General features: G+C 44.5%; 1 protein-coding gene across 1 annotated transcript; it reads left to right on the top strand.

Moving 5' to 3' along the window:
* The first annotated feature begins 42,962 nt into the window (after positions 1-42,962).
* Positions 42,963-50,252, top strand: LOC125514624. Its single transcript, XM_048679961.1, has 5 exons — positions 42,963-43,692; positions 44,888-45,256; positions 45,331-47,554; positions 47,634-49,731; positions 49,825-50,252. The coding sequence occupies exons 1-4, from the start codon at positions 43,429-43,431 to the stop codon at positions 49,691-49,693; spliced, it is 4,917 nt and encodes a 1,638-aa protein (XP_048535918.1). The 5' UTR covers positions 42,963-43,428; the 3' UTR covers positions 49,694-49,731; positions 49,825-50,252.
* The last annotated feature ends 21,837 nt before the right edge of the window (positions 50,253-72,089 follow it).

Below are 72,089 nucleotides of genomic sequence, written 5' to 3'. Positions count from 1 at the left end.
AGGTAGCCCAGTCCAGGCAGAAGAGCTACGCAGATTCTAAACGCAAGGAGACAGTTTACGAAGTCGGAGACCGGGTTTATCTTCAAGTATCTCCACTTCGAGGAGTTAAGCGTTTTGGAGTTAAGGGGAAGTTAGCGCCACGTTTTGTAGGACCGTACAAGGTTTTGGAGGGTATGGGAGAAGTAGCCCACAAGTTGGAATTGCCCGAAGGATTGTCAGGAGTTCACGATGTATTCCACGTTTCCCAGTTGAAGAATTGCCACGCAGAGATGGCTGATATACCGCTGAGAGATACAGTGCCGCTGGAAGCGATTCAGTTGGACAGTGATTTGACCTATGAAGAGAAACCAATCAAGATTCTTGAGTATGCTAGCCGAGTCACCCGCAGCAAGGTTATCAAGTTTTGTAAAGTTCAATGGAGCCACCACGTCGAGGATGAAGCCACCTGGGAACGGGAGGAAGATTTGCTGAAGGACCACCCTCACCTATTTTCTAGCCAACCCGAATCTCGAGGGTGAGATTCATCTTAAGGGGGGTAGGTTTGTAACATCCCAAATTTTCAATTTGGAATGTTATACATTAGATCACCAATGCATATCATATCTTTATTTGCTTCTGGCTTGATCCTAGAAATTCTACGCAACTCAAGGACCCTCGGAGAGAGTTGGGGATTTCATGATTTACATATTTGAGTTTTCTCAAATTTTGAAAATAGGATCATTTGATTTTATTTATTTTATCTTCAATTATTTCTATTACAAAAATATGAGAGAGGGAATAAAATGACTTTCTCAAAATAAAGAAATATTGAGGATTTAATAATAAAATCAAATAAGATTTTATTTTGGAGTTATTTGCTATTTTATTTGAATTTAGGAAAAATGCGTGTTTTTCAAAATTGCATTTAGGCCCCAAATAAATGTTCATCCTGTTCGGCTTGATTTTAGAAGCCGGGGAAAATTTATTTCAAGATTTTTGGAGTCCGTTTAGTATTTCTTTTATTTGTTTTTCTGTGTGTAATTATTTATAAAAAACGAAACCGACTTTGGGCCGTGTTCGGCCAGGACTCCGGCCGGCCGGCCTTTATAAGACGGGGAGCCCAGCCCGGAACCTCCCAAACCCTAGCGCCCCAGCCCCGCCGCCCTAGCACCGCCGCCGCCTCTAGGGTCGTCGCCGCCCTGCCGCGCCGCCGCCGCCGCATCCCGCCGCCCCGCGCCGCTAGTCGCCGCCGCATCCCGCCACCCCGCGCCGCTAGTCGCCGCCGCCGCGCCACCGCCGGAGCCCCGACGCCGCCGCCGTCGAGGTTGACCCCGCCGCCGCTGCCGGTTTTTCCTAGAAAACCGTTCGGTTTTCGCCGGTTTTTCGATCGGTTTTTTTAGATCCATTTTTTAGATAGATCGGTTTTTTCCGATTTAGTTTATTTAGCGAGCGTTGGTTCGTTTTAACGAACGCGTTCATCGTTTAGTTACAAAAAACGAACGTTCGTTCGTTAATCTGTTCGTCGTTTTTCTTTTTCTCGGATTTTCCGCGATTATTTCTCATCGCGATTTCTGATCCGATTTTTGTTCTAGTATAACTTTTCGCTCGTTTATCGGAATCAGGTGATTCAAGCGCCTGGAGTTTCGCCTCGAAACCCTCTTTCCGTTTAACCAACTCAAACAAGTTTTCGCCTCTGTAAAATTTGCCTTAGATCCAGATTAGTAAACGAAGCTTGTTTCTTTCGCCGTTTGACTTTCGTTGCTTCGTTCGATTTGATTCTTTTTGCAAACCGGAGTTCTTAAGTTGAACTTTCTGGTTAGATCTCTTATTTGAGTTTTACCCCTGCATTAGATGAGTACTTATTGTATGCTTGTTTGTTTGTGATAGAGTACTCATCATCAAGGCAAGTAACACTTTGATCATACCTCCTACTACCCAGTTTTTATTGCATTAGATCAATCCTCAAACATTGCATGATTAGGATCTAATTAAATTGTGGGTTGGGAAGTAGATGAGGTAGTACCTATTACCTGTTTTATTATCAAACCCTTGGGAGTTACTGCTACGTTGCTTATATTGCCATGTTATGCTAGTATACGTGGATTGGGTGAGTGTATCCATGACAGATGTGAGATTGTTAAATTAATGGTTTATTTAAGGTGGCAACTTAAACACACATCTGGGTGGATTGAGGCACCTCGGTATTCCAGCGATTGCCTATATTTCTTTATGGACCGCCACCCAGGCTCAAAGGGATCATGAGATCATTCATACTAGAAACTTCCGTGTGCAGCCACAAGCTACTATGGGCTCTAGCATAGTTGATTAATTCGTGCGAACTCTTACAGTGGTAGACTAGCAGATGTAGGGGAAAGTAGGTGTAACGGTCTACTCGTTCGTAAGGTGTTAGCACTTCTGAAAGACTATGTCTCGATCATCCGTTTCTCAAACACCATGTAGTGCGAGAATCCCAACGGAGGAGATTGAGTCTTGTGGGGAAAAGTACGCAAACCTCTGCAGAGTGTATAAACTAATCATGGTTAGCCGTGTCCCCGGTTATGGACAACTTGAGTATCTAGTACTTGGATTATCATGTGGATCTCATCATGTTACTCTAATTAATATTGTTGGGTTTTATAAATATGATGCTTAATTGGGATTGAGAGCATGTCTACACTCTCAATGTTTAACAACTACCATGATAGTTAAATAAAATTTATTCCTTTGCAGTAGGGAAAATTGGTTTTACGCAAAACTGTAACCATAGAGCTTATAGTCTTATTCTTTCATTACTCTCTATGTGTTACATTGTCAGCATATTCCATGTGCTGACCCGTTTCGGGCTGCAACGTTCATGTTGCAGACTTCTCAGACGACGAGTAAGGTGCCTTTAGGTCGTGGTTCTATACTCAGTGATGCCGTTGGATTTGATGGACTCACTTATCTTCCAAGCCTTCCGCTGTTATCGTCATTAGATGGCCTTAAGCCATATTTATTGTAATAAGTTCTCTTTTGAGACATTCGATGTACTAAGTGTGTGATTGCTACTCTGTTATAAATCCATTCAACTATTGTGCGTGTCAGCATTACTGATCCAGGGGTGACACTGAAGCGCAGAGATCAGACTGTTTGAGGTCTGGTCGCCACAATACCTTTAGAGATTCGGCAAAAACATTCTCGGAAATTGCTATATATGCATCGGTTTCGAATTGTGTCTTCGGTCAATAGTTGGGTTGACCGGCTCCGGTGCTTGCCTCCTATGTCCCGCTTTGTTCGGCTAGGTGTGCAAAGGGAGAACCACTAGGATTATGCTTCCAGCTCGAATGGTTAAGCACCTCGGTTGAGAAAGCCGAAACTGACTGTCACAATGGGCGTAAATTGGTCAGCGATCTGATGACGGTGTCAAACTATAGATCGCTACCGATTACCCCATGGTAAACGATGGGCCCTTCATAACATTGGCCGAAGTGTTAATGGCTAGACTTCGGTCTGTGCCAAACACTAACCGAGGGCTCGTAGCTAGCTTCCCCAGTTTAAAGCTCCTATGACTAAGTGAAAGTTATAAAGCCCGCATATCTTATTGCCTTGTTTCTGCTAACACAACCGCCTCCGGGTACCGAGACGTCGGCTAAGGGTTGTCTTGTTACTATGGAAACACCCTGCGTAGCATCTACAAAGGGGTAGAAGCCGTCGATGGGCCACTTTCAAATGATAATGGTCGCAACGGAGTCAAAATAAATTTATATCATCAGTGTTTGTATTCATTATACAAGCATTTCCTTCCATAATTATCGGTATAAAGCCATAAATATGAATCAAATTTGACTTAAGATTTTGGCCAAGCTGGGTTGCATGGCTCCTGTGTTTAACCCTACGTTCCTGATTGTTCGGCTAGGGGGTAAACGGAGCACCTCTGTGATTGTTACTACTGGGTCATCCGATTAGTACCTCAGACTGGGTGAAGCCGAAAGCTAGCTATCTTAAGAATATAATTGGTCGGCAACGACGGAAGTGAAAATTTTGGTTCATTAAGACCACATAGTTCGGGAACTTTCCCCACACTAAATCCTCAATATTTTTCTCCCGCATTGATCGGAGGTGAGGTTTCATGATCATGGTCGGCATGACAACCCAAAGAAAGGAACCGATAGCGGGACTATTTTCTTTGGAAGGTGTTTCTTACATTAAATGCTAATATAACATTCTCTCTGCATACCTTTGTTTATAAAACTGTATGGCGGGATTGCCTTGTTTGTCGTAAATCTTTGCCCTCATAAAGGCTTTATAAAGTGGGATAAACACTCCCCGGCTACTGGCCGAGGAGGTTGAAGCCGATGGTCGGTCAACAAAGTTTTGTACAGTGCAGATCCGAGCATTAATGATGTAGAGTACTTGGATACATTGAATCATTACACATAATTTGTGATTTTACTCTGACATCGATCCTTAATTCGGCCACTCATGCCCACATTAAGGCTCGGGGGCTACTGAGCTTCAGGCTTATCATTTACTAATATTAAAGGGGCACATCGATCCCCTGATCTGGTGTTGCCACCCGACCAGTGTCACGGGGGCTACTGCATTGCCTATTCAATACATAAAATTCAAAGTGCTCAGTGTTCGGCTTGACCGAACTATGGGCAAACGCATCTTCGGATAACAATAGGAACTATCTAGGACCTATCCGACATCAAGCTAATATATTACGGTGACTTCTTGAGACCCTCTCTCAAGGGCCCATCCGCCAAACACTATCTCCTCTAATGTGCATTTCGGGTTTTAGGCCGACACACACACCTTGAGGGCTACTGGCTATATATCTCGTTAGTAAATAAATTGCACCAATCGGAAATAAAATCCGCAAACAATCAGCCCAAGCCAGAGGTGGTGCATCACCTCAGAAGCAGTCCGGCATAAAGCTCGGATGCAAGTGGTTGGCTCTATAGAGGGCATTTCCGGCATTAAAGCTTGGCTAAACTCCTTTGACTTTTTCAAGCCACCTAAGTGGAGAAAGCCAAAAACTGACTGTCACAATGGACGTAAACTGGTCAGTGATCCGATGACGGTATCAAACTATAGATCGTTACCAATTACCCCGTGATAAACGATGGGCCTTTCATAACATTGGCCGAAGTGTTAAAGGCTAGACTTCGGTTGGTGCCGAACACTAACCGGGGGCTCGTAGCTAGCTTCCCCAGTTTAAAGATCCTATGACTAAGTGAAAGTTATAAAGCTCGCATATCTGATTGCCTTGTTTCCGCTAACACAACCGCCTCTGGGCACCGAGACGTCGGCTAAGAGTTGTCTTGTTACTACAGAAACACCCTGCGTAGCATCTACAAAGGGGTAGAAACTGATGATCGACCACTTTCAAATGATAAATGGTCGCAACGGAGTCAAAATAAATATATATCATCAGCGTTTGTATTCATTATAAAACATTTCCTTCCATAATTATCACTATAAAGCCATAAATATGCATCAAATTTGACTTAAGATTTTGGCCAAGCTGGGTTGCCTGGCTCCTATGTTTAACCCTACGTTCCTGATTGTTCGGCTAGGGGGTAAAGGGAGCACCTCTGTGATTGTTACTACTGGGTCATCCGATTAGTAAGTCAGACTGGGTGAAGCCGAAAGCTAGTTATATTAAGAATATAATTGGTTGGCAATGACGGAAGTGAAAATTTTGGTTAATTAAGACCACATAGTTCGGGAACTTTCCCCACACTAAATCCTCAATATTTTTCTCCCGCATTGATCGGAGGTGAGGTTTCATGATCATGGTCGGCATGACAACCCAAAGAAAGGAACCGATAGTGGGACTATTTTCTTTGGAAGATGTTTCTTATATTAAATACTAATATAGCATCCTCTCTGCATACCTTTTTTTTATAAAACCGTATGGTGGGATTGCCTTGTTTGTCGTAAATCTTTGCCCTGATAAAGGCTTTATAAAGTGGGACAAACACTCCCCGGCTACTGGCCGAGGAGGTTGAAGCTGATGGTCGATCAATAAAGTTTTGTACAGTGTGGATCCAAGCATTAATGATGTAGAGTACTTGGATACATAGAATCATTACACATAATTTGTGATTTTACTCCGCACATCGATCCTTAATTCGACCACTTGTGCCCACATTAAGGCTCGGGGGCTACTGGGCTTCGGGCTTATCATTTACTAATATTAAAGGGGCACATCGATCCCCTGATCCGGTGTTGCCACTCGACCAGTGTCTCGGGGGCTACTGCATTGCCTATTCAATACAAAAATTCAAAGTGCTCAGTGTTCGGCTTGACCGAACTATGGGCAAACACATCTTCGGATAACAATATGAACTATCTAGGACCTTTCCGGCGTCAAGCTAATATATTACGATGACTTCTTGAGACCCTCTCTCAAGGGCCCATCCGCCAAACACTATCTCCTCCAATGTGCATCTCAGGTTTTAGGCCGACACACACACCTTGAGGGCTATTGGCTATATATCTCGTCAGTAAATAAATTGCACCAATTGGAAATAAAATCCACAAACAATCAGCCCAAGCCCGAGATGGTGCATCACCTCGGAAGCAGTCCAGCATAAAGCTCATATGCAAGTGGCTGGCTCTATAGAGGGCATTTCTGGCATTAAAGCTCGGCTAAACTACTTTGACTTTTTCGAGCCAAGGTGATCTATGACACCTCGGATACAGTATGGCGTTGGACTTTTGATATAGTCCGGTGTTGGAGCTCAGATGCAGTCTAGCGTTGAAGCTCGGACGCAAGAGGACACCGCCGCACGAGAACAACTTCAAAACCCGAGGTGTGGTGTAAAAATAACAAGGCATTGATAAAGGCCGAAAACTTAAAGGGGCTCCTCGGATACCCGATGTGTAAACTCTTCGGATTCACTTCGGCGATCCTCAAAATCGAAGTTGGGAAGATTTGTTGAACAAGTTTTCAAGACCGACGACCGAAGATAAAAGAACAGTTCGGAAGAATCGAGGAGCGTCCTCAACTTGAAGACCGGTTCAGGGGGCTACTGACGGTGTCCTGGACTAGGGGTACTCACCACGTCGTCCCCCGACCAGCTGGATCGGGCCGAGGACCCCCATGGCAGTTCACTTATGGGCCACTTCAGGCAGCCCATACCGCATACAAGGAGGATTCCACAAGACTTGGCACCCAAGACGAGGACTCCTCTAAAACCTAGGCCTTTAGTGCATTATATAAACCGAGGCCAGGCTAGTCAATAGAACATCTAATATTCATTAGAACAATCTTGTGGTAGACACATGTACTTTGTACTATCCCCCATATGAATACAATCAAAGCAGGACGTAGGGTTTTACCTCCATCAAGAGGGCCCGAACCTGGGTAAAACCAGTGTCCATGTTACCATCGCTTCAAGATGCCTAGCTTAGGACCCCTACTATGAGATACGCCGGATATATAACCAACACCCGTTATGATTTATCTTGTCACAAAACTATCTGTTACCGATAATTTCAGTGCTTGCTGAGAATACCTTGCTGAAAACCACTTGTCATTTCGATCTGCTCCTCGTTTGGTTCGACACTCTTACTTATCGAAAGGACTACGATAGATCCCCTATACTTGTGGGTCATCAATCTACCTCAAGATCGTAATGGCTAAACCCTAGCTATCTAGCCTCTGAGAATTCTGATGATCTCTACGGACTAAACCCCCCAGTTTATATACACACCGGAGGGGTCTAAGGTTGTACAGAGTCGGTATGTGGGGGGAGGAAATAACATATCCGGACACCATGCTTGCCTTCCATGCATATAGGAGTCCTACATGGACACGGGGGAAAGTCTTCTTCATGGCCCATCAGTCTGGCCCATATCAAATAGCCTAACAGCCGAGGACCCCCTAATCCAGGACTCCCTCAGGCACGTTTTTTTATAAATTAAGTTATTCTATTCGATGGCACGTACGCAACATTATTTTCTCAATGGAACGTGAATCGTGCATGCACTGAATGACGGAGCACGGGATGGTAGCCATGGACATGGTCAGCCCTTTTTGGAGACTAATACACTACTTTTGATGTGTCCCGTCAACTCGGAAACGAGGAGAAGCTTTGCTTACTACGACTAGCACAGTGGAGAGTAACATACACATATTCCTAGACTATGTTACTACCTTCATAGTGGGTAGTAACATAAGTGTGGTGTCATGCAAAGCTGCATTTATTAGGTTATAGACTCATATTGCATTGGGAAATGCGATGTTAGGATAACTAGCTAAGTTACTCAAACTACCTCTCTCCTCATTAACTCACTGCCACATAAGCAAATTTGCTGAGTTGGACTCGATGTTACTGCTAAAGTCACTCCCACTGTGGCCAGTCTACTAGTACGACCTCTCCCTCTCTCACGTGCGCGCGGTGTGGCTCGCAGCACAAGGAGAAGCTTTTGCTTTACGACAGTGCGCTTAATACAGACGTTGGACATGTAGCAATTCATTCGGTGTCAGATTGCCAAAAGTATCTATATTGTAGTACCATCATCATTGTTCGACTTCCGGAAGAGGCGAAGAGCCAAGCGCACGGTCACCTACTCACAATATAACCGGCCGTGTTTGCACGAATTTTTCAATGTAGTACAATCTGAGTGGATTGCTCCAGTGGTCATCACACGTGAGCCAATTGATTCGCACCCTTCCGCGCTCCATTTTGTCTTGCGTTCCTTCCTCCGTCTAGCACGCTGACAAGTGAGCCCCATGCTCATGTATGCCAATGTGGTAGTCAATTATTTTGCAAGAGTCATCTATCACACCCTTTCGATGACACGTCAATGTACCCACTAAAAACAAGTTAGACTTGTTCGGTTCAACTGCCTCCCTAGGTGTTTGGAGAGGAATTGGCCGCCGCGAGGCAGTTCTATAGGTGGGAACGCGGCAAAAAACAGGGGAACATGCGCGAACCAGCTAGACGAGAGATTTGGTTGATTTAATATCACTGAATAATATAAAATATTATGAGTGCAGACGCTCCACCGTGAGGTTCCTTGCTCCTTCTCGGTCATCGGGAATCTATGTCCTTCCACTCTTTTCTTAGTGAGCTTTGTTCATCCTTTTGCCAACACGCGGGACATCTAGCATCAAGGTGCATGTGTCATGGAAGAAAATGGAGATAAGCAGTGCATAAGTGAGTTGTGCACTTCGATGGCACCTAGTAATACGCAATAATTTTTCTCCTCGATGGCACATGAATAGTGCATGTACTTAATGACGGAGCACCGGATGGTAGCCATGGACATGGTCGGCCCTTTTTCGAGAGAGTACTAAATAACTTTGATGTGTCCCATCAACTCGCGGAACGACGAGAAGCTTGCTTACTACTCCTTCTCCCTCGCCAATGCGTGCGTGGTGGCTCACAGCACGAGGAGAAACTTTTGCTTACAAGCGATGGACATGCAACAGTTCATTTGGTGTCAGATTGCTAGAAGTAGTACTAGTGTAGTACCATCATTATTGTTCGACTTCCGGAAGAGGTGAAGAGCCAAGCGCAAGGTCACCTACTAACCTAGTACAGTATACTATAGCCAAAGCTGGTCCACCTTTTTAGAGCATGGTTAATTAATATAGGCGGCTCTTGTAGCGGCACATCATTTAGAGCAAGTACTCTCTTCATAGGAACTTAAAACACAGAAATAGGAAAATTATGAGGGGGTGTCTCCAACAGTGTTCCTCGGCTCGCACCTAGCATCACGGTGGTCGAACTTGGAGTCATTCATCTGGTACACGTGGCATCTCAGATCTGGACACAAGATGGCGTACACTGTCAAGGTCCACGGTCAAGGGGGTTAGGACGGACGCGACCTCTCACTGTGTCTGCCATTTGAAGCGGCACGCCGGCCCAGGGCGCCGCCTGATGCACTCCCAACTATACCCGCCTCCTCGCCGCATTCAAAAACCTACATTTAAACCCGCATGGAATGCAAGAAACCCACTCTGGCCACACACGTCCGTTCAGGAGCAGGACGCCGGCCAAGCTCCTCCTTCCACCATTTTCTCCACTCTTTCGGTGGCATCCGACGGGCAGGAAGAACAGTTCTCTGGCATAAAAGCCGTCTGGGTGGCCCGCCAAGCCCGGCAGTTACGAGAGCGAGGCAGCTCACTGCTCCACCTACCTCGCCTAGCCAGTCGGGGTGCTACCTCTTGAGCACTGCGTTGGATTTCCTTGAAGAGGAAAGGATGATGCAGCAAAGTAGTGTAAGTATTTCCCTCAGTTTTTGAGAACCAAGGTATCAATCTAGTAGGAGGCTGCGCGCGAAGTCCCTAGTACTTGCACAAGACAAATAACTCCTCGCAACCAACGCGATAAGGGGTTGTCAATCCCTTCACGGTCACTTACGAGAGTGAGATCTGATAGAAATGATAAGATAATATTTTTGGTATTTTTGTTATAAAGATGCAAAGTAAAAAAAGCAAAGGAAATAACTAAGTATTGGAAGATTAATATGATGAAGATAGACCCGGGGGCCATAGGTTTCACTAGTGGCTTCTCTCAAGAGCATAAGTATTTTACGGTGGGTGAACGAATTATTGTTGAGCAATTGACAGAATTGAGCATAGTTATGAGAATATCTAGGTACGATCATGTATATAGGCATCACCTCCAAGACAAGTAGACCGACTCCTGCCTGCATCTACTACTATTACTCCACTCATCGACCGCTATCCAGCATGCATCTAGAGTATTAAGTTCATGAAAACAGAGTAGCGCCTTAAGCAAGATGACATGATGTAGAGGGATAAATTGATGCAATATGATAAAAAAAACATCTTGTTATCCTCGATGGCAACAATACAATACGTGCCTTGCTGCCCCTACTATCACTAGGAAAGGACACCGCAAGATTGAACCCAGAGCTAAGAACTTCTCCCATTGCAAGAAAGATCAATCTAGTAGGCCAAACCAAACTGATAATTCGAAGAGACTTGCAAAGATAACCAATCATACATAAAAGAATTCAGAGAAGATTCAAATATTATTCATAGATAGTCTTGATCATAAACCCACAATTCATCGGTCTCAACAAACACACCGCAAAAAGAAGATTACATCGAATAGATCTCCACAAGAGAGGGGGAGAACATTGTATTGAGATCCAAAAAGAGAGAAGAAGCCATCTAGCTAATAACTATGGACCCGAAGGTCTGAGGTAAACTACTCACACTTCATCGGAGAGGCTATGGTGTTGATGTAAAAGCCCTCCGTGATGGATACCCCTCCGGTGGAGCTCCGGAACAGGCCCCAAGATGGGATCTCGTGGATACAGGAAGTTATGGCGGTGGAATTAGGGTTTTGGCTCCGTTTGATATTCCTTTTCTTTGAAACCCTAAAATAGCAAAAAAAACAGCAATTCTGGGTTGGGCCTCCGGTTAATAGGTTAGTCCCAAAAATAATATAAAAATGGATAATAAAGCCCAATAATGTCCAAAACAGTAGATAATATAGCATGGAGCAATCAAAAATTATAGATACGTTGGAGACGTATCACGGAGGCAGTTGCTGCACTAAGCCAGTGTGTGGTTCCATAGCTGGCCGCTCCAATACAACTCAAGGAAGAGTGCCGACTTGCTCCACGCCGACTTGTCGGGGAGCATGGTGGCATGGGCTTCATCGCTGCCCTTGACACCGCCGCGTCGTACAGCGCCTCCAATGTCTGCGACTACGCCATCCACCGTCGACGCGCGCGTAGCCGCGCCATGCAGGTAGAGAAAGAAACCGCCGTGAATGTCAATGAGGTGACGCGGCTATGCGGATGTCGACGAGGTGATGACCAGCATGTTCCCGCCCGCCGCCATCATCGAGGCGAATTAGAACACGGGAGGCCGCTACCGATTGTATCCCATGAAGGCCACCGCCGAGGCGACGCCGACGAATACATCTTGTGTCTTGCATGATTCTTCTTCAGCCGGATGCTGGAGGAGGACAAAGAGATCGGGCGGTGACCATTTAGATTAGGTATATTAATTCTACCAGGCTGGTTGTAATGGGAGTATCATAAGTAGAATCATGCATGCCAACTAGGAAAATTTGATGAGATGGCGTAGAATTAAATGAAGAAACAAAGGGTTGAGTATCATATTATGACACCGTATGGAATTAAATTACTCCCACTGTGGTTAGTCTTAGGCCTTGTTCGGTTCAACCTCCTCCCAAGGGGTTTGGAGAGGAATGGATGGGATATTGGCTTGTACATGATTTAATCCCCCACAATCCATGTTAACCTATGTATATTGTGGGCATGTTATTTGACCCCTCATTTTGCCGCGCTATGACCAGTGTGAGTGTTTGCATGCACTACACCATCCTCTAATTTGGTGGATGCCAAGCTGGCCCGAAAAGGAGCTATAACTGTTTTCAAGTTCAAAAATGTTACCGATGAGGAGCCATAATTAAGCTGGAGGCGTTTGTTATTTTCTTTCGAATGGGCAATAAGCTGGGGAGCTGGAGAGTGTCTCTAATGGGTTACCTCTAGTGTTAAGGCCCTCTAGAATGAAACACGGCCAACCGACTGGGCTGATACAAAAGCCTGTCCATCTTAAAGCCCATTTGTTTTTGTTTTTTGCGAGGAGAAGCCCATATTTCTTGAAGAGGGGGCGATCCCAGAAAAACTCTCCTTCCTCCTCGCTTCCACTTATACTGCAGCTCACTGGACTCTCCCACTTCCGCCCCCCCAATTCCCCCCTCTCCCCATCTTCCTCACTCGTACAGGAAACTCCTGCTCACCTTCTTCCTTAGTCGTACAGAAACGCTTGCTCCTCTTCTTCCACTCCTACACAAAACCCCCAGCCCTCCTTCTTCCCCACTCACACTGCCACTAGGCTCGTCTCTGGCTACTCTACTCAAACCCGAGAGGTCAGCGCGATGCCCGCAAGGAAAATGGAGTCAGTTGGCCCCAGCGCCAAGAAGATGAGGCTCCCGCCAGCGGTGACGCTGGTTGTAGATCCCGCACCCGACAGCGCGGGGAGAAGCGCCGAGCCCCCCCCCCCACCCCACCCGGATCTGAGGAACTCGTAGAATCTTTGGTGGACCGCATCAGCGATCTCCTGGATGACATCCTTCGGGAGACCATCTTGCTTCTCCCCACCAAGGATTGCTGTTGCACACAAGTCCTCTCAACTCGGTGGCGCCCTCTATGGCGCACCGCGTCCCTCAATCTCAACTGTCGTCAGATATCTGTCCTTCCTGAATTTTATCTCCTCAGAGCCATCATCTCCTCTCACCAGCAGGGCCCCATTCAACGCATCTACATCCCAACACGCTACTTGATGTACATACCCTGCATGGTGGACGCTTGGCTGACATCCCCTGAATTCAAAAAACTCCAGCAGTTTGAGTTCTACCATTATCACGAAAGTTCCAGACCACGAATTGAACACCAAGAATTTGTGCCCACACCACCGTTGTCCATCTCGTGGTTTTCCTCCTCTCTCCACACCGCCACCTTCGCCCGGTGCCATCTACCAAATGACCTGGTACAAATGCTAACTTTGACTCCCACTACTAAAGAAACTTTCGCTTCTGGTGGTTTATCTGTCGAAGGACTCACTGCATAGCATCATCCACTCCAGTTGCCCTGCCCTGGAGCACTTGCTGATTGTTTGGGAATAGAAATCCCTATCACTTGTCTCCAAATAAAGTCGCCTCACCATAAAAGCATTGGAATTTGTTGTGAAGGACATCACCTCATCATCAAAGATGCCCCTTCACTTCAAAGGTTGCTCCTTCATTATTGTTATAAACCTTCGCAAATAATTGTCGTCTCTGCGCCCAAACTGGAGACCTTGGGTGTAATTAGTGATCTGTTTAATGATCACAACAAGTTGGTGTTTGGCTCCTCACTTTTTTCAGGTACTGTATAGTATCATCTACACATTTGTAATCATAAGCTGCATTTTTCATTTATGCGCATAAGTTTTATATCATCTTGGAGTACACTTTGGGTACTAGTATTATGTTATATGCTCAATGAAGAGTTCGTCCATGGATAGCCTATCAATGATGTTGGATTCTGTCAAGATCTTATATATCGGAATGTTTAGTTATGATCTGAAAATAATTATTGGCTTGCTGTGATGCTTTCGATGTATGGAGAATTTATATATAAAGGTGATGATTTCATGCACATTGAAAGCCCATATAAATTGTACTAGAATTAACCGTGCAGCTCGCTCTTTTGACACTCTTTTTCAGACCTTAACTGTTTTCAATCTTCATGTCTACTTAGGCACTAACACATGGAGAAAAACATATAACCAATCGGTGGCGTAATAAGCACCAGGATTTTCTCAGTTCTCATGACATTCGTTTGAGGACAATAATGATGGAAGGATATGCATCCAACTAGGCAAACAGAAGCTTTGTCACATTCTTCATGTTGAATGCGAGGTTACTATTGTCCATGAGGCCTAAGTTTTCCAACAAGAGATTTCTCATGGAGGGACATGTTGAACAACAAAAAAAGAAGTTTCAGGTGGACAATGGGCTTCTGAACGTTCTTGGCTTCTATTTACAACAACTTGTAGTCATCCTCCAATAATTTTTTTTGCACAGGATGTTGATTTTATGGACCAGACCGATCTATTTGTTTGTGACTGCAAAAAAGAGTGGTTGGGTTAGATGTTATTGCCATGTTCAATCTGGGTTTTGTCTAAATTTGATGAACAGTTAATCCTTGGCCTTTTTGTACCATTTGTAAGCTTGAGTTACATGTTGTTGCCCTCGTACTCCCCTCCGCCTGCCACCACACTGATGCATCTTCCACGGCTCGTGTCCGTTCCCGTCCGAGGCCTCGCCATCGTTCTCCGCCTTGGTTCGCTCATTGTGCCCGCTGCCGTCTGGCGTTGTCAACATGGTCAACAACCGAGAGGAATCAGGAGATGACTGTACGTGGAGAGGCTGACAGTAGGGACCCACCAGGGTCATTGCATTACGCAAGTAGGTGCCTCGTTATTACAAGCCAAAAAATACTTCCTCCTAATTGTTTGACAACTAGGTCCCATGCCATTGTCAATGTATTCAATAAACAAGAAAATTACACAACAAGCGGATAACACTAGGGACCCAGCAGCTCACCCAGTTGTTTTTTAGTTTTAGAGACGGAGCTCAACTGCGCGTTGTGCGGGGGATGTGGCCCGTCTAGCCCAGGCTTATGCTTTTATTTAAGCACATGACGAGCCCAGTTGATATCTTTTTTCTTTCTGAAAATGGCTAGCCCAGTTCTTTTTTTTGGAGAATACCCAACTAAGGCCTACTTGCTTTTCTCAGCCCTGCTAGGCTGCAAATCTTTCAAGACGAGGAGGGATGTAAGTAGTAAGAAATGAGCTTCCCCAGAAAATGGGCTATAAGTTGCAAGAAATGGGCTATAAATTTTTAAACCAAAGCCAACCGCAATTACATTCAAATATCATTTTTTTCTGAATTTCTCTACTCTTATAAAAAGCAGAGTTGGTGATGATGGTGTGCCTGCCATCCTGCAATATAGGCCGTCCGATCTATATCTAATGGATAGGAAGGAAACTATGACAATTTACCCGCACTCTTTTCCACATTTGCAGATATGGCCTTCCCTTGTTCATCCTTTTCTCCCATAAGATACTACTCATACAAATGCATCTTGATGTTTCGTGCAACGCACGGGCATCTTGCTAGTCAAGATTTTACATTTCATTCATTTTTTGTGGAGAATTTTTTTGATATAATTTTTTAAAAATTATTTTTAACGTGACTCGAAATTTCGTTATTAAAAGAGTTCGGACCCCACTGAAATATGAAAAATTTCGTTGAAATTTTTAGCAGTGCCCAGAATATGGTCTGTAATGCTAATAAAAAGAACATGGGCTTCAAAATATCCTTAAGAATTAGCAAATGGGCTATAAATTACTGAAAATAATGGCTAATGGGTTGTATGCTGTTTTCCATAGATTTGGAGGCTGACTTCTGGGCCTGCTAGGTTGACGATGAAGCTGTCTAAAAAAATTGACGTGTGCGTAAGGCTTTCTGAACTTAGTCAACACGGAGCAGTGATTGTTGGATGTCCATCCAACGGCCGTCATGCTTCCTCAATCTCTGATCTTCCTGCTCCAGCCGCCCAAACCAGCATCAATGGGACTGCCTGCTCCCTCCTCCTGTGGTCGGTTGTGCTGCCGCCAGGCCATCGCTCTACCCACCCACGCATCATGTTACTTCCCGGCGACGTCAGCCTCACCCCGCAGCCGAGCATCCGCTGTTGTGGCTTCGCCGGCTCCAGGTCGTTCCCTTCCTGGGCCTCGCCCGCGTCCACCATGTTTGTGCTCTCGGCGCGGCGTGGTCAACATGGTCAACAAACAACATCCATCAGAAGAGCGATGTAAGTGGATAGGCTGACAGTAGGGACCCACACAAGCAAGTGCCTCCTTATTACGCGCAAAATAATGATTCCTCCACCTGACAGCTGGGACCCATCAGAAGGGCCTCTGTATTTCACGAAACAAACATTCCTCCCGCTGACAGCTTGAACCCACCAACTATATCTTTGCACGCAAGGAAGTGCCTCCTTATTACGCACAAAAAAATGAATACCCCCTGCTAGCTGGGACCCACCATAGTCGGAGGCTGACTTGTGGGCCTACTAAGTTGACGTGGACGGAGGGCTTTGTTAACTTAGTCAATATGAACGATTCTAGCTCCGGTGACCATATGATGTGCATCCAACGGCCGTAGTGCTTCTTCAATCTCTGGTCTTCTTGCTCCAACTGCCCAAACTAGCGTTGGTCGTGCCGCCTGCTCCTACCTCCCGTGGTCGGCTCTACTGTCGCGCAGGCCTCACCGCCCCACTCTACTCCAACCTCTGTCCAGGCCATCCCTCTTCTCACCCATAACCCCTGTTATTCCGTGGCGACGGCAGCCTCACACCGCAGTCGAACCAGTCAACCCTCGTACCCCTCTCCGCGTGGGCATCCACTGTCGCGTCTTCCCCGGCTCTGCGATCATCCCCTTTCTAGGCCTCCCGTCGTCCACCGCCTTGGTGCTCTCGGTGCGGCGTGGTCAATGTGGTCAAGGAACGACTTCCATCGGAGAGTAATGTACATGGAGAGGCTGACAGCTAGGTCCACGGTTGCAGCAAGGAAGTGCCTCCTTATTACGTGCAAAATAATGATTCCTCCACCTGACAGCAGGGACCCACCAGACAGGCCACCGTATTTCACAAAAAATGCCCCCCTGACTGCTAGGACCCACCAGCTACATCTTCGCACGCAAGGAAGTGTGTCCATATTACGGGCAAAAAATATGATTCTCCCCCCTGACAGCTGGGACCCACCAGCTATATCTTCGCACGCAAGGAAGTGCCTCCTTACCTCCCTGACAGCTGGGACCCACCCGGTCAAACCATACATAGGGTTATCTATCTGGTCGCGAACGTGTACGTACATAATAGTCGATCGGTCTGTCTACAGGCTGCAGCGATGAACTGTGGCCGAGTAAGGAAGGGCACGTGTCATAGTAGAGGCGCAGACATAGCATGTCACGCAGTCTCATCAATATCGTGTACACGTACGTACAGCTATGGTGCAAGAAAGTAAATACGAGCACATACGTACATACGGGCGGGGTCTCGAACGCCTACTCACGCATACGTACGGCCAAGGCTCATGTACATGGAGAGGCAGCGGAGAGCAGCGACGGCGTCCTGTTCATCGGCAGCCAACCGGCTAGGTCGGAACGGAGAAACTGCGTCGTGTTCATCGGGAGGCAACGGAATGCGTCCTGTTCATCGGGAGCCAAACAGATTGGATGGAACAGCCAAAATGAGGCCTGGTGTACCGCAGAACGAAGGAAACGGCCTTCTCTTCGACCGCCTATGGTCTGAACGGGATCCTGTTCATCGGGACGGGTCTAGCGTACCGCAAAACGAAGGAAACGGACTTCTCTTCGACCTCCTATGGTCGAAACAGGGTCCTGTACATTGGGAGGGGTCTGGCGTACCGCAAAACGGGACTCCACGGGCTACTCTTCATCCACCGTCAACCTCCTCCAGCCTCCACCTGCTACTGTTCATCGATGGCGTCTCCCTCCTTCCTCCATGGGGTCCTGTTCATCCAGCCTCCACCGGCTACTGTTTTACCAGCCCTCCACGGGGTCCTGTTCATCCAGCCTCTACCGGCTATTGTTCAACCAGTCCTCCACATGGGGTCCTGTTCAGCCAGCCCTCCACGGGGTCTTGTTCATCCACCCCCAACAGGCTCGGGTGTGTGGCGGCCTCCTCTCGAGCGGGTCCTATTCATCCAGCAGCAACGGCCTCTACTACCACAGGGTCCTGTTCATCCACCCCCACCGGGAACTGTTCATCCAACCCCCAACAATGCTCACTATTCATCAACAGGCAGCAGGTTCGATCGGCTTCAGTTAGCAGCAGTAGCGAAGGAATCGCTCGATCGGGTTCAGTTAACAGCCAGGGATCGGCCGATCGCTCAGGTTCAGTAATGCGTAGCCAGTGCAATCGCTCGGGTTCGGTAAGCGAACGCCTAGCTTGGGTTCAGTTAGAGCCCAACGCCTCGCACAGGCGCGCGTAGTGTACGAGAGAAGCGCGCAAACCTCCATGCATCGCTTGGACCCAAACACCCACCACAACCGGGAACTCCCCGAAATTTTCCTTGCCCTCGCTTCTACCACGGTTTTTTCCGTCATGGACGGCCCAAAGAATGTCATGCAACTGCGTCTCTGGCCCGCCCAGGATGAAAAGCCCATTTTATGTCATGATTTTTTGTCATAGAAGTAGGATCCCACCACATCTATGATGATACCGGGTTTTGTCACAATTATCGTCATACAAATGTCATAAGCATGACAGAAAAAAATGTTTGGCCCAAAATGTCATGGATGTGTCTTTTTTTGTAGTGACTAAAGGCCCAACTAAACTTTGGGCCAAATATAGGCCCGTGTTTGTGGGCCTGGCACAAAGTGTGAAGGCCCTAATGGCCTTTCAGGCCCAAGAAAGTTGCAGGACGACCCAATTGTGGCCCACTAAAATGCAGGCCCATTAGAGGCGAATGTTTCGGCCCAATCGACTATATCAGATTTTCGCCGTTTTTTCCAGATAGCGAATGATGGCATATACGGTAACTAGTAGAAATTAAGAACAAACATAATCTATAGCATAAAGAAATTACGGCATAGTAACTTAGAATAAACCTACACTATACAATACATGATTTATGGTATATTATATCCATTGGGCATCGAACTTCGCCACCAGTGATCATAAAGCGCAACGAAGAAGCAGATTACAAAAACTGGGCGCCATTGCAGCGTAACAAAATTATAGTGAACCAAGACCACTTCCAAGACAGTTCAAGAAAGGTTAGCCTTGCGCGAGAACTACTTCGCAAGCTGCTGAGCAAGGTTGTGAGACCGGCCTAGCATGTCGGTCATAGCTTCCAGGTATAACTATTTAGCAATGAGGTTCTCATTGGTGTTCTCTGCCATCTTTCTTAGATATAGGACTTCAAGTCGAAGTTGAGTTGCAGAATGCCTTTCTGCTAGAAATTGGGACTAAAGAAGTCAAATTGATTGAGACAGCGAATTCTGTGAGCTTGTATGACTGCTAGTCTCAAGTAACTTGAACATTGCATCAAGACAAGACTTTGGGGTTGTCTCGCTATCTTCAAGATGTTTTGCCTTCTTTGTTGCAATATATGTTGGGTTTGTCTCACAGCCTTCAGCAGACTTGTGCATGCCATCTGGCATATCACCCCGAAACAAACAGAGAGATGACAGGTTTTGCACATGTATAAACAAAGATGGTAACTGTGCTGTCAATTCCATCCAATTTCAAATTAGAAAATAAAGAGTAACTTCAAAATATCAATAGCATACTTTGGCATTGTTCATCATGCGGGGAGCTTCACCACACTACCGGATTACCATGTCAACAAAACAAGCATAGATGAAGGGCAAAGACAATCATTGTATCTATTTTGGTTAATGTGCATGGCACGTTGTTCAATCATCAGCCACATGGTGCAAACATGGGCTGCTTCACCACACACTGGATTATAGATCCACAAAAACAAGCATACATATACGGAGTATTGAGTAATGTGCATGGTATGAATAAGGAATTTGGTTTTACAAGTAAAACTTGGAACTTACAGTTGTTGCGAACATGCATTTTGATAGAAACAACAAACTAAACAGAAGTTGACGATAAGGAGTATGAGGAAATTAAACAGCAGTTGAGGATAAAGGCTTTAGAAGGACTGACTTACATTAAGAGTTAACAACGGCTTTATAATGCCCTTCTCCATGTCAAGGGAAGGATAACTCAAGAATTTCAGCACATAATCTTCTTCGTAAGCATTGCCTGTACTCTACATTTTGTAGAGAGTAATTATAGATATGATAATACTGGAAGGGATAGAGGATAATGAAGATAAGATGCAGATTGATGCTAAATAATCAACTACTAATCCCTGGAAGTACAAGCACTATAGGACAAAATGTACTAACAAGAGCAATGGGCTACACTTCTGCACTGGCATTGTCTATGTATTCAACTTTTTGGTAAGATTAAATATAGATATGATATTTTTTAGTAAGCGGTGGGCGAGGGAGATAAGATGCAGAATGATACACAATGAACTAATCCCTCTTCCCATAATATAAGAGTGTTTTGAACACTGGTGTATTGTACAAAACGCTCTTATATTATGGGACAGAGGGAGTAGTTGTTAATGTAAGTACAATAATAGACGACGTTCAATCCTTACAAGAGGACTGCAGAGCTAAACCTCTTCAAAAGCATTGGGTTGATTCCAAATTTATGTAAAGAGTTGATACAGATCTTATAATGTCCACCAAATGGAGGATAACGAGGCTAACATGTGCAGTGATGCTACATAATCAACCAGCTACGAAAGTAAGTATGGTCATACAGGGCAAGAGGTACTCACAAGAGCAATGTAGTGTGCAGTATAGTTGCAGATTTTGTGGTCCCTTGAGAATGAATGTTCTTTTGCAAACAGTTTTCGTACAAGTGAGATGTTAAGGCACATGCAGAAATGTAGTTCAAATTGTGATGTGATATCATAGACAGTACCTTACGCTGCAGATGAGACCGATGTGTAACAAGATTATTCCAGTCACTGTCTGATAAATGTAGCCCCGGAGACTTTACAGAAAATTCATTTAGAGGCTTGCCATCGAAGTGCGCTTGCCTCAGGTAGGAACGATACTTCATCAACGAGTTCTTGAAAAGCGAAACCAACCCTTGCTCGTCTTGACTATCTAGTTTGGTCCTCACCTATTTAAAAGAATGAAATCTTGTGTCTTCTGTCAGCAGAAAAATATGCAGTAATTACCATGAATAACATTAGTACATTACTTACGCGTAAGTTGCGGAGGAAGATTGAAAATTGTTCTTTGTCTGTGGTATAATGTTTCCATTAAGGAAAGATGCGCACAAAGTTCCTCACAACAATATAAGCTTCATATTCTAAACTGGGAAGAAGTGGAATAGGAGTCCTATTTGCTGCAATTGGGGCTCTCTCTCGTTTGAAAAGGGATTTGGCAACTGGATTTGGTGTACTCTTTGCTGGAATGGGGGTTTTGCGTCGTAGAGTTGGTGCTATCTCAATTGGCATCATCATACTATTTGCTACAGTTGGGGTCTGCTGAGTTGGGGCATCAGAGATGGCCAATGTAGTAGGGCTAGAGTCTGCTAGAGTTGTGGTCATGTTTTTTTGGGTCTGGTGATATTGCAACTACACCTAATGGGCTATTTGATTTATCCGGCGTCACTACCTTTTTCAAATACTTTGTGCGTGCTCCTTCACGATCAGCAATCGCCCTCTTCCTTTTGAATGCCTGATACACAAGAACAACATTTGAATGGATAAATATGGTATGATGACAGATCGAATATGTACTGAAAATGGATAGGCAAGGCATATTCACATACACGATGTGTAAACTAAGCTAATGGCAGTGCAACAAAGTAGAAGCAATGCAAAGCATTAGTTGCAAGATATGTGCGACCAATATAACCTTGGAAAGTTAGAGCAATCACCTTGATTGGTGAATAAGATAGGGCATCTGCCTCTGACTCCTCCACTAGGGAGCTACATTGACTCAGGTCTCCCTCTAGCTCAGAATCATTGTTAGGATCATATTCTGAGCATGAATCTGTAGGTGGAGAGCGTTTGCATTGCATTGCATTGCATCCAGACTTGATTGCAGTCCCTTAATTCCAAGTTTGAAAGCCATGGCATTGTTCTGCTTTATTCTTTTCATGTGCACAAGCTCATAATCATTATGATGTTGTTCAGTATCTAAGATTCATGAAAACATAAAAAGTAGTCAGATTATCTATGGAATGCATTGCGGATTCAACTCAAAGAGTGTCTACCTACAAACCCACCCTTGCCCTATCGTGGGGAGTTGTCTTTACATACGGATGGAAGGGACGACCCCTGACCCCGCGCTAGCCGGCCTGGGCCAACCTACTTGAGCGAGATGCTGGTCCCAGGTCACCCAGCTTGAGCTGGAAGTTGGACGGATACATGAGTCGAACAGAGGGGCGCCAACCGCCTCAATGTTCGAAAAATGATCTGGGTTCCAGAGCCTACCCGGGGGTCATCCCTCGACAAATCTTAAATATGAAGGCAACCTCGTGAGATGGATAGGGCCTTCGGTTGGATAACTGATTCTTTATATAGGACGCGTGCCGGTCAAGATGTAATTTGGACACCCCCACTTCAGTTCATAATAAGCACATCTAGATTGGTGACTTCCAGCGCACAAATTAAGATCATATTTTGTCCCAACACAAATACATGTTTGTAAGCATTAATAGCTCATAATCATACCTATTTTTATTATAAGTGTTCAACTCAAGGTTGTTGGATTTTGATCTAGTCAAAAGTTGGAATTTGTTTCTTTAACAAAAGCTTGCTAGAGACCCTAGATTAAAGGGGCCTTCCTCGCGTGGGTTCGATAACTCAAGGTCACATCCGAGGAAATAGGTGAGAATACTTTCTGCTCCATTTCTGGATCACTAAAGGAAGTAATCACTCCTGCAAACTGGAGACAAAATCCTCTTCCCTCATTCATGCCCGAATCTAACCAACCCGACCCACCCAAAATCCTCTTCCCTCATTCACGTGTGTTCCCACCCGGCGCCACATGCCCGCGTTCATGTCATTGTGGATCGGATGCTCCACATTGAAGCCGGCCCAAAGCAGATGCGACCTCTCACTAGCTCCACCATTGGAGCGGCAGACCGGTCGAGGGCACCGCCTGCTGCACGCCCAGCTGAACACGCCTCCTCGCTACATTCAAACGTCTCCATTAAACCCGTCCCTGTGCCTAGAAACCTACTCCGCCCACATGTCCATTCATGAGTGAGGCGGCATTAAACATAACACTGGGCAAGCTCCTTGATAACCCACAAGTATAGGGGATCATTTGTAGCCTTCTTCGATCAATAAGAGCGTCGAACCCAACAAGGAGCTAAAGGTAGAACAAATATTCCCTCAAGTTCTATCGACCATTGATACAACTCTACGCACACTTGACGTTTGCTTTACCTAGAACAAGTATAAAACTATTTGGTAGGTGATACGTCTCCGTCGTATCTACTTTTCCAAACACTTTTGCCCTTGTTTTGGACTCTAACTTGCATGATTTGAATGGAACTAACCCGGACTGATGTTGTTTTCAGCAGAATTGCCATGGTGTTATTTTTGTGCGGAAATAAAAGTTCTCGGAATGACCTAAAAATCAAAGGAGATTATTTTTGGAATATATAAAAAATACTAGTAGAAGAATCCACGTCAGGGGGCCCACACCTTGTCCACGAGGGTGGGGGCGCGCCTACCCCCCTGGGCGCGCCCCCCTGCCTTGTGCGCCCCCTGACGCTCCACCGACCTCAACTCCAACTCCATATATTCACTTTCGGAAGAAAAAACATAGACAGAAGGATTCATCACATTTTATGATACGGAGCCGCCGCCAAACCCTAAACTCTCTCGGGAGGGCTTGTCTGGAGTCCGTTCGGGGCTCCGGAGAGGGGAATCTGTCGCCATCATCATCATCAACCTTCCTCCATCACCAATTTCATGATGCTCACCGCCGTGCGTGAGTAATTCCATCGTAGGCTTGCCAGACGGTGATGGGTTGGATGAGATTTATCATGTAATCGAGTTAGTTTTGTTAGGGTTTGATCCCTAGTATCCACTGTGTTCTGAGATTGATGTTGCTATGACTTTGCTATGCTTAATGCTTGTCACTAGGGCCCGAGTGCCATGATTTCAGATCTGGACCTATTATGTTTTCATGAATATATGTGAGTTCTTGATCCTATCTTGCAAGTCTATAGTCACCTATTATGTGTTATGATCCGTGATCCGTTAACCCGAAGTGACAATAATCGGGATACATTACCGGTGAATGACCTAGTTTGAGGAGTTCATGTATTCACTATGTGTTAATGCTTTGGTCCGGTACTCTATTAAAAGGAGGCCTTAATATCCCTTAGTTTCCAATAGGACCCCGCTGCCACGGGAGGTAGGACAAAAGATGTCATGCAAGTTCTTTTCCATAAGCACGTATGACTATATTTCGGAATACATGCCTACATTACATTGATGAACTGGAGCTAGTTCTGTACCCTATTATAACTGTTGCATGATGATCGCATCCGACATAATTCTCCATCATCGATCCAATGCTATGAGCTTTTCATATATTGTTCTTCGCTTATTTACTTTTCCGTTGCTATTGTTACAATCACTATAAAACCAAAAATATTACTTTTGCTACCGTTACCACTACTATCATATTAATTTTCTACTAAATACCTTGCTGCAGATATTATGTTTCCAGGTGTGGTTGAATTGACAACTCAGCTGCTAATACTTGAGAATATCCTTTGGTTCCCCTTGTGCCGAATCAACAAATTTGAATTTGGGTTGAATACTCTACCCTCGAAAACTGTTGCGATCCCCTATACTTGTGGGTTATCAAGACTATTTTCTGGCGCCGTTGCCGGGGAGCATAGCTCTATTCTTTGAGTCACTTGGGATTTATAGCTGCTTATCATTACGAAGAACTTGAAAGATCAAAGAACCAAGATTTTTCCCTCAACTACGAGGGGAGGTAAGGAACTCCCATCTAGCTCTGCACTTGATTCACCTTTTGTTTTGAGTAAACTTGCGGCACCTACACCTGCTCTTCATTCTGATATGTCGCATGTTATTGATGATGCCACTTCTGCTTTGCATGATACTTATGATGAAACTACTTCTATGCTTGATAATACTGTGCCACTAGGTGAATTTCTTGATGAACAACTTGCTAGGGCTAGAGAGAATGAAATTATTGAAACTGATAATATTGATGAAAGTGATGATGAAGATTCTCCCCCTAGATATGAATTGCCTGTTGTGCCTGAGGGTTATGTTATGGATGAAGAAACTTCTAGAGACTTCTTAGCTTGCAATCATATATCTGATCTTAAGAAATTATTAGCTAAGCTTATATAAAGGTCTTTAAATGCTAGAATGAAATATGACCCTGCTTTTGCTACTTCACCTATCTTTATTACCGATAAGGATTATGATTTCTCTGTCGATCCTGAGTTAATTACTTTGGTTGAATCTGATCCTTTTTATGGCTATGAATCTGAAACAGTTGTGGCACATCTTACTAAATTAAACGATATAGCCACCCTATTTACTCATGGTGAGAAAACTCGTTGTCACTTTATCCTTAAGTTATTTCCGTTCTCATTAAAGGGTGATGCTAAGACATGGTTTAATTCTCTTGATCCTGTTTGTGTGCGTAGTCCCCAGGATATGATTTATTACTTCTCTGCTAAATATTTCCCCGCTCATAAGAACCAAGCTGCCTTAAGGTAAATATATAATTTTGTGCAAATTGAAGAAGAGAGTCTCCCACAAGCTTGGGGGAGGCTTCTCCGATTACTTAATACTTTGCCTGATCATCCTCTCAAGAAAAATGAAATACTTGATATCTTTTATAATGGACTAACCGATGCTCACAGAAACCACCTGGATAGTTGTGCTGGTTGTGTTTTCAGGGAAAGAACTGTTGATCAAGATGAATTGCTATTGAATAATATGCTGACTAATGAAAATAATTGGACACTTCCTGAACCAACTCCTAAGCCAACTCCGAAGAAAAGGGGTATTCTATTTCTCAGTCCTGAAGATATGCAAGAGGCAAAGAAATCTATGAAAGAAAAGGGTATTAAAGCTGAAGATGTTAAGAATTTACCGCCTATTGAAGAAATACATGGTCTTGATAACCCGACACATGTAGTAAAGGTAAATTCTCTCTATAGATTTGATAAATGTGAAATCCCATTTACTAAGTTTGCTAGTCAATGCTTGGATGAGTTTGATGACTTTATGTTTAAACAAGAAAAGTTCAATGCTTATGTTGGTATGACACTTGAGTGAATGAATTAAATAATAAGAAGAATGATGTTGTTAGAGTTATGACTAGAGGTGGTAAAATGACTCAGGAACCTTTGTATCCTGAGGGCCACCCTAAGAGAATTGAGCAAGATTCTCAGAGAACTAATGTTGATGCACCTAGTCCTTCTAAAAGGAAGAAAAAGAAATATGATAGGACTTTGCATGCTTCTAGTGAACCTGTTGTTGACGCACCAGAGAATCCCAATGATATTTCTATTTCTGATGCTGAAACACAATCTGGTAATGAACATGAACCTAGTGATAATGTTAGTGATGATGTTCATATTGATGCTCAACCTAGCAATGATAATGATGTAGAGATTGAACCTGTTGTTGATCTTGATAACCCACAATCAAAGAATTGACGTTATGATAAGAGAGACTTTGTTGCTAGAAAGCACGGTAAAGAAAGAGAACCATGGGTTCAGAAACCCATGTCTTTTCCTCCTAAACCATCCAAGAAAAAGGATGACGAGGATTTTGAGCGCTTTGCTAAAATGATTAGAGCTATCTTTTTGCATATGCATTTGACTGACATGCTTAAAATGAATCCTTATGCCAAGTATATGAAGGATATTGTTACTAATAAAAGAAAGATATAGGAAGCTAAAATTTCCACTGTGCTTGCTAATTATACTTTTAAGGGTGGAATACCAAAGAAACTTGGAGATCTAGGAGTACCAACTATACCATGTTCCATTAAAAGAAACTATGTTAAAACTGCTTTATGTGATCTTGGAGTCACTGTTAGTGTTATGCCTCTCTCTTGATATCATAGACTTGATTTGAATAAATTGACACCTACTGAATTTTTTTTGCAAATGGCCAATAAATCAACTGCTATACCTGTCGGTATTTGTGAGGATGTGCCTGTTGTGGTTGCAAACGTTACTATTTTAACGGACTTTGTTATTCTTGATATTCCCGAGGACGATAGTATGTCCATTATTCTTGGAATACCCTTTTTGAATACTGCAGGGGCTGTTATAGATTGCAACAAAGGCAATGTCACTTTTCATGTAAATGGTAATGAGCATATGGTACACTTTCCGAGGAAACAACCTCAAGTCCACATTATCAATTCTATTGGAAAATTTTCAACAATTACTATTGGAGGTTTTGAATTTCCTCTTCCTACTGTCAAGAAGAAATATGATATTCTTATTGTTGGGGATGTGCATATCCCCATTGAGGTAACTTAGTGTTATTCGAAATTTCTCCGATTTCATGTTATTCGAAATGAGTTTGTTAACAAGACCTGATCAACCTTGTTAGTGGATTCCTTTTGATGAGCATGAGATGGATGAAGTTAGAAAACACAACTCTATGTACCCTCTTTTTACTTTCTGTTATTTATATTAAATAAAGCAAAAATAGTGTTTTCTGTCTGTTTTTTGAATTATCTATGCAATAAAAAATACCCCGAAAATAAAAGTTCTCCAAATGCCCTGAAAATTAAATATGATTTTTTCTAGAATATTTGAGAATATCTGGCACTGAGAACACAGCAGGGGGAGCATCCACGTGCCCACGAGGGTGGAGGGCGTGCCCACCCCACTAGGCGCGCCCCCCTGCCTCGTGGACCCCACGTGGGTCGCGTCCACTTATTCCAGCCACCACACACTCCTTCTTCCTCCCAGAAAAATCACTAGCCAGCTCAAACCCGAGTTCTTGCTCATCTTGCTGCCATTTTCAACCTCCTTGCTCAAAGCTCCATTCACAAAACTGCTTCGGGGGATTGTTCTTTGGTATGTGACTCCTCCAATGGCCCAATTAGTTTTTGTTCTAGTGCTTTATTCATTGCAAATTTTTGCTGCTTAGGTGACCCTGTTATTGAGCTTGCATGTAAAATTTATATGGTCAAAAGTAGTTTTAATGCATGATATAGCCTCTAGGCACTTGTAGGAGTAGTTGCTATCAATTTTGTTGAGTTTGGTTCACTTTTATTTTTGAGTTACTAAAAATTTCAGAAATTTTTAGGAAAAGATGAAGAGATTTTTGAGGGGCTCATCGAGCCGAAGCTCGAAGGATAAGCAAAGTGAAGAGAACAAGAAGCCCAAGTATAATCTCCCTCGTACTATGGAGGTTCGGCCATGTGAATGGCCTTGTGATGAGTTCTTGAAAGAAACCGGGATTCATGAAGATTTTTATCATTTGGCTGAGAATGCAGGCCTCACTGCCTTCCTCCACGACCAGCGTGAACAGTACCTCTTACTCACCAATATCTTTGTGCAAAATTTTCATTTCCATGCTAGGAGATCAACACCTTCGGTGGAATTTTATTTATATGATGAGCATAAGGAGATGTCACTTTATGATTTTTGCCAAGTTTGTTTGATACCCTTTGAGGGCAGCATAGAGGAACCACATCGTAATGATGTGGAGGGATTTATTGATATGATTGTTGTAGGGGAAACGAGGAAAGTTTCCGATGTGAGAATCACTAGCATACATTTTCCTGTTCTACGTTACTTCTCAATATTTGCTAGTAGATGCTTAATTGGTCGCGGGAACTGTGGGAACCTTAGTGCTCATGATATTGATATTTTGCGCCATGCCTTGTTTAATGATACTACTTTCGGCTTAGGCGCTATTGTTGCTAGACGGTTAAATCTGAACCATACAAAGGGCCCCGTCCTCGGAGGCATCTTTGCCTCGCGCCTTGCTGCACACTTTAACATAGCTATCAGGCATTATGAGAAAGAGGAAAAGTTGTTGCCTCCTATTGCTCTAGGTTATAAGAGTATGGTAGCACATGAGTTTATTGTTAAGGATAAAAATAAGACACTCAAATATAAATTGATATTTAACAAAAATTATTGTGAGTTTATTACCTTGCCTACGCCCTCTTTGTTTAGCATATTTTCAGGCATATACCTTGTTCCGCCGGAGGACATTCATGCCTACCGGAACCAGATGTCAGCTGCAGAGCCGGAGCCACCATCTGACCCTCACCGTCAGTCCGTTTACCAGTGGAATCCGGAGGAGATCGCCATCCAGTGGCAATCTGAGGACCCTTCTTAGTACGACCCCAACTACAGTTTTGATCCATGGGCATATACCAACTTAGGCCAAAAGCCTAAGCTTGGGGGAGTACGTATTTCTCACCGACATTACATTAATGTTCACACACTCATGCCAGTTGTCGGTGCTCATACTTTTTCATTGTATCATCCATGCTAGTTTATTTTCTTTTTAAGCTATCTTCTTGCGTGTTTGGAAAACCTTAAGAAAAAACAAAAACAAAAAAATTATTAGTTGTAGCTTGTAGCTAGTTTACTTTCCATGTCTGTAGTAGTAGTAACTAAAGAGAAAACCCAAAAATATTTATCGTTCTTCTTTTGCTTGTTGGGATCTTTCCCGTGTAAATAGTTTTGTTTTATTTCTTTCCTTTGGGGGTCGAGAGGAGAAGGCCATAATGAAAATGTTGAGTGGCTCTCATATGCATTACTGTTGATCTAACAAAGAGACCATATTACCTTGTCTTCTCTCTTGAATTGAATGCTTGCAGATTCCAGCTTAGTCCAATGCACGTGCACTATTATTATTTTCCACACTATTCGGTTGTGCAAGTGAAAGGCAATAATGACGATATATGATGAACTGATTGAGATGAGAAAAGCTGGTATGAACTCGACCTCTCTTGTTTTTGTAAATATGATTAGTTCATCATTCCTGATTCAGCCTATTATGAAAGAAACATGTTTGCAATGACAATTAGAGATTGTAGTTGCTTATGCCATGCTTAATTAGCTAGGAGTTTATAATGGTTTACCTTGCATGCCAACATGCTATTAAAATGGTTGTGATGTGGTATGACAGGGTGGTATCCTCCTTTGAACGATTCGAGTGGCTTGACTTGGCACATGTTCACGCATGTAGTTGAAACAAAATCAACATAGCCTCTACGATATTTATGTTCATGGTGCATTATATCCTACTCATGCTTGCATTCGGTGTTGATTAATTTTAATGCATGTTCATGAGTGTTGTCGCTCTCTAGCTGGTCGCTTCCCAATCTTTTTCTAGCCTTCACTTGTACTAAACGGGAATACTACTTGTGCATCCAACTCCATAAGCCCCAAAGTTATTCCATATGAGTCCACCATACCTACCTATATACGGTATCTACCTACCGTTCCAAGTAAATTTGTATGTGCCAAACTCTAAACCTTCAAACAAACATTATTTTTTGTATGCTTGAATAGCTCATGTATCAACTAGGGATGTCTGTATCTTCCATGCTAGGCGGGTTATTCTCAAGAGGAGTGGACTCCGCTCCTCATTCACGAGAAAATGGCTGGTCACCGGGATGCCCAGTCCCATGCTCAAATCAAATCAAAATAGTTGCAAACAAAACTCCCCCAGGATTTTTGTTAGTTGGTGGCACCCGTTGATTCGGGCAAGCCATGGATTGATGCTTGTTGGTGGTGGGGGAGTATCAACTTTACCATTCTGCTTGGGAACCGCATATAATGTGTGTAGCATGGAAGATATCGAGATCTCTCGGTTGTTATGTTGACAATGAAAGTATACCGCTCAAAATATTATTCATCTCTATTTTAAAATCGAGCTCTGGCACCTCTACAGATCCCTGCTTCCCTCAGCGAAGGGCCTATCCACTTACTTTTATGTTGAGTCATCATCCTCTTATTAAAAAGCACCAGTTGGAGAGCACCGCTGTCATTTGCATCCATTACTTTTAGTTTACATTGAGTATGACTTGACTAGATCTCTTTTACCATGAATTACAATGTCTAGTCAGTCCTTGATCTTTAAAGGTGCTCTGCATTTATGTTTTGCGGTCTCGGAAAGGGCTAGCGAGATACCATCTTGTTATATCATATTATGATTGTTTTGAGAAAGTGTTGTCATCCGAGATTTATTATTATTGCTTGCTAGTTGACTATGCCATTGATATGAGTAAACATGAGACCTAAATGTTATTGTGAATATGGTTAGTTCATAATCTTTGCTGGAAACTTGAATGCTGGCTTTACATATTTACAACAACAAGAGCAAACAAAGTTTGTAAAAGTTTTTCTTTATCACTTTCAGTTTATCGACTGGATTGCTTGAGGACAAGCAAAGGTTTAAGCTTGGGGGAGTTGATACGTCTCCGTCGTATCTACTTTTCCAAACACTTTTGCCCTTGCTTTGGACTCTAACTTGCATGATTTGAATGGAACTAACCCAGACTGATGTTGTTCTCAGCAGAATTGCCATGGTGTTATTTTTGTGCAGAAATAAAAGTTCTCGGAATGACCTGAAAATCAACGGAGATTATTTTTGGAATATATAAAAATACTGGAAGAAGAATCCACGTCAGGGGGCCCACACCCTGTCCACGAGGGTGGGGGCGCGCCTACCCCCTGGGCGTGCCCCCCTGCCTCGTGGGCCCCCTGACGCTCCACCGACCTCAACTCCAACTCCATATATTCACTTTCGGGGAGAAAAAACTCAGAGAGAAGGATTCATCGCGTTTTACGATACAGAGCCGCCGCCAAGCCTTAAACTCTCTCGGGGGGCTGATCTGGAGTCCGTTCGGGGCTCCAGAGAGGGGAATCCGTCGCCATCGTCATCATCAACCTTCCTCCATCACCAATTTCATGATGCTCACCGCCGTGCGTGAGTAATTCCATCGTAGGCTTGCTGGACGGTGATGGGTTGCATGAGATTTATCATGCAATCGAGTTAGTTTTGTTAGGGTTTGATCCCTAGTATCCACTATTTTCTGAGATTGATGTTGCTATGACTTTGCTATGCTTAATGCTTGTCACTAGGGCCCGAGTGCCATGATTTCAGATATGAACCTATTATGTTTTCATGAATATATGTGAGTTCTTGATCCTATCTTGCAAGTCTATGGTCACATATTATGTGTTATGATCCGTTGACCCCGGAGTGACAATAATCGGGATACTTACCGGTGATGACCGTAGTTTGAGGAGTTCATGTATTCACTGTGTGATAATGCTTTGGTCCGGTACTCTATTAAACGGAGGCCTTAATATCCCTTAGTTTCCAATAGGACCCCGCTACCACGGGAGGGTAGGACAAAAGATGCCATGCAAGTTCTTTTCCATAAGCATGTATGACTATATTCAGAATACATGCCTACATTACATTGATGAACTGGAGCTAGTTCTGTGTCACCCTATGTTATAACTGTTGCATGATCGATCGCATCCGACATAATTCTCCATCACTAATCCATTGCCTATGAGCTTTTCATATACTGTTCTTCGCTTATTTACTTTTCCGTTGCTATTGTTACAATCACTATAAAACCAAAAATATTACTTTTGCTACCATTACCACTACTATCATATTACTTTGCTACTAAATACCTTGTTGCAGATATTAAGTTTCTAGGTGTGGTTGAATTGACAACTCAGCTGCTAATACTTGAGAATATTCTTTGGCTCCCCTTGTGTCGAATCAATAAATTTGGGTTGAATAATCTACCCTCGAAAACTGTTGCGATCCCCTATACTTGTGGGTTATCAGTAGGTGAAAGGATAAGTTTGCAAGAATAAAACTAGAAGTACTTTGCGAGAATAAAACTATGAATAAATTGCAAGGTAATAAAAGTAGATAGCTTTTGTCAACAAGAAAGTTTATATGAGGGAGAGGCATGAACTAACATACTTTCCCTACTTGGATCATATGCACTTATGATTGGAACTCTAGCAAGCATCCGCAACTACTAAAGATCATTAAGGTCATGAAACCCAACCATATCATTAAGTATCAAGTCCTCTTTATCCCATACACAATGACCCCCAAACTCGGGTATGTGTATTTTGTCACTCACACCACCCACCATAAGCGAACCATTAACATATTGCAACACCCTACAGCGGGGATCCCTCCATTTGCGCGACACGGAGGGCACCGTAGGACAGCACCAAAATAAAATATACAACTCAAACCAATCATGATCATCTATCAACCCATAGGACAAAACAGATCTACTCAAACATCATAGGATAACCATAGATCATTGAGAAATAATATATGGAGTTGAGCACCATGTTTAAGTAGAGATTATAGTGGGGAGAAGAGGTGTTACACCGCTGCATAGAGGGGGAGAGAGTTGGTGTTGACGGTAGCAAGATTGTTGATGTAGATCACCGTCACGATCCTTGCCCTGGCGGCGTTCCGGCACCACCGGGAGAGAGGGGGGAGAGAGCCCCCTCCTTCTTCTTCTTCCTTGGCCTCCCCCTAGATGGGAGGAGAGTTCCCCCTCTGGTCCATGGCCTCCATGGAGGCGGAGGGGCGGGAGCCTCTCCGAGATTGGATCTATCCCTTTGTTCTCTTCTGTTCCGCGTTCCCGTTTTCTGGCCGAAAACCGTTTCTTATATTCCCGGAGATCCGTAACCCCGATTGCGCTAAGATTTTAACACGATTTTTTTTGGATATAAGCTTCCTTGCGCCCGAAGTATAGCTCCAACCAACGTTCGAGGAGGTCACAACCCACCACCATGCGCCTGGGCTGCCTAGCACGCCCAGGTGTCTTGTGGTCACTGTGGGCCTCCGTTTGCGTTGATTCCACCTCCCAAAATTCACAAATATTCCAAAATAATTCTTCGTAAATTTTGTCGCGTTTGGATTTTGTTTGATATGGATATTCTGTGAAACAAAAAAACATGCAACAAACATGAACTGGCATTGGGCACTGGATCAATAGGTCAGTCCAACAAATCATATAAAATATTGCCAAAAGTATGTGCAGGTTGTATAATATTAGCATGAAACAATCAAAAATTATAGATACGACGGAGACGTATCACTCCTCCCATCAGCCAACTATTTAAGTGAGGCCAAACACTGGGCAAGAATCGCATGACAACTCCGCTCCCCATCGCCTAGTTGCACCATTTTCTCTACACACCCCATGGCATCAAGCGAGCAGGAAGAGCAGTTCTCGGGCATAAAATCCGTCTGGATGGCCCAGCGAGACCACCAGATACTAGCTAGGCAACTCGCTACTCCACCTCCCTCGCCTAGCCTGACAGAGCAAGTTGCCGCTCCAAGCTAGTGCGTGGTTCATCAACTCACCGCTCCAAGCCAGCTCGTGGGGGAGTGGCGAGTTGCTCCACACACACATGAGGGATCACGACGGAATGGGCATCATGCCTGCCATGGACGAGGCCATCCACCGTCAATAGCGAAACCGCGCCCTATTGGTGGAGAAAGAAGCCGGCTACACAGAGATCGACGAGTCAGTGGCTAGCACATCCGCGTTCGTCGCCAATATCGAGGAAAAGTATGACATGGGAGGCCGTTGCCGCTTGGGTCCCAGGAAGGCCACCGCCGGCGCGTCGCCGACCACACATCCAGTGACTTGCCGGGTTCAGCGCAGACCATCGTCGACCCTCGCCTCGGCTTCACGGAAGCGGAGTATGTGATTGCTCTCTGACTATAGCGCCAGAAAAGCTCTCGTCTGCTAGGACTACGTCGGTATTTCCCCAAAGAGGAAGGGATGATGCAGCACAGCGATGATAGGTATTTCCCTCAATGAAGAAACCTAGGTTATCGAACTAGTAGGAGAACCAAGCAACACAACGTAAACAGCACCTGCACACAAATAACAACACCTCACAACCCGATGTGTTAAAGGGGTTGTCAATCCCTTTCGGTAATGATGCCAAAAAACTGTAGTAGATTGAAATAATAGGTTGCAAATAAAATAAAGTGCAACAAAGTATTTTTGTATTTTTGGTTTAATAGATCTGAATAAAAATGCAAAGGAAAAGTAGATCACGAGCAAATATATGAGGAAGAAGACCCGGGGGTCGTAGGTTTTACTGGTGGCTTCTCTCGAGAAAGATAGCAAACGGTGGGTAAACAAATTATTGTTGGGCAATTGATAGGACCTCAAATAATTATGACGATATCCAGGCAATGATCATTATATAGGCATCACGTCCAAGATTAGTAGACCGACTCTTGCCTGCATCTACTATTATTACTCCACACATCGACCGCTATCCAGCATGCATCTATTTTATTAAGAATGATGACATGATGTAGACAAGATTCGTTTATCTATTGCATAGATATAGATCCCATCTTTTTATCCTTAGTAGCAACGATACATACGTGTCGGTTCCCTTTTCTGTCACTGGGATCAAGCACCGTAAGATCGAACCCACTACCGGGCACTGATGTCTACTACACAACCTTCTTCTTGTAGACGTTGTTGGGCCTCCAAGTGCAGAGGTTTGTAGGACAGTAGCAAATTTCCCTCAAGTGGATGACCTAAGGTTTATCAATCCGTAGGAGGCGTAGGATGAAGATGGTCTCTCTCAAGCAACCCTGCAACCAAATAACAAAGAGTCTCTTGTGTCCCCAACACACCCAATACAATGGTAAATTGTATAGGTGCACTAGTTCGGCGAAGAGATGGTGATACAAGTGCAATATGGATAGTAGATAATAGTATTTGTAATCTGAAATTATAAAAACAGCAAGGTAACTAATGTTAAAAGTGAGCGTAAACGGTATTGCAATGTTAGGAAACAAGACCTAGGGTTCATACTTTCACTAGTGCAAGTCCTCTCAACAATACTAACATAATTGGATCACATAACTATCCCTCAACATGCAACAAAGAGTCACTCCAAAGTCACTAATAGCGGAGAACGAACGAAGAGATTATGGTAGGGTACGAAACCACCTCAAAGTTATTCTTTCCAATCAATCCATTGGGCTATTCCTATAAGTGTCACAAACAGCCCTAGAGTTCGTACTAGAATAACACCTTAAGACACAAATCAACCAAAACCCTAATGTCACCTAGATACTCCAATGTCACCTCAAGTATCTGTGGGTATGATTATACGATATGCATCACACAATCTCAGATTCATCTATTCAACCAACACAAAGGACCTCAAAGAGTGCCCCAAAGTTTCTACCGGAGAATCACGACGAAAATGTGTGCCAACCCCTATGCATAGGTTCATGGGCGGAACCCGCAAGTTGATCACCAAAACATACATCAAGTGAATCACGTGGTATCCCATTGTCACCACAGATACGCACGGCAAGACATACATCAAGTGTTCTCAAATCTTTAAAGACTCAATCCGATAATATAACTTCAAAGGGGAAACTCAATTCATTACAAGAGAGTAGAGGGGGGAGAAACATCATAGGATCCAAATATAATAGCAAAGCTCGCGATACATCAAGATCGTATCACCTCAAGAACACGAGAGAGAGAGAGAGAGAGATCAAACACATAGCTACCGGTACATACCCTCAGCCCCAAGGGAGAACTACTCCCTCCTCGTCATGGAGAGCACCGGGATGATGAAGATGGCCACCGGAGAGGGATTGCCCCCTCCGGCAGGGTGCCGGAACGGGTCTAGATTGGCTTTCGGTGGCTACGGAGGCTTCTGGCGGCGGAACTCCCGATCTATTGTGCTCCCGGGTGTTTTTAGGGTATATGGAGATATATAGGCGGAAGAAGTACGTCAGGGTGGGCCACGAGGGGCTCACGAGGGTGGAGGGCGTGCCCAGGGGGGGTGGGCGCGCCCCTGCCTCGTGGCCTCCTCGCAGGTCCCCCGACGTGCACTCCAAGTCTTCTGGGCTTCTTTCCTTCCAAAAATGAGTTCCGTGAAGTTTCAGCTCAATTGGACTCCGTTTGATTTTCCTTTTCTTCGAAACCCTAAAACAGGGTAAAAACAGAAACTGGCACTGGGCTCTGGGTTAATAGGTTAGTCCCAAAAATGATATAAAAGTGTATAATAAAGCCCATAAACATTCAAAACAGTAGATAATATAGCATGGAGCAATAAAAAATCATAGATACGTTGAAGACGTATCAAGCACCTCTTCCCATTGCAAGATAAATAGATCAAGTTAGCCAAACAAAACCCAAATATCAGAGAAGAAATATGATGCTATAAGAGATCAAAGAAACTCAAATAACTTCATGGATATAAAAATATATGACTGATCATAAACTCAAAGTTCATCAGATCCCAACAAACACACCGCAAAAAGAGTTACATCATATGGATCTCCAAGAAACCATTGTATTGAGAATCAAGAGAGAGAGAGAGAGCGAGAGAGAGATGAATCCATCTAGCTACTAACTACGGACCCGAAGGTCTACAAAGAACTACTCACGCATCATCGGAGAGGCACCAATGGAGGTGGTGAACCCCATCCAAGATGGTGTCTAAATTGGATCTGGTGGTTCTGGACTCTGCGATGGCTGGATGAATATTTCATCGACCCCCCTAGGGTTTTGGGAATATTTGAGTATTTATAGAGCAAAGAGGCGGTCCGGGGGGGACCCGAGGTGGGTACAACCCACCAGGGCGCGCCTGGGCCTCCTGGCGCGCCCTGGTGGGTTGTCCCCTCCTCGGGACTCCCGTAGGTGCTACTAGGGCCCAACATGTTCCTTCTGGTCCATAAAATATCTCCGTAAAGTTTCATGGCATTTGGACTCCGTCTGATATTGATTTTCTATGATGTGAAAAACACAGAAAAAACAGGAACTGGCACTTGGCACTATGTCAATATGTTAGTACCAAAAAATGATATAAAATGACTATAAAATGATTATAAAACATCCAAGATTGATAATATAACAACATGGAACAATCAAAAATTATAGATACGTTGGAGACGTATCAGTAGGCACCCTTCCCCTTCGGCTGAAGCACCCTTTTTGCCACTCTGATGAGTGGCGCATCCGAACATAGGGAAGCTACGGGTGTCGGTGTCAAAATCGGCGGGCCGCGGGTAGGGGGTCCCGAGCTATGGATCTTGGATCGATGGGGAACAAGGGACTAGGGACACGATGTTTATCCAGGTTCGGGCCCTCTCTAAGAGGTAAAACCCTACATCCTTCTTGATTATATTGCTTGTGTATGTGAGGATTACAGAGTCGATCTACCACGAGATCAGATGAACTATACCCTAGACTAGTAGGATGATGGTTGTTCTCCTCTCTACAGACTAGACCATCTGGTTTATATAGACACCAGGGGTACTAGGGCTACACATGGTGGGTTACAAGGAAAGGATAAACATGCTGCTTCTTCTTATCTTGACTTGGAGGACACACCAAGGCACCAACAAGCCTCCTGTCCAGATACGGGGTCTCTACATAGCTCGGCCTCCTAGTATTGATAACACGGCCCAACAGTCCGACCTCATAGGGGATAGGCCGGCAGGCTGAAGACCTCCTAATCCAGGACTCCATCAATGGGGAAAGAGTATACCATTGGGGCTCATGGACCCCCGCCTCCACTTCACGGAAGTGGAGTAGGCACCCTTCCCCTCTAGTTTTTAGCACCCCCTTTGCCACTCCGATGAGCGGCGCAGCCGAACATAGGAAAGATATTGGGGAAGAATATACCTCCAGGGCTCGTCGAGCCCCGCCTCAGCTTCACGGAAGCAATGTAGGCACCCTTCCCCTCTAGCTGAAGCACCCCCTTTGTCACTCTGATGAGCGACGCAACCGACCATAGGGAAGATACGGGGGAAGGATATACTTCCGGGGCTCCAGGCAGTCCAATGAGCGGGTTGCTGGACACGGGGGAGACAAAGAGATCCGCCGTGGTCGGATGTGGACTAGTGTACCGATGTCATGCGAATGGAGCTTTGTGCGATCATACGTGCATATAGTTTTACCTTTTCAGTTAAAATATGTCGAAAATGTAAATGTTTTCTTCCTCTTTGTACAAAATCCGCCATGTTTGCATGAATTTCATTCGGTTGGTTCAAAAAGTTATTGAAAAGCAATGCGGCCAACATTGGATAGCGGACTCCGGCATCATGTCTGTGGACTGATTCCCCTGTCCACACAGATGTCGGAGCAAATTTATGGGTCAACGTTGGAGATGCACTAACGTGGCATTTTACATCTCTCATGTTACTTTTTGTGACAATTCTGCTCCTGCGGTAAAACCTACAAACTACTTACCGTCCTTCGGAGCCGATGGTGGCCGGTAAACAAGAGCACATTGACACGTCCCCTAAGCCCTGGCTAGGGTTATTTTCCTCCCAGGCGATCGTGATCATTCCTGGGAGTTCCATCGTGTTTTGATTGCTCTGGCGTTCTCCATCCCCACGTCCCCATCGGGTAACACCGTTCCTCCTTTCCCTAACCCTAGCCCCATGGCATCACATCCTGACGAACAGTCTCCTACAAGTGTCGGAACTAGGGTTGATGTCGCAAATGATCTTGGGGATTTCTTCGACCAGCTTGATCTGGATGGAGAGGAGTTTGATGATCTGGAAGTTGATGCTGATGATACGGTTCTGAACGAGAGTGTGCGTTGGCTGGCACTAGCGAGGGTTCATACCGACAAGAATTTCAATCAGACCGCCTTCTTCAAAGATATGCGTGCGGCATGGAACCCTGCAGAGAAGGTGCGCTTCCGGCCAGTTGGCCCGAACCTGTTTGTGGTGCAAGCATCGTGTCTTGGCGATTGGGAGCGTATCATGGAGAGAGGGCCATGGATTTTCAGGAACTGGGCAGTGCTCCTTACTCCCTATGATGATTTTATGAAAGCTGATGAAATTGAGATAGTTTACATGCCTATATGGCTCCAAATCCATAAACTCCCAGATGGCTACTGCAAGAAGGAGATAGTGGAAAAGTTGATAAAGAATGCAGGCAAGGTACTGGAGTTAAGGCTCAACGGAAATTCCCGTGGTGATTACATGCAAGTGTGTGTTTGACATGATGCCAAAGTACCATTGACAAAGTTTGTGAGTATAATTCATGGTAAGGAACGGCATGTTTTCACTGTTCGATATGAGAAATTGGCATGTTTTTGTAAATTTTGTGGACGTGTTGGGCATGAGTATAAAGAGTGTGGCAATGGAGTACACCCGCCTAAAGATCCCAAGTTTGGCGATTGGCTCTATGCCGATCCAGCACCTGGGAATCGTTTGAGTTTTGATGCTGGTTGCACTACATCGGCTGCGGCATTCACGCCGAGAAGGACGCAGAATGGACAGGAAGATGGGGATCTTGAGGACATGGATACAAGTCTTGCAAGCCAAAAGACATTGTTATGTCTAAACGTGAAAAGTTAGCTCGTACGAGGCTTGCTATTGATGCTGATCCGGAGGGTCTAGTGGTTGTTGTACAAATGTCAAAGCGTTCTGCGCCCACCCTGACGATCACATATGGTACTGTTGATGGGATGACTGATCCAACATCACCCACGGGTAGTCAGAATAGTAAGAAGGCAAAGGTTGTTGAGGATAGAGAAAATTCACACAGCATATTGGCGGGCTCCGATCCGGAGCACCGCCGGGATCAATGAATCAACTAGTATGGAACTACCGACATTTCGCGAAGTTGTGGCTCTTGTAAAAGCCAGTTCCCCAAAGTTTGTTTTTTTATCAGAAACTAGACAAACTTCTGCTAGTGTTGAGAGATTGAAGTGGAGAATAGGTCTTAAAGGTTTTTGTGGTGTTGACTGTGATGGCCGTGGAGGGGGCCTGGCTTTGTTTTGGGATGATACGCTCCAAGTGACAGTAATGGATGCATGTAAACGCTACATTGATATTAATGTGTTTGATCAAGGCTTGGACAAAATCATGGAGATGTACTTTTGTGTATGGAGAACCACGTGTAGAGAACCGTTATATCATGTGGAAGCACCTATCAAGACTCAAGGGCGGTTCAGATCTGCCTTGGGTGGTAAGTGGTGACTTTAATGAAGCTATATGGCAACATGAACATTTTCCAAGGTCCTTGAGAGGGGAAAGTAAGATGGAGGCGTCTCGGGATGTTCTTATTGATTGTGAATTGGTTGACTTAGGATTCTCTGGTGCACCCTTTACTTATGATAATGGCCACCATGGCCAAAGCAATGTTCGGGTACGGCTGGACCATGCATGCGGTGACGAGTCTTGGAAGGAGCTCTTCCCCTTTGCTTGGTTGCAACATCTTGTGTCGCCATGTCCGGATCATTGCCCACTTACGTTACATGTTGATGAGTCCGAGGAGCGGTGACGTAAGAGCTATTCATGGTATGAGATAATGTGGGAGCGAGACCCATGTATTCCGGCGATTATAACTAGTGCTTGGGAACGGTCTCGCTCGTCTGGAGACCTAGGAAACATTGTCGATTCTTTGAAATCGGTTATGTCAGATCTTCGGAAGTGGAGTAAATAACAATTTGACCATGTCGAAAAAGAAATTTTTGCATTACGGCAGGAACTAGATTCCCTTCAGCAAAAAAGTAGTGATCGCCTCCTCATTCTTCAAAAGATGGAGAGGCTTGATGAGCTTTTGTACAGGGAGGAGATGATGTGGTTGCAGAGAAGTAGGGTTATGTGGCTAAAAGAGGGCGATCGCAACACACAATATTTTCATAAGCAAGCCGTATGGCGCGCCCGTAAAAATATCATCAGACGGTTGCAAAAGGTCGATGGATCCTGATGCAACGTGCCATCTGAGATGAAGAGGATGACGCAATCGTATTTTCCGGATTTTTTTTACAAAGGATCCTACTTTGTCAGCTGACAGTGTGTTAGAACTTATTGTTCCAAAGGTGACGGCGGCTATAAATGATAGGTTGAATACTCCTTTCTCCGATGAAGAAATATCTGATGCATTGTTTTAAATTGGACCTTTTTATTTCCGAACTCGTTGCTAAGGATTATGACTCTGTGATCTTGGAATAAAATACCCTATTTCCTTCGAGAAAAAAGCGCATCGACGCTGCATCCGCTTCATTGGCGGTGGAGCTCGCCGGATACGAGGGAGAAGGCTCACTAGAAGACAGCACGGAACTTACCCATCCCCCTGGTACACGAACGCGAGCAAACACGGCGGCACGAGCCCGGCAGAGGCGCCGACACCAATCCGGCAACCGCGGAGGGCCCGGCCCATTTCCACTCCTGGAGAAACAACACGGACGTCCACGTGCCCGAGTCGGTTTCACCCCGGCCCTCCCTCCACTTTCAGTCAGAAACCCACGGGCGTCCATGTCAAAGGAAAAAAAAAACCACGGGTGGGACCGACGAGGATCGCCACCAGCCAGCGGGCACCCCACACGCCAGCGACAGGCGCTCGTGGCGCGCCTGTGGCCGTTGCCGTGCCGTCCTCCCCCGCCCCGCCTTGCACGGCGCGTCGCAGCCCCGCGGCACCCGAACCCCCACCCACCCACCCCATCACCGCCCGGGCCCGCCCCGTCCGGATCCGGACGTCAGTGGCACACCAGCGACCTCGAGCCAGGCGCGCGCGGGCCGGACCACTTGCCCGAGTCCACCCACCACAGACACGTCAGCGCCCGCGGGAACCGCTACGGCCACCCCGCCCCCGCCCACCGCGAGTCAACAGTGCCCCACCGCGCAGCGACACCCGCCGGGCGGAGCGCGACCGCACGTAGCAGCAGCGCAGGCCTCGCGCGGCGCCCCGCGCTGCGCAGGGGATCTTCGTGCGCGGGCGGGCGGGGGGAAATGCCCGAAATGCCCCTGCCTCTTTCCTCTCTCTCTCCCCCAGCATCCGCTCTCCTCTTTCTCTTCCTTCCTCATCTCCGTCTCTCCGTGCCGTGCTCCATATAACCATCTCTCTCCTCCAAATCCGCCCCCAAATCGCCATTTCCTTCTCTCTCTCTCTCTCCCCCCTTCGCCACCGTCGCCACCGCCCCGCCGCAGATCGAGACCGGCCCGCCCGCTCCCGGACCGGACGCCCCCGAATCCCCGAATTCCCGATCAAATCTCCCCGCGGCCGGAGCCGATTCCGATCGAATTCGAGCCCCGATCCGCGGGCCCCGGGCAGGCGCTGCGTCGGAATCGGCCGAATTCGGGTGATCCGGAGGCGCATGGAGGGAGGCCCCGCGGATCCGAGCTAGGGTTACCGCCGGCGCCTGCGGCAGCGGTGATCTGGTGATGGTGCAGCGCGGCGCCGGGAGGACTCGGCCAGGAGGGATCGGCGGCTGGGAAGATGCGCGGCTATGCATGGGCGGCGCCAAGGCTGCGGTGAGGGGTGCGGCGACCGGCGTCCTTTCGTCCGGCACATGTGGCCGGCAACTCGCGTAGAGGCAGCTCCACCACCGGCAAAGGGACCAGCCTCCCCTCCTCCTCCTCCTCCCCGCTCGTCTCTTCCACCGCTCCGGACGACCTCTTATCCACCCGCACCGACGACTCCCCCGGCGGCACCCCACAAGCAGGAGGCCGCCGATTCACCCCGTCCGCCCTCAGCAGACTCCTTCCTAAAGGTGCCTCATACTTTGGTGGATATACCACTTTGGGATTTGCTAAGCTCAGCCAGATTTTAGACCAAATTCAGTTTGCTGCTCAAGTCATCATCCGATGGCCATCATTTCTGCTTCGAAAACTTAATCTATGGAAAGTAACTAGAATTTGTTGCCTGGTTGAGAGGTTACCGTAGTCTCGCGTTGCTGTGAAGCTCCTTGATGAGTTTACATATACATCATCTGTGCCGGGCTGGTTGTGCGCTTGGTTTGGTAATGGCCAGGCTATCTTCTAAATGGTGCAATGAGGGTTGTTTTGTATGGTTGGATTTTGGTACCTCATTGTGAGAATTCTGGCACTCCACATGTAAAAGCGTGTCAAAGATGTCGCCTTGTTACTTGCATGATAAGAATTGTTCGGAGTGTATCGTTGGCGTATTGGATAGTGAAGCTATACCATTTGAAGGTGTTTACGGGTGCAAGTCGTGTCGTGTTCACGACTTTCATTAAGATAACGTATTTTGCCAACTGTTTCTATATGCTGGTTGCTTTTTTTTGTTTGCTAATCTAATACAAGGTGGCAATAAGGAATTATCTTCCATTTAAACAAGGAAAATAGGAGAAATGAAGAAAACAAACCTCAGACTTGGTTGTGAGCATTGTACATTGCCTAAAATTCATCATGGAAATTTCAGTTTTTGTGCTCTACGGTTAGGTATCATCCATTTCTGGAAGCCATTGCAATTTGATTATGAATGTTTTATTACATGCTTGACGTGCATTAATTTGTTGAGTCAGAGTATCTCCTTATAAGAACATATTTGGCATTAATATTTCTGGAACGTTTTTTTCCGCCTTTGGCAGCTTAAGGAAATATATGTTGTTACACTAATGTTTGCTACCTTTGCAACCCGACACGTTTAGATAATCAACTACTTATTTAGTACTCCCTCCGTCCCATAATGTAAGACGTTTTTTGACACTACATTAGAGTCGAAAAACGTCTTACATTATGGGACAGAGGGAGTACTTTTTAGCTGCTTGGCTGCTGCATGGAGAGTTAATTTTTTCTTTCTATTTTTGGTTCAGTTATGCTTAACTGTGCTTCTTGCTTTGACGTGTTCTCCGAGCATTACACTTTCTCCTTCAGCGTTATCCTCGTGACATGAAGATGTTTATGTTTCTTGACAATTAACAAAAGTACAAATTTGCTTTACAGGACGGGCGTGAATTTCGAGTTGGAGATTGTGCACTTTTTCAGGCTGTTGATGTTCCTCCTTTCATTGGGTTGATACGCTGGATTGAGAAAAAAGAAGAAGGCTTTCCCAAGTTACGTGTAAGTTGGCTCTATAGATCTGCTGACGTCAAACTTAACAAGGCAATACAGCTCATCGCTGCACCAAACGAGATCTTCTATTCATTCCACCAGGACGAGACATCTGCCGTCTCTCTACTACATCCTTGCAAAGTTGCCTTTTTACGCAAAGGTGTTGAGCTGCCAGCCGGAATTTCTTCATTTGTGTGTCGGCGTGTATATGATATTGACAACAAGTGTTTATGGTGGCTTACCGACAAAGACTATATTAATGTAAGTGCTATAGTTACCTTCCTCTTTTTTCTGTGTTGTATATTCTGTGGCTTATGTGTGCGTCTTACAATCAGGAACGGCAGGAAGAAGTAAATCGACTTCTGCATAGAACAAGGTTAGAAATGCATGCTGCAGTACAGTCAGGTGGACGCTCACCGAAGCGGCTAAATAGTCCGTCATCTGCCCAGCAGAAGTCCGGTTTGGATGATGGACAAAATTGTATTTTATCTAAAGGAAAGAAGAGGGAGAGAGTTGAGCAAGGAATTGATCCAGCTACGCGAGACCGTGATCGTCCCCTTAAGGTCGAAGAAGGTGAACTGGGGAACTTAAAGGCAGAAAATATGAAGCATGCATTTGCAAAATTTATCGCGAAGTTCACAGACAAAGGTGGGCTTCCTCACGCTGAAGCAGTCGAGAAGCTAGTCCAGTTCATGCAAGTTGATCGAACTGAACGGAAGATAGACCTTGGTGGTCGAGTAGCGCTTGCACATATTATTTCAGCTACAGAAAGTCCTGATTGCCTCGGGAGATTTGTGCAGCTAAGGGGCCTTCCTATTTTGAATGAGTGGCTTCAGGAAACTCACAAGGGGAAGTCTGGTGAAGGGGGTAGTCCTAAAGAAACTGATAAGCGTGTTGAAGAATTTCTCATGGCCCTGCTTCGTGCTCTCTCAAGATTGCCTATCAATTTGAATGCCTTGCAGAGTTGCAGTATCGGGAAATCCGTCAATCATCTGCGTAGCCATAAAAGTGCTGAGATACAGAAGAGGGCGAAGTGTCTTGTTGAAAACTGGAAAAAGCGTGTTGATGCTGAAATGAAGTCAAATGAAGCAAAACCTTTAGTATCTGGTCAAGCTGTTTCCTGGTCAGGGAAAGGGGGCGCTGCAGAAGTTTCTAATGGTGGAAACAGACGAAGCGCCTCAAGTGAGGCCAGTCCGAAAAACCCAGTATCTCGGACGGCTAAACCTGGTGCATCTGATGCTGTTACAAAGTCGAATCTGCTCACTTCTGGCTCTTCAAAGTTGCAACACATGCAGCCCGCAAATGTTGCAACCAACTCAAAGGATCCACCCAGCAAATCGGCTGGTGGTTCTGAGTTGCCAACAGTGAAAGAGGAGAAAAGCAGCAGTTCAAGTCAATCACTGAACAACAGTCACTCATGCTCCAGTGATCATGCAAGAACATTTGGTTCTCCTTGGAAGGAGGATGCGAGAAGTTCTACTGCTGCTTCTGGCAATGCTAATAAAACATCCGGGAGCTCTTCACGCGTCCATCGAAGGGCAAACAGTGTCCGTCTTGGTTCTGGGATACAAAAAGAAGCTACTGCGGGAAGATCTACCTCACTCGATCGTTCGTTGTTCCAGGAAAAATCATCACAATCTGGAATGGCGTCTGAAAAAGGAGGCGACACACCCTCTGATAATAACAGTAATGGCCATAGGTTGATTGTCCGCTTTCCAAATCCTAGCCGTAGTCCTGCTAGAAGTGTGAGCGGAGGCTCATTTGAGGACCCGTCTGTCACTGGGAGTAGATCTTCATCTCCTGTAGATAAGCATGAACAGAATGGTCGGCGGGTGAAAATGAAGATTGAAAATTCTCGACCTGAGTTAGCTTCTGATGCAAATGCTGAGTCTTGGCATAGCAATGAGATAAAAGGGGTTGCAGGGTCTGATGAAGGTGATAAATCAGCATTCCCTACATTGGAGAGCAACAGGAATACTGAAGAAGCTGTTAAGGAGGCATGTGCATCACGGCCTGCAAGTTCGTCGCAAGTGAATGAGAAAGGAATCTGTTCAAGTGAAACCAAGGGGAACTCATTCAACCCTATGAATGCTTTAATTGAAATAAAATACTCTGAAGCTGGTCCTCCTCTGCAAGCTGGAGATGATACCGCAATGAACCTTCTTGCCAGTGTCGCTGGGGAAATATCTAAATCCGACTTAATTTCTCCGTCAGCTTCACCGAGAAATTCATCTGCAAATGAAGTGGGCTGTGAAGGTGACAGCATTGAGAAGTTGAAAGTAGAATGTGACATAGCCCCTTCTCAGCTTCAAGGTTCCTCAGATGTTCAGAAAGTCATTTTGGTGAAGCAAGAGAAAGCTGATCCTTGTTTGATTGCCAAGGAGGAACGTAACCAGAGGGCTCACTTATCATTGCACGACAACAAAACCACAACATCTACTGGGCTGTCACCTCAAAATGGTACAGACTGTAATGCCGTCGAATCTTCAGCGAAGACTGAAAACCAAGCGGAGGGTTGCGCAAACAAGTGTCTTCCTGTACCTGGGGCTGATTCACAAGGTGATGATGATAAATACTTTACTTTACCTTTCTGTTTTTATCGACATTTTTATGAAATCTAATATGCATTCATCTGCAGGTCAAGATCGTAATGCATGTTCCAGCCGTGGGCCAGTTGAAGATGGTCGCATAAGCAGCCCTGATGTCGTTGGCACTGCTTTAGGTGGTCAATGCAATTCAGCTGTTTCTAATCGCACGTCAGAATTGCTTCCTCCTGAGGAGTTGCAATTGTCTGCCCCTGATAAACAGCTCCATGCCTTGTTAAAGCAAACTGATAAAAAGCCGCTTGGGGTTGTACGAGATCAGTTGGAAGCCATGGATACACGCGATGGTAGTAAATTGGATTTGAAGTCTTCAGTGTGTCCACTGGCTCTTGGTCCCAAAAAGGCTGAAGTCTTGGGTGTTAACACAGTGCTGAAAGAGGACGAAAAGGAACAGCCTTCTTCCACTTCAGCTGATGTTAACAAGCTAGTTGCATTCCCAGCTGATGTGCCGAATGGGATTAAAGAATCAAAGGATAGTTCCAGTGAATCCAGTAGTCAGGTAAAACCTCAAGCTATCATATCTCAGGATTTTGAGCATGATGCAAGTCAGAGTCCAAAGAAACTGAGCGATGATGTCGGTGCAAAAGAGGATCTTGTCTCATCAGGTGAGGGTTCTTCTATAGCTGCCCAGGCCAAACCAAATGTTACTGGTAAGCTTGATTTTGATTTGAATGAACTTGGGGATGAAGGGAATCACTCTGAGCCAGTTACCTCTCCTGTTATATGTACTTCTGGGATTCATGTACCTGGTCTTTCTCCATTCGTATCACCTGTTTTAAGTGGTTTGCCTGCCCCAATAACAGTAGCAGCTCCAGCTAAAGGACCTTTTGTTCCTCCTGAGAATCTACTAAGAGTGAAGCCTGAGGCTGGGTGGAAAGGCTCAGCAGCTACAAGTGCATTTCGTCCTGCAGAACCACGCAAGGTTGTGGGGGCATCTCTGACTGCACCTGATATTGTAGGAACTGATGCTGCTGGGAAGCGGTCTCGCCCCGCGTTTGACATTGATCTAAATGTAGCAGATGACCAGATTCTTGAGGATGATATCTCTCAGAGTTCTGCTCAGACAGTTGGATCTGAATCTGGCAACAGTAGAAGTCGCGATGGTCCCGTGCGAAGCGCTGGCATTGAACTTGACTTGAATAGGGCTGATGAAGTTGCTGAGAATAACCAGTTTATCTCAAACTCTTCCAACAGAGTTGAAGTCACATTGTTGCCAGCAAGATCTTTGCCAGGAGGTTTACCGAGTACTAGTATGAATGGCTCAAAGAACTTCTTTGATCTCAATAATGGACCAAGCCTTGATGAAGCTAGTACAGAGCCTGCACAAAGGAGTCTATCATCTAAAGGTGCTAGCAGCATACCGTTCCTGCCTCAAGTTGCTGGTCTTCGAATGAACAGCACCGAAATCAATAACATGTCACCATGGTTTGCTTCTGCCAACCCATATGCTCCTGTAGCTATGCAATCGTTTTTGCCTGCTAGAGGAGAACAGCCTTATCCAATTGAAACAGCATCTGGAACCCAGAGGATGATTGCGTCTGCTGCAGACAGCAGCCAATTTGGAAGTGATTCAGGCAGGGCTCCAGTTGTTTCCACACCACCAACCATGGTGTTTCACCCTCCTCCTGCATATCAATATGCAGGATTTCCTTTCACCCCCAGTGTTCACCTTCAGACAGCAGGTTTTCCAATTGGATCGACGTCATATGCCAATTCTGCACCTGCCGGAGTTTCATACTTTCCAACCATTGCCCCGTCACTTGTTGGGTCAACGGGTGCATTACCTGCACAACATGTGAGGCAATATGCAATAAACCGTCCTGAAGGTAGCAGTAGTGATGGTCTGGACGGTAATTGGAAATGGAAAAGACCAGGAGGGTTTGATCTTAATTCTGGTCCCGCGAGTATAGATTTAGAAGGGAAGGATGAAAGAATACTTTCATCGGTTAGACAAAATTTGATGACGCCACAGCAGGCCTTTGTGGAGGAGCAAACGAGAATGTACCAATTGCCTGGTGTAGGAATAAAGAGGAAGGAACCCGAGGGCAGTTGGGATCCCGACAGATCATCATACAAGCAATTGTCATGGCAGTAAGAACTTTGGCGAGACCTCGCATCGACTTCTTTTGTCTGGTGAGCTTGTTTGTACCTAGAAAATCCAACTTCAAAAACCCTGTTATCTTGTTTGGTTAATTAACCAGTGGGTGTGTGCTTTTATGTTTGCAGAGGCAACTGCATGTGGAAGTGAGGCGTTGTATTGCACCTGCGTGACCCTGCTGCTGCTGGGCTGGGATATACAACTCACACATGGATTCATGTCTGTGACGACATGGGATTGTGGGAGGAATGAAACATGGCTGTAATTGCTGTAAATGTTAACCATATTCATACTTTCCTGGAACCAGTTTTCCTCAGCTTGAGCAGTTGCTTTGCTAGAGTTTTGTATCTGCCAGGCTTGCTTCTGTTTTTGCCAGGAGGGTATGGGTTTGGAGATGGAACGGTAATGCTCCTTGGCATCTTCAAACACCTCAAGCCGCTGTAATTAGCCCCGGTGGTTCTTCTCTTCCTTTTCTTTTTCTAAGTTTCTTATGATAAACAACTGTCTTTGACATTGCTGGGCACATCTGCAGCTTTAACATATGGTTTAGCCGTGACATGTATCCTGCCCTGTGGGGAAGTGTTGCATCAGTAGATCAGGAACTAATAATCTGCTGTGGCTGACCCTGTCATTTCGGTGTATTGGTTTCTTTTCTGTGTGGCGCAAATACTCTATTTTGCCGTGACTTGTTTCTCCATTGCAGGTGGAGGTTGTTGCGCTGTGGCGTTTGCAGATGCACCTTCTTGCTCAGTTTGTTGTAAATTTGGGCAATCTACTTGGTTGGTGTCATCTGTTGCATCAGTAATTTTTGACCTCTGCGTCGGTCGTAGGCATTGCTGATGCTGATGGACGATGGTGACTGTTTTGCTGATGCTGATCTCCATGAGTAAACCGTTTGTATTCTGCTACTACTACTTGTCATACCTCGACATCTCTACAGCCTGACATGACACCCCCAGGAAAAGACCCGGCGATGGAAGCAAGTGAAGATGAGGCAGAACAGGGGGTCTGTTGACGCGTGTGGGTTCACGGGCAGACACCCACGCAAGAGAGGCGTGACGCGACGCGGCTGCACTCCCCCACGGGAGGACAGGACAGGATGCCCCTTTAACCACGGAAACCACTGCCACCACGGCGAGGTGGTGAGGTGGGGGAAAAAGCAGCAGCGGAGGGGGAAAAGGATGGAAGGCGACAGGCACGGGGAGGGAGAGACGGTCGCGGTCAGTGGGGTGGCCCGTGACGCGACGCTGCCCCGTCCCTGTCCGCTGCCTCGCTTTCTTTCCCTTCCCTGCCCTGCCATGCCTTCCTTCCTTCCTTGCCCAGCGCGCCTCTCTTTCCGCGTCCGGGCATAGCATTTCCCGTCCCCGTCGCACCACGTAGGCGCGTCCAGTCTCCCGTCGCTTTCCTCAGCTGCCTGTCTTGTTAGACTCGGGCTCCATCCATCCATCCATCCATCGCCCCTTTCACCCCCTCTCCTCGGTCCTTTCCTCAATATTAATACGCGTCCCTCTCGACAGCGGCAGGTGAAAGCTACCCCCAGTTACGAGCAGGGCAGCTCGCAGACGTACGTCGACCCTGTTCCCGTCAACATCATCCGCCCTCCCCATTTTCCCCGTGGGAGCTAATTGGTTCCATGATTTTTCATTTCATGTTTCCTTTACATAGAATTGGTCAATCCACGTTCCGCCGGTCACTGTTGCGACTTGCAACCGTCATGTCTGCAGGAGCGAGGCGAGTAAGTACGTAAATGCCTAGGGATTCACGACGTACTTTGCCAATCAAACTCAAACCGGGGCGTTCTCATGAATTTAACAGGGCAGCTGGCCAAGTTGGTTGTTCGGTGGTTCACCAAGTGGTAATAAACCTAGCAAACCTAGTACTCCAGTAGCCACACGCGAGGCATATAAATTATACATGCATGCACGGCCGGAATTATGCTCCGTGCGCGTCGTCTACCTCCCTCGGGCGTAAGCATAAGCACAAAGCCGTGTCTTGTGGCGGAGGGTGGAGCCGGGCCCTCACCTCGCACCTTCGCCCCCAAGTTTAGAAAGTCGGGGTTTGTTTTCCTGGGCAAACGGTTGGTGGGTGGGCGGGTGAGGGAAAATCACAATTGCACCACTTCACCACACCGGTGTGATGCGGACGCCTGCTGACAAATTAAACCGCCAAAGGTGAGCCAGATTATTAGACTAGCGCCCATCAATCACGTCCGCGGCCTGCCGTAAAGAAGTCGTCTCCAACCCACGCAACACGAGAGAGGTTTGCTTGCTAGAAGCCGCAGAAGATCACGCGCGGGGACCACCGGGCGGCACCCACCGGCCGGAGGTGAGGGATGCGAACGCACGCCTGGACGGGGCCACAGCACACAGCGTGCGTACGTGCCTGTGTGTGCCACCATGCAACAGATCGAGCTGCGAGATCTATCTGGTACTGGGACGATGACCCACCACATGGCCAGGCCAGGGCGCAGCGAGATCGGGGATCTATCCATCTTACCACCCTAGTGCGGGAATAATAATGTTGGTCCTCCATCCGACGGACGCGTAAGTTTCGTAAAGAGGGGAACGGAAAGGAGGGGTGCTGCTGGAGGGAGACACGCTGAAAAGCAGAGGACGCCAACTTGCCACCGTTCCTAGGATCGGGGCCCCCCTTGGCCCATGCCCGCCATGACGGCCATCCACCCTGCTTTAGGAACAGTAGTTCCTCAAAAAAAATAAAATGCAAAAGGAACAGTGCTTGCCGCCGCCGGCTTTGCACTGCTGCATTAGGATTAGCTCATCCTCAACTACGGCAGGCACAGGGGCCCTGAAGCATCCGAAGGTTATTGAACCGCGAGACGGCCGAGGTTTCCCTCACGGGCTCACGGCTGATTTCGTCGACGAAGGAGCGTGGATTGGATGGACGTGCATGGTTGGGTCAGAATGACTTGCCTCGTTCGAAATAACATCTGTCGTATAACTGAAAGTCACTTTAGCTACATGCAAGTCACCTGAAAATTAATTTTGGGTCAGTCGATTTTTGCACCGTTGATTTCAGCTTTAAGATTCGCAAATCTTTTCTTTTTCTGTGTTGATGTGGATGTTGTTTTGGGCTGTTTTTCGTTTTAACTGACCCCGTTGTTGGGGGAAGAGGGTCTCCAGTTTGAACACGTATGACTCGGGTCTTATAGGATTATTTTCCATTGTCGGGTCAATCAATTCCTTAACGGCCTCGGAAGCCCGTTTCAACGCAACATAGCCATCTTCTTTCTCCTTTGTTTTTTTCTATTTTTTCCTTTTTATGTGTTTTGCATCTGTTTTTTCTTTTGTTTATTAGCTGGTTTTAATTTTCACGAGTATTCTTGGGATGTTGGGTGAGTCTGAATATAATATGTGTCAAAATTTCACTACTATATAATTATTATTGTTCTTTGCATACTATATAAAAGTGTAATTTTGATGCAAAGTTGTGTGCAAGTTTTTTATTTTTTATTTTAGTGTTCTTTATTCTTAAAGGGAAATACCAACACCACCAATTTATGATTTCTTAGAAAACTTCATTATTTTGACAATGTTTTAGTTTTTATTTAATTTTTATTATGCTAAGGGTAATACCAATGCCACTAATTCATTCCTTCTTAGGTTTTTATTTTTTGCAAAACTTCCACATTTATATGCTTATTCTAGCATATTTTTAAAACCAGGAATTTTTATGTATATTTGGTGCAATTTTTGTCACATTTTCTTTTAGATTTTTCCCATTTTCTTTCATCTTAAATGGTCATATCAATGCCACTAATTCACTCTTTCTTAGAAAAAATAATTATTTTGAGCTTATTTTTTATTCTTTTCACTTATTTCTTTTTAAAGGGTAATACCAGTGCCACTAATTCATTCCTTCTTAGGAAATGTAAATTTATTTATTTATTTTTTGTGTGTAAGTACTTACTAGTAGTAAATAATGTGTGGAAAGTATAGTAGAATGTGAAAAATACACTATTACATGTTTATTCTTTGCATATTTTACAAACCTTAGTGGAAAGTTGTGTGCAAGTTTTTTTTCATTTTATCTTCTTAAAGAGTTTCTTTTTTTAGAAAACTTCATTGTTTTGATTTTTTGATTTTCTTTGTTCTGAAAGGGTAATACTAATGCCACGAATTCATTCTTCCATAGAAAATTTCATTTTTGTTTTTTATTTTTATTTCATTTTTTATTTTTTTTTAGTTTTCATTTTCTTTTCTTTTGTAAGGGTAACAACAATGTCACCACTCACTAATCCATTACTTGTTAGAAAAGACATTTTTTGTGAAAATTTCACTATTACATGATTATTTTTGTATATGTAATAATCCATTACCGTGACTTGCATATTTCAGTTATGTTAAGCGCACACTGCAAAAATAGGAGAAAATCTTTGTAAGCCATGAAATTATAGTGCCATTCAAAGATGTGTCAAAGGAAGAAAGTTGCACGGTAGACATGCAAAGAATACAACATGTAATAAAAAATAATGATACTGAAAGATAAGGGTTTTTCTCCAGGTAGATTTTATGTGTTTGTATGCATATAGCGTAGCTAGATAAATTCTCCAAGAGCTTAAAGAATCTTGCTAGGCTTGCCCTAGCTAGCTATCGCAACACAACGATGCCTGGTCTCTGCTTGTGTGAAAGTTCTTCTGGTGCTTGCGTACCATGTATGTGTAAGAGGAACAAAGATACGTAGGTGCATCTACAACCGGGCATCCCAAACTCGCCTCATATGTCCAGGCGGGCCGCTCAGTCACTAACCGGTCATAATTTTTGGATGCAGACGGTCCCCTCAAACGAGCCTCAAACATACGGGCTGACCGGCACCCCTCATATCCAACCCAAATATGAGGTAGATATGGGGACGTCCGGTCACGCCCGGGCACGTCCGCCATGTAGGACTAACAATGGGGTCCCACGGGGACTCGCCTGAAAATTCGGTGCTCCGATAGACGCCTCCTCCATCGCCGCGGTGCGAACGCCGCATGGCGCCGCTTCGACCCTCCGCCCGAGGTCAAATCTGGCTATTTAAGCCGGCTGGCGTCTCCCAACCCTAGCCCATCCACCTCCTCCCTCTCTCCGCCATCACCCGAGCCCGTCCGCCTCCTCTCCCCCGCTCTCCCCTGCTCTCCCCGCTCTCCGGCATAGCCATGGTCAGGCGGCTGATCACCACGTACACTATGCTCACGCCCGAGCGCCGAAGGCAGATCGCGGAGGAGATCCAGAAAAGGCGTGCCGCCCGCATCACTGTGGGGCTGCCTTCAGACTTGCCGGGGTTGGAGGAGGAGGAAGGAGAGCCGCTACCGGAGCTGATGGAGGAGGCGGATCCGAAGGAGGACGAGGCGAAGCTTCCGGAGTAGGGCTTCAACATGGCGGAGGCGGAGGCGGAGTTCACCATCGCCCAAGCTGCGAAGATGGAAGAGCAGCAGGCCATCCTGAAGTCCATCGTGGATGAGGCCTACATGGAGGCCAACCGACAGTTCCTCCGACAGGAGCAGGCGGCGTCCGACGCGCTCTTCTCCGAGCTCAACACGGATATAGAGGAGGAGAAGGCCGGAGCGGAGCAGCCAGAGGCTCGGGAGCTGCAGCCGGCGATAACCCACAAGTATAGAGGATCACAACAGCTTTTGATTGTAGAGTATTCAACCCAGATTTATAGATTCGACACAAGGGGAGCCAAAGAATATTTGCAATTATTAGCAGTTGAGTTGTCAATTCAACCACACGTGGAGATTAATTATCTACAGCAAAGTGATTAGTAGCAAAGTAGTATGATAGTTTTGATAATAGTAGCAGCGGCAATAGTAACAATAGTAGTGGTAACTTAGCAAGAACAATATAAGAGAAATTCGTAGGCATTGGATCAATGATTTGTTGGATGATATTCATCATGTGACAGTTATAACCTAGGGCGATGCGGCACTAGCGCCAGTTCATAAATATGATGTAGGCATGTATTACGCAAATAGTCACACGTGCTTATGGAGAGAACTTGCATGACATATTTTGTCCTACCCTCCCGTGGCAGCGGGGTCCTTTTAATAAAGAACCGGAACAAAGCATTAACACACGGTGAATACATGAACTCCTCAAACTATGGTCATCACCGAGAGTGGTGCTGACTATTGTCACTCCGAGGTTGCCGGATCATAACACGTAGTAGGTGACTATAACTTGCAAGATCGGATCTAGAACATAGATATAATGGTGATAACATAAACGGTTCAGATCTGAAATCATGGCACCCGGGCCCAAAGTGACAAACATTAAGCATGGCAAAGTCATAGCAACATCAATCTTAGAACATAGTGGATACTAGGGATCAAGCCCTAACAAAACTAACTACATTACATGATGAATCTCATCCAACTCCTCACCGACCAGCGAGCCTACGAAGGAATTACTTACTCCCGGTGGGGAGCATCATGGAATTGGCGATGGAGAAGGGTTGGTGATGACGAAGATCGAAAATACCCCTCTCCGGAGCCCCAAACGGACTCCAGATCTGGCCTCCCAATGAAGAACAGGAGGTGACAGCGGCTCCGTCTCGTGGAGCGCGATAATTCTTTCTTCCTGATTTTTTCTGGAGAAATAGGATTTTATAGCGTCGGTTTCAGGATCTGCGGGGCCACCAGGTGGGGACAACCCACCTGCGCGCGCCTGGAGGGGGGCACCCTAGTGGGTTGTGCCCACCCAGGTGCCCCCCTCCGGTGGTTCTTGGCTCCAGAAATTCTCTTTAATTGTATAAAAATACTCGCAAAGTTTCGTTCCATTCCGAGAACTTTTATTTCTGCACAAAAAACAACACCATGGTAGTTCTGCTGAAAACAACGTCAGTCCAGGTTAGTTTCATTCAAATCATTCAAATTAGAGTCCAAAACAAGAGGAAAAGCGTTAGGAAAAGTAGATACGACAGAGACGTATCAACTCCCCCAAGATTAAAACTTTGCTTGTCCTCAAGCAATTTAGTTGATAAACTGAAAGTGGAAAAGAAAAACTTTTACTAACTCTTTTGCTCTTGTTTGCCTAAATAAGCTTAAACATCATCCAGGTTTTCAACCAATAATATAACTAACCATGCCGACAATAACTCTTAAAAATTATATTAACTCATATCAATGACATAATCAGCTAGCGATCAATAATAAGATATCTCAAACAACAACAAATTATCAAAACAACCATGATATAATATGACAATAGTGGTATCTCGCTGGACCTTTCTGAGACCGCAAAACATAAATGTAGAGCACCTCCAAAGTTCAAGCAGCAACTAAACATTGTAATTCATGGTAGAAAATATCCAGTCATGATGCACCCAACATTAGCTACACACAATGCATCAGCATGACAGCAGCGCTCTCAGGTTCTGGCGCTTATTTAAGAAGGTGATGACACAACATAAAAGTAAATAGAAAGTCCCTTCGCAGAGGGAAGCAGTGATTTGCAGCGGTGCCAGAGCTCAAGTTTTAAAACAGAGGTAAATGAAATTTTAAGAAATGCACCCTTCTTGTTTACTTCACGACCTTTAGTTATCTATATCTTCCATGCTAAACACGTTAGTGCGGTTCCCAAGCGATAAAGTAAGGGTTATGACTCCGTAGGAGTTTTTGTTTGATTATTTGTAAGCTCTTTACTGTTTGCAATTTGGGATTGGGAATCCCTATTACCGCCCCTTTCTCATGCAATGGCGAGTGAATAAACACTCAACCTGGGAATAACCCGCTTAGCATGGAAGATACCGACTACCTCCTGTCGTTCCATGAACAATTGAGGCACACAAAAAGGATATTTATTTGAAGTTTTTAGAGATGGCACATGGCAAATTTACTTAGGACGACAGGGTGATACCGCATATAGGTAGGTATGGTGGACTCATCTGGAATAACTTGGGTTCAAGGTTTTTGATGTACAAGCAGAATTCTCACTTAGTACAGGTGAAGGCTAGCAAACAGGTTGAGAAGCGGCCAGCTAGAGGGCAACAACGGTCATGAACATGCATTATGCATAAGTAACATTGGACACTAGCATGAGTATGATATGCACACCATGAACATAAATATCATAGAGGCTATGTTGATTTTGATTCAACTACATGCATGAACATGTGCCAAGTCAAGCCACTCGAACATTCAAAGGAGGATACCATATCATCATACTACATCACAATCATTTTAACGCAATGTTCACATCCAAGATAAATCATTATCCACTCCTAGCTACTTATGCATGGCATGAGGAACTAGAATCTCTAATTGTCATTGCAAACATGTTTAATCATAGTGAGCTGAATCATGGATACTAGGTTAAACATATTTACAAAAACAGAACAAGTCGAGTTCATACCCGTTTCTCTCTGCCATGGCTAGTTCATCAAATATCGTCATTATGGCCTTTCACTTGCACGACCGAACGATATGAAAATAATAAAAGTGCAAGAGTGTCGTGGACTAAGCTAGAATCTGCAAATATTTTATTCAACAGGAGAAGACAAAGTAAAATGGGCTCTTTGTTAAATCAACAATTATGCAAATGAGAGCCACTCAACATTTTCATCGTGGTCTTCTCCTCGGTACGACTCAATAAAAAGAAAAGAAATTCAGAGAAACACACCGAAATATTTTTGGAGTTTTTGGTTTTCTTGAGCAAGCAAACAAAAGGGGAAAGCAAAAACGAGAAACTATTTACACGGGAAAGCTCCCAACAAGCAAAAGAAGAAGGGAATCTCTTTGGGTTTTCTTTTTAGTTCTACAACTAACTACTCTAGAAAGAAAAATAAAAAATAAGCAGGAAATATTTTTGTATTTTCTCAAAGTTTTTCAAACGCACAAGAAGAAAGCAAGAAAATAAATTTAACATGGATAGTACAATGAAAAAGTGTGGACACTGACAACTGGAATGAAATGTGTGAACATGAATGTAATGTCGGTGGAAATACGTACTCCCCCCAAGCTTAGGCTTTTGTCCTGACTTGGTAATAAGTAGTTGAAGAAACCATGGGGTCCCATGTCGAAATGTTGAGGAGCGGGCACCTGTGGATCCCACTGCTGAGGCTCAGCCTGTCCTGCAGCTAGGTTGTTCCGGTAGGCGACGATGTCCGCAAGCATAATCTTGTATCCACCCATGGCAATAGGATCAAACAAATCAGGTGCATGCAATGGAATAATATCACGAGTTTTCACATTGAAAACTAGGTTATAAGGAATAGGAATGTTAGGGTAATCGCCTGCAATAAACTGGTGGTGTTCCATGGCCGCGCGGTCTAGGTAAACCTTGGGCAAAGGATAATCATGCTGGCGTATCTGAATGTTAAAGCGACTAGCCAAGCGAGTAGCGTAAATACCACCATGTATTTTGCCCTTGGATTTATTAATATGGAGGCAACGTGCCACAATAGCTCCCAAACTATAAGTGGTGTCGCCCTGAAGTGCACGACGTAAAACAACAAGGTATGGGGCACTAAGTGCACCCACCTTCTCTCTAGCAAGCAAGCACTTTGCAATGAAAAGAGCAAAATGATGCACGGCAGGAAAATGCAAGCTATTAGCGGTGCCACTTGACACCCCTCTCTCATCCCCTATAGACAGAGTGTGATAAAAACCTTCGAAGTCTGCAGGCCTAGGATCTCCTAAACTCCCATCGGAAGGGATCAAGCATATTTCACAAAATTCAGTAAGCGGTATCTGATGGGGTTCAACGTATAAATTAAACTACACTTCAGGGGGATTATTCCTAGGAAGGAAATTAAAACTTTGCACAAAGGAGTTTGTGAGGAGATGATACTGTTCACATTTAGATGCGATGAAGTCGGCGAGGTCGGCATTAGCAGCATATTGTGCAAACTCTTGAAGGATTCCGGCCCCTTCCATGAACGAGTTATGCGGCCATTCGCACGGCTATAGCTCCGCCATTCTCCGGTATGGAGATCACTGTCAGATGAGTCCCCAATCACTCCCTTGGAGTTCTTCTTGGAAGCAAACTTCCTCACGATGCTCATGTTTTTCCTATGAACAAAAATTCTGAAATTTTTAGTCCATAAAATTTTCTCAACAAAACTTTTACAAGATTGGTAGCAACTACTCATAGGGACGTATAAAGGCCATAACAAGTATTCAAACTACTTAAAACTCTAAGAATTCAACATGAAAGCTCATGTACAGCAGCACCAAGGGTAGCTAATTATTCAAAATATAAACCACTAAAGCAAAAACTAATTGGACAAATGGAGGAGTCACATACCAAGCAACAATCCCCCGAAACAGTTTCGGAAACGGAGCTTCGAGCAAAGAGATCGTGGGTTTGAGAGCAAGAACATGATAGAAAGAGAGAGAGAGCAATGGCAATTTTTTTCTGGAGGTATGTGGTGATGTGGGATGAAGAAATAAGTGAGGGGGCCCATGTGGGGACCACAACCCACCAGGGTGCGCCTGGGGGTCCTGGCGCGCCCAGGTGGGTTGTGACCACCTGGTGCATCTCCCTCTGATATTATTTGCACCAAAAATTCTTAAATATTCAGAAAAAATCGTATTAAAGTTTCAAAGCATTTTGAGAACTTTTATTTTTGGGACATTTTTTCTTTTTTTATTGCACGGGAAATTCAGAAAACAGACAAAACATGGCATTATATTTTATTTAACTAATAAAAACATAAAACAAAAGGTAGGGACAGAAGGTAGTGCCTACTAAATCCATCAACTTCATACCTCTCAAAAATGATCCATTAATAAGGTTGATCAAGTCTTATTACCAACCACTTTCGATTAGCATGAAACCAAAGAACTTTCGTAAATCACTAAGTTACCTCAACGGGGATATGAATGCCCCCCACAATAAGCATTTCATATTTCTTTTTGATAGTAGGTAAAGGTAGTTGAAAACTTCCAATAGTGATTGTCGGAGATTTTTCAATAACATTAATACCATTCACTTGGAATTGTTTCTTCGGAAAGTGCACCGTATGCTTATTACCATTGATATGAAAAGTGATCTTGCTTTTATTGCAATCAATAACAACACGTTCAGTATTCAAGAAGGGTCTACCAAGGATAATCGACATGTTGTTGTCCTTGGGCATCTCAAGTATAACAAAGTCAGTCAAAATAGTAACATTAGCAACAACAGGCACATCCTCACAGTATGACAGTTGATTTGTCAGCCATTTGCAAAGATATTTCAGTAGGTGTGAGTTTATTCAAATCAAGTCTTTTATATAAAGAGAAAGGCATAACACTAACATCAGCTCCCAAATCACATAAAGCAGTTTTCACATAATTTCTTTTGATGGAGCAAGGTATAGTTGGTATTCCCGGATCTCCAAGTAGTTGGTATTCCCGGATCTCCAAGTTTCTTAGGTACTTCATCTTTAAAAGTATAATTTGCAAGCATGGTGGAGATTTCAGCTTCCGGTATTTTTCTCTTATTGGCGATGATGTCTTTCATGTACTTTGCATAAGGAGACATTTTAAGGATATCAGTCAAGCGAGTACGCAAAAAGACTGGCCTCAACATTTCAGCAAAGTGTTCAAATTCTTCATCATCTTTCTTTTTAGTTGGCTTAGGTGGAAAGGGCATAGGTTTTTGAACCCATGGTTCGTTTTCTAGCAACAACGTCTCTTTTATCATATCTTTTATTCTCTGGTTGTGGGCTATCAAGATCAATTGCTGGTTCTATCTCATCATTGTCTGGTTCTTTATTATTTGTTTGAGTGTCTTCATGAACCTCATCATTATCAGAAGGCGAGTGTTCACTACCAGATTAAGTTTCAGCATCAGAGATAGAGACTTCATTATCATTATCAGGAGGGTTTTCTACTTCAGGTTCACTAGAGGCATGCAAAGTCCTATCATTTTTATTCTTCTTTTTTCTTTTTAGAAGGACTACGTGCATCAGTGGTAACTCTTTGAGAATATTGTTCAATTCTCTTTGGGTGTCCCTAAGGATAAAGTGGTTCCTGAGTCATTCTACCTCCTCTAGTCATTACTCTAACAACATGATCATTGATATTATTATTCATTTCATCTAACAACTCTCTTTGAGATTTAGCAACTTGTTCTAACTGGGTTTGAACCATAGAAGCATGCTTCCCCACACCTCTAACATCATTTGAGATTCTAAATAACAAGTCACTCAAGCGAGCAATCATATCAGAATTGTATTTTAATTATTTCATAATATTTGCATTGAAGTGACCTTATTTTCTAATGTAATTATCAAACTCATAAAGACATTGGCTAGGGTGCATATTGTGAGGATTGTCATTATCATTGAATTTCATTAGAGAATTTACCTCTACCACCTTAGGAAGTGGTGGTGTATCAAGCCCATGTATTTCTTCAATAGGAGGTAAATTTTTGACATCCTCATCTTTAATACCCTTTTCCTTCATAGAATTCTTTGCCTCTTGCATATCTTCAGGACTGAGATATAAAATACCTCTCTACCTTGGAGTGGGTTTAAGCGGTGGTTCGGGAGGATTCCAATCATCATAATTTTTCAATATGTTATTCAATAATTCTTCAGCTTTCCCAACAGTTCGTCCCCTGAAAACACAACCAACACAACTATCTAGGAAATCCCTAGAAGCATCGGTCAGTCCATTATAGAAGATATCAAGTATTTCATTTTTCTTAAGAGGATCCTCAGGCAAAGCATTAAGATTTTGGAGAAGCCTCCCCCAAGCTTGTGGGAAACTCTCTTCTTCAATTTGCACAAAGTTAAATATTTCCTGCAAGGCATGTTGTTTCTTATGAGGAGGGAAATATTTTTCAGATAAGTAATAAATCATATCCTGGGGACTACGCACACAACCAGGAGCAAGAGTACTATACCAAGCTTTAGCATCACCCTTTAATGAGAACGGAAACAGTTTGAGGATATAGTAATAGCGAATTTTCTCACCATGAGCAAAAAGAGGGGCTATGTCATTCAACTTAGTAAGATGTGCCACAACAGTTTCAGTTTCATAACCATGGAAAGGATCAGATTCAACCAAAGTAATTAACTCTGGGTCGACAGAGAATTCATAATCCTTCATCAACAAATATAGGTGAAGTAGCAAACTTAGGATCACATTTCATTTTAGCATTCAAAGATTTCTCTTTATACTTGCATAATAATTTCTCTAGATCATCTCTATCCCTACAAGCAAGAATATCTCTAGTTATCTCCTCATATAACATAACCTTCCGGTACCTTAGGCAATTAATATCTAGGAGGACTAGATCTAATAGGTGTTTCAAGGTTTTTAGTTTCAAGCTCATCATCAGTTTCAACAATATCATGCTGTCTTACTCTAGCAATTTGTTCATCAAGAAATTCACCTAATGGCACATCATCATCAAGCAAGGTACTAGCATCATCATAAGCATCATTCATAGCAGAAGTAGCATCATCAATAACTTGCGACATATCAGGATTGATAGCATGTGGTGTTGTTGTGAGTTTACTTATAACAGAAGGTGCATCTGAAGTAGAGATAGATGGCAGTTCCTTACCTCTCCTCATATTAGAGGGAAAAATCTTAGTCTTAGCATCCTTCAGATTCTTCATAGCGATAAATTGATAATAATCTCAAGTGACTCAACAAATATAGCTATGCTCCCCGGCAATGGCGCCAGAAAAAGGTCTTTATAACCCACAAGTATAGGGGATCGCAACAATTTTCGAGGGTAGAGTATTCAATCCAAATTTATAGATTCGACACAAGGGGAGCCAAAGAATATTTGCAAGTATTAGCAGCTGAGTTGTCAATTCAACCACACCTGGAGATTAATTATCTGCAGCAAAGTGATCAGTAGCAAAGTAGTATGATAGTTTTGATAATAGTAGTAGCAGCAATAGTAGCGGTATCTTAGCAAGAACAATATAAGAGAAATTCGTAGGCATTGGATCGATGATTTGTTGGATGATATTCATCATGTGACAGTTATAACCTAGGGCGATACAGCACTAGCTCCAGTTCATAAATATAATGTAGGCATGTATTCCGTAAATAGTCATACGTGCTTATGGAAAGAACTTGCATGCCATCTTTTGTCCTACCCTCCCGTGGCAGCGGGGTCCTATAGGAAACTAAGGGATATTAAGGCCTCCTTTTAATAGAGAACCGGAACAAAGAATTAATACACGGTGAATACATGAACTCCTCAAACTACGGTCATCAACGGGAGTGGTCCCGACTATTGTCACTCCGGGGTTGCCGGATCATAACACGTAGTAGGTGACTATAACTTGCAAGATTGGTTCTAGAACATAGATATAATGGTGATAATATAAACAGTTCAGATCTAAAATCATGGCACCCGGGCCCAAAGTGACAAGCATTAAGCATGGCAAAGTCATAGCAACATCAATCTTAGAACATAGTGGATACTAGGGGTCAAGCCCTAACAAAACTAACTAGATTACATGATGAATCTCATCCAACTCCTCACCTACCAGCGAGCCTATGAAGGAATTACTTACTCCCGGTGGGGAGCATCATGGAATTGGCGATGGAGAAGGGTTGGTGATGACGAAGATTGAAGATCCCCCTCTCCGGGGCCCCAAACGGACTCCAGATCTGGCCTCCCGATGAAGAATAGGAGGTGACGGCGGCTCCGTCTCGTGGAAAACGATAATTCTTTCTCCTTGATTTTTTTCTGGAAAAATAGGATTTTATTGCGTCGGTTTCAGGGTCCGCGGGGCCACCAGGTGGAGACAACCCACCTGGGCGCGCCTGGAGGGGGGCGCTCCCTGGTGGGTTGTGCCCACCCAGGTGCCCCCCTCCGGTGGTTCTTGTCTCCAGAAATTCTCTTTAATTGTATAAAAAATCCTTGCAAAGTTTCGTTCCATTCCGAGAACTTTTATTTTTGCACAAAAAACAACACCATGGTAGTTCTGTCGAAAACAGCGTCAGTCTGGGTTAGTTTCATTCAAATCATGCAAATTAGAGTCCAAAACAAGAGGAAAAGCATTAGGAAAAGTAGATACGACGGAGACGTATCAGATGCGCCCATGGTGCGAGAGTCGGGCACGGAGATTATCAACATCCCCGATGAGGATACGTAGTACATAGGTTTTATTATTTGCATGCTTCTATATGGATTTGAGAATCTATTATGAGATGTCCTGATACAGTTGTGCTAATTTAAAGAGTGCCGGTCACTACCTGCGGATGCGTCCAGGCGCATCCGCGGATGTTTGACGGGTCAGATTTATCATATGCGGTTGTAGATGCTCTAAGGCTAATTGACTAATTCAAAAGAAGCACAACATATCCTCTAGTAATAAAAAGTGACCGGCCCAGATACTAAAATCAGTCACCTGACCCTAGCCACTCCCAACTGAAATATACTTGTCTCCAGTTCAGAACAGAAATATAGGTGCCTCTCTTCAGCAGCAGTGAAGGGTCATGCCATGGTGAAGGATTTGAGCATCTAGAGCCGGATTTGTTAAATCCGCGTCTCTATATGTCCGCAGACGCATCTAAACTGTCACTCATATTTTATGCCCAGTATTCATATACCTTAAAACCAGACTCTTAAATACATGCAAATCCATGCATGTCCATCATACATGCCAATGTCGCATTTACTCCCTCCATAAAGAAATATAAGAGTGTTTAGATCACTATATTTCTTTACGAAGGGAGTAAGTAACAAATGTTGATAGCTAAAATACATAGTTCTTACATAAAAATTATTTTAAGTGCACAACTCAAACATTAACTCTTTGGTTTTGATTATGGGTCCGCATATGCTTCACAAGATCAGTGAGTAGCTGCGCGTGCACTGATGACCTTGAAGATTCTCATGCATCTGCAGAAAGTTCATAACTTGATTTGCATCTTGATTTTCCGGGATTTCATTTTGTTCTCCAGGTGTTTCAAAATCATTGGTTTGGCCAACACCATCAACATCATCCTCACCAATCATATTGTGCAAAATAATACAACATGTCATCAGCTTTCATAAAGTTTTTGATTCTCACATCATTGCAGCTCCACGGACAATGTCCCAACAAGGTTGAAGCACTCCGAATTCCCTCTCCACACCTTTCCTAACTGCTTCCTGCATTGTTGCAAAGTGGCACTACTAGGGAAAAGCTTACAGATAAACAGGTAATAGTGGTGCGGGGTAAATGGACCGCGCCACTGCTGCTTAGCAGTAGCACGTCGTGTAGCCCAGTGTTGCAGGTGCCCATTAGCAGTATCGCTGGTCCACCAGACCACCACCACTACTAAGTGGTTCCCACCGTGCCCTGATAACCCACAAGTATTGGGGATCAATTGTGGCCTCTTTAGATAAGTAAGAGTGTCGAACCCAACGAGGAGCTAAAGGTAGAACAAATATTCCCTCAAGTTCTATCGACCATCGATCCAACTCTACGCACGCTTAAAGTTCGCTTTACCTAGAACAAGTATGAAACTAGAAGTACTTTGTAGGTGTAACGGGATAGGTTTGCAAGAATATAAAGAGCACATAAATAAAAACTAGGGGCTGTTTAGGTAAAGAAGCAATACAATTAGTATAGCGAGTGTGGAAAAGTGGTGGTAGGAGTTGCGAAATTGTCCCTAAGCAATTGACTACTTTACTAGACCGATAGCAAGTTTTATGTGGGAGAGGCCACTGCTAGCATGTCATCCCTGACTTGGAATTCTATGCACTTATGATTGGAACTATTAGCAAGCATCCGCAATTACTAACGTTCATTAAGGTAAAACCCAACCATAGCATTAAGATATATTGGTCCCCCTTCAATCCCATATGCATCAATTTCTATGCTAGGTTGAAGCTTCTGTCACTCTTGCCCTCCAATACATAGTCCTATCAACATACAACTAAACCTATGGTGTGATCCACGCGCGCGCTCATATGATGGGAAACAAAGGACATCACATAACCACAAGCAAATTAAACCAATCACAGCAATTCACCAATTACTGATAGGACAACGAAAATCCACTCAGACATCATAGGATGGCAACACATCATTGGATAATAATATGAAGTATAAAGCACCATGTTCAAGTAGAGGTTACATCGGGTTGCGGGAGAGTGGACCACTGTAGATAGATGGGGGAAGGTGATGAAGACGTTGGTGAAGATGACAGAGGTGTTGGTGTAGATCGTTGTCGCGATGATGGCCCCGGCGGCATTCTGGCACCACCGGGAGAGAGGGGGAGAGGGCCCCCCTTCTTCTTCTTCTTCCTTGACCTTCTCCCTAGATGGGAGAAGGGTTTCCCCTCTGGTCCATGGCCTCCATGGCGGCGGAGGGGCAAGAGCCCCTCCGAGATTGGATCAGTCTCTCCGTCTCTCTCTGTTTCTGCGTTCCTGATTCTGCCCTTTCACCGTTTCTTATATTCCCAGAGATCCGTAACTCTGATTGGGCTGAAATTTTAACACGATTTGTATCCGGATATTGGCTTTCGTGCGGAGAAAGAAGGGCACCAGCCGCCTTACGGGGTGGCCACGAGGGCCAGGGGCGTGCCCACCCCCCTGGGGCATCATATCGCTTTGATTCTTCTTCCCAAAAATCACATATATTTCAAAAAAAAATCTCAGTAAGTTTTTGTCCCGTTTGGACTCCGTTTGATATGGATTTGCTGCGAAACAAAAAACATGCAACAAACAGGAACTGGCACTGGGCACTGGATCAATATGTTAGTCCCAAAAATAGTATAAAAAGTTGCCCAAAGTATATGAAAGTTGTATAATATTGGCATGGAACAATAAAAAATTATAGATACGACGGAGACGTATCATGCCCCGAGGGGCTGGCCTTAGTAGTAGTGTTGGGGCATGGGCCCGCGCTACTACTGTAGATACACAGGCCCAGCTCCCCGGCCCCGCCTAGCAGCAACATTGGGTATTTGGCCCGCGCTGCAACTAATGGGCTTAGCAGTAGCGCAGGCTCGTGTCCCGTGCTACTGCAAAGGCTCCCTTATCCCTCTACTCAGTCCCTCCACCGCCTCTTCCTCCTCCCGCCATCGCCCTCCTCCCTCCTACTTCCTCCCGCCACCCTCCTCTGTGATAGCCTAGCTTATTAGGGATGATAGACTACTCAGATAAATAAGGAATTCCTTCTTTTCTGGGAGCCCATTCGGACAGAACTCCAAAGTTAAGCGTGCTCAGCTTGGGGTAGTTTCAGGATGGGTGATCGACCGGGAAGTTGCTCCCGGGTGCGCACGAGTGAGGACAAAGTGTGTAGAAAAGACTAGTATTGATCCGTGGGGCCAGTCTAGATCCCGCTAGGAGTAACGACCACCGACGGGTGTGTCCGGGGCGTTACAAGCTGGTATTAGAGCCGACCCTCGCGGTTACATGGATGTTTGCGGACAGGTGTGCGGTCATGTTGTTCATGACGTTTGTGACCCGTCATGGCACACGGTGAACGTCCATTTTGCATCATGTTTTCCTACTGTTATTTATGATGTTTTTATCCATAATAATGCTTTTTGGAGTAATTATAATGCGTTTTATCTCATAATATGCAAGGTATACAAAAAGAGGGAGAATTTCGGCAAGTTGAAAATCTGGGCCTCGAAAAGCTACGTCAGGCTACCTATTCTGCACAACTCCAAACAAGCTGAAACTTCATGGATAATTTTTATGGAATATATGAAGAATATTGGAGCCAATAATTACCAGAGGGGGCCCACCAGGTGGGCACAACCCATCTGGGCGCGCCAGGGAGCCCAGGCGCGCCCTGGTGGGTTGTGCTCACCTAGGCCCACCTCCGGTGCCCATCTTCTGGTATATAAGTCATTTTGACCTAGAAAAAAAAGAGGGGAGGACTTTCGGGATGGAGCGCCGCCGTCTTGAGGCGGAACTTGGGAAGGAGCACTTTTGCCCTCCGGCGGAGCAATTCCGCCGGGGGAACTTCCCTCCCAGAGGGGGAAATCATCGTCCTCATCATCACCAACAACTCTCCCATCTTGGGGAGGGCAATCTCCATCAACATCTTCAACAGCACCATCTCATCTCAAACCCTAGTTCATCTCTTGTGTTCAATCTTGTTACGGGAACTATAGATTGGTGCTTGTGGGTGACTAGTAGTGTTGATTACATCTTGTAGTTGATTACTATATGGTTTATTTGGTGGAATATTATATGTTCGGATCCAATATGCTATTTAATACCCCTCTGATCTTGAGCATGATTATCATTTGTGAGTAGTTACTTTTGTCCTTGAGGTCACGGGACAAATCGTGTTGCAAGTAATCATGTGAACTTGATATGTGTTCGATATTTTGATAGTATGTATGTTGTGATTACCTTGGTGGTGTCATGTGAATGTTGACTACATGACACTTCACCATACTTGGGCCTAAGGGATTGTGGAGTAGCAATTAGATGATGGGTTGCGAGAGTGACAGAAGCTTAAACCCCAGTTTATGCGCTATTCCGTAAGGGAACGATTGGATCCAAAAGTTTAATGCTACGGTTAGAATTTATTATTAATACTATTCTCATAGTTGTGGATGCTTGCAGGAGGGTTAGTCATAAGTAGGATGTTTGTTCAAGTAAGAACAACACCTAAGCACCGGTCCACCCACATATCACATTATCAAAGTACCGAACATGAATCAAACCAACATGGTGAAAGTGACTAGATGAAAATCCCATGTACCCTCAAGACCACTTTACCTATCAAAAGAGACTGTTTTGGCCTGTCCTTTGCCTCAAAAGGATTGGGCGACCTTGCTGCACTTTTTCTACTATTATCGTTACTTGCGCGTTACATATTATCTTGCTATCAAACTACTCTATTACTTACAATTTCAACACTTGCAGACATTACCTTGTTGAAAATCACTTGACATTTCCTTTTTCTCCTCATTGGGTTCGACACTCTTACTTATCGAAAAGAGCTACAATTGATCCCCTATAATTGTGGGTCATCAAGGCTATTTTTTTGCGCCGTTGCCGGGGAGTGAAGCGCCTTTGGTAAGTGGAATTTGGTAAGGAAACATTTATATAGTGTGCTGAAATTTACTGTCAATTGATACTATGGAAAACAATCCTTTGAGGGGTCTGTTCGGGGTATCTTCGCCTCGATCGGAACCACAATTAGCTACCCCTCAACATACTGCACCTACTGAAAATATTGAATATGAAATCCCTTCGGGTATGATAGAACAACTGCTAGCTAATCCTTTTGCAGGAGACGGAACCGAACATCCTGATATGCACTTGATATATGTAGAACAAATTTGTGGATTGTTCAAGCTTGCAGGTTTCCCGTAGATGAAGTTTGAAGAAGGTTTTCCCTTTATCTTTGAAGGGAAAATCATTAGCATGGTATAGGCTATGCGATGATATTGGATCCTGGAATTGAAATCGATTGAAATTGGAGTTCCATAAAAAAATTATCCTATGCATCTAGTTCATCATGATCGGAATTATATATATATATATATATATATAATTTTTTTGGCCTTGTAAAGGAGAAACTACCGCTCTAGCTTGGGGGAGGCTTAAGTCAATGTTATATTCATGCCCCAATCATGCGCTCTCAAGAGAAATTATTATCCAGAATTTTTATGCTCGGCTTTCTCGTAATGATCAAACCATGCTTGATACTTATTGTGCTGGTTCTTTTATGAAGAAGACTGTTGAATTCCGGTGGGATCTTTTGGAAAGAATTAAATGCAACTCTGAAGATTGGGAACTCGACGAAGGTAAGGAGTCAGGTATTAAGCTTAAGTATGATTGTGTTAAATCTTTTATGAATACAGATGCTTTTAAAAGAATTAGCACTAAATATGGACTTGACTATGAGATAGTAGCCTCCTTTTGTGAATCATTTGCTACTCATGTGCATCTCCCTAAAGAGAAGTGGTTTAAATATCACCCAGCTATTAAAGAAGAAATTAAAGAATCGGTACCAGCTAAAGAAGAAACTATACTTTACAATGTTGATCCAGTTGTTCCTTCTGCTTATATTGATAAACCACCTTTCCTTGTTAGGATAAAGGAACATGCTAAAGTCTCAACTGTGGTTAACAAAAGCTATATTAGAACACCTAAACCTGATGAACAAATTAAAGTAGAACCTAATATTGCTATGGTTAAGGATCTCTTGGAAGAAAATGTAGATAGGCATGTTATTTACTTCTGCGAAGAAGCTGCTAGAATTGCCAAACCTGATAAAAAGGATAAACATAGACCTGTTGTTGGCATGCCCGTTATCTCAGTTAAAATAGGAGATCACCATTATCATGTTTTATGTTACATAGGTGCTAGCGTGAGTGATATGTCTTATTCCTTATATCAAGAAATTATGAATGACATAGCACCCGCAGAGATAGAAGACATAGATGTTACTATTAAACTTGCTAATAGAGACACTATATCACCAATTGGGATTGTTAGAGATGCTGAAGTCTTGTGTGGGAAAATAAAATACCCTACTGTTTTTCTTGTTCTTGGTTCCCCACAAGATGACTTTTGTCCCATTATCTTTGGTAGACCGTTCTTGAACACTGTTAATGCTAGAATAGATTGTGAGAAACAAATTTTCGGTGTTAGTTTTGGTGATGAGTCTCATGAGTTTAATTTTTCCAAGTTTAGTAGAAAGCTTCATGAAAAAGATTTGCCTAGTAAAGATGAATTAATAGGTCTTGCTTCTATTATTGTGCCTCCTACTGATCCACTAGAACAATATTTGACCATGAAAATGATTTACATATGCATGAAAGAAATGAAATAGATAAGATTTTCATTGAACAACATCCTCTGCTTAAACACAATTTGCCTATTGAAACTCTAGGAGGTCCTCCTCCACCTAAAGGTGTTCCCGTGTGATGTAGGGTGGAACCCTAGATGGCCGATCTTTCACGAAAGGAGCGGATCCCGCGAAGAACATGAAGAACACGAGGGGAAACACGAGAGAATCACTCAAACAAACAAGAACGATCACACATATGCTAGATCCGAGTACACATAGAGATCACATGATTCAAAGTCAACAAGGGACGATACAAGGGGTAATCAATTCTTCTCTGTGAGGATGTCTTGATGGGGGTCTTCTCCGTGAGGAGGTCTTGAATCCAACGTGGAACTTCTCCGAAGAGGGGCCGCAGTCTCTCTCAAGGAGTAGATCCGTATGGATGAGCAAAGCTCTATCTCAAGTATGAGCTAAACCAATGCTAACCCTAGAAAGAGGGAGGAGGAGAAGTATATATAGTCTAGGTGGGCGAAGGGGTACACGGGTCTCGGGCCCTTACACTGTGCACAGACAGGGGAGGCCGGATGTCCGGGTGTCAGGCCGGATGTCCGGGATTTCACGAGGGACCGGATGTCCGGGTTGGGGTGGCCGAATGTTGGGCCGGAGGGGCTGGCCTTGACGCTCTCTGGATGGAGGGTGCCTGATTTTCGGGCTTCGGGCCAGATGTCCGGGCTAG

Source organism: Triticum urartu, chromosome 6 (assembly GCF_003073215.2).
Source record: "Triticum urartu cultivar G1812 chromosome 6, Tu2.1, whole genome shotgun sequence".
In the NCBI taxonomy this organism is placed as follows: domain Eukaryota; kingdom Viridiplantae; phylum Streptophyta; class Magnoliopsida; order Poales; family Poaceae; genus Triticum; species Triticum urartu.
This window is presented reverse-complemented; position numbering and strand designations above follow the sequence as displayed.

Coding starts and splice junctions, on each gene's coding strand:
- LOC125514624 (XM_048679961.1), top strand. CDS start 43,429: ATGCATGGGCGGCGCCAAGGCTGCGGTGAGGGGTGCGGCGACCGGCGT. Junction 45,257..45,330: donor CCGACAAAGACTATATTAAT/GTAAGTGCTATA, acceptor TCTTACAATCAG/GAACGGCAGGAAGAAGTAAA. Junction 47,555..47,633: donor ACCTGGGGCTGATTCACAAG/GTGATGATGATA, acceptor ATTCATCTGCAG/GTCAAGATCGTAATGCATGT.